The 58,641-nt window shown below is 46.1% G+C and overlaps 1 protein-coding gene across 5 annotated transcripts; it reads left to right on the forward strand.

The window, feature by feature from the left end:
* The first annotated feature begins 10,800 nt into the window (after positions 1-10,800).
* fgfr2 (fibroblast growth factor receptor 2) lies at positions 10,801-44,880 on the forward strand. 5 transcript variants are annotated; one of them, XM_053874236.1, is made up of 18 exons: positions 10,801-11,275; positions 12,609-12,864; positions 18,462-18,719; positions 18,860-18,934; positions 23,567-23,736; positions 26,126-26,249; positions 29,968-30,158; positions 30,334-30,472; positions 32,214-32,413; positions 32,872-33,011; positions 35,514-35,635; positions 36,244-36,354; positions 36,884-37,074; positions 37,318-37,440; positions 38,435-38,505; positions 41,461-41,598; positions 41,787-41,892; positions 44,208-44,880. In XM_053874236.1, the coding sequence occupies exons 2-18, from the start codon at positions 12,684-12,686 to the stop codon at positions 44,370-44,372; spliced, it is 2,505 nt and encodes an 834-aa protein (XP_053730211.1). In that variant the 5' UTR covers positions 10,801-11,275; positions 12,609-12,683; the 3' UTR covers positions 44,373-44,880. The 5 variants fall into 5 exon arrangements, with proteins under 5 accessions (XP_053730211.1, XP_053730212.1, XP_053730209.1 ...); XM_053874237.1 differs by having other exon boundaries at positions 10,802-11,275; positions 32,214-32,407; XM_053874234.1 differs by lacking the exon at positions 30,334-30,472 and adding an exon at positions 30,969-31,113 and having other exon boundaries at positions 10,803-11,275.
* The last annotated feature ends 13,761 nt before the right edge of the window (positions 44,881-58,641 follow it).

Genomic DNA, 58,641 nt, shown 5'->3' on the forward strand with positions numbered 1-58,641 from the left:
CAGGCGCGTTGCAACACGAACCTGCCAGCGGCGCCAACTCGAGCGGCGCCTCACAAGCGCTCTTGAAATGGTCCACTTCAGGTGCTGTTTGTTTGCTTACCTCCGCCTATCTCTGAGGACGAAGTGCAGGCTTGGCTCGGAGGGGTCGGAGGTCAGGGTCTCCCGGGGAGGAGGTCACCCCCCCAGAGACCGCTCGGCTCAAATTAGGTCTCCCATTGGCGTTCACGGTCAAAATAGTTAACCTCGCCGTCCCTTAAGAAAACATATGCTTGGCCTCCACGGCCCGTTTAAACGCCGCCGCTCCCCGCATCAGCTAAATAAACAGTTCAATTCAAATAATCTGTCTGGCGGAGCAATAGTCTCCGTGAACGACTGGGCAGAGCCCAACATATAAGACAACAGTGAGAGAGTCTGAGGTGAGTTCTGGGGCGACTCAGCTGGACTCATGTCACCGGCCTCCACTTCAAGCAGCAAAACTATAAGAGCTTTTATTGAACTGCCTTCAAGTCTCCACCTGACCCACTTTTGTCACTGCAACAGACAATGAGCATGAGAACAAGGTTGTTGTGGAACATATACAGTGAATCCTCATTTATCACGGGGGTTCCGTTCCAAAAATAGGCGAAATACGTGAAGTAGTCAGCTTTATTTTACGGTTATTATACAGTACTGAACTACGTATACAATGAAACCAAAGACCAAAACCTGTTTTCAGGCCCAAGCATTTAAAAAAAATATTTGTTTTCAACAAATAACGCTGATAGTTTTTGGAGAAACTGTCAGATAATATTATTAATAGTCAGCACGAGGTTGGACACATTGCGTCTCACGCGTATTTCACCGTTCCTCTAACTTTGCCTCTTCGTCTGCTTCTTCTTTTCCTTCCGGCGTCTCCCTTCAGGGGTCGCCACAAAGCAACACAGCAAAGGTGTCATAAAGTTTTGTAGCTTTTGTGCGGATAATGTTCTTTTTCCTGCAGTCCTTAATCCACAAAGCTAAAGCAGACTCCATCCTTACAATGGTCTTGTCGCCGACAGTTACAACCCTTTTTGCATCCTTGTTAAAACGTATTGCTGCCGTCCTCCTTGTGTTATTTTCCTCCTTCTTTATGGAACGATCCGAAGATTCTTTTGTTCCGTAATGGCGCCCGACAGCTGCATAGCTTCTACCTTCCCTCAGCGTGTCCAGAAGTTTCACTTTTTCTGCGATATTTAGCATCTTTCTCTTCCTTTTGGGCGCGTCGTGTTATATCGAGGGTTCACTGTCATGAATATTTGTTTCGACTAGTAGTGTAAAAACTATTAAATTATATTTTTTTATGACTTGCTCCTGGTTGCTTGCTTCCTTTGGTGATGCGGCGGTGGACATGACAAGCCTCCTCTGGGGTTTGGTAGATCACCACACGACCCTCTTGGAGCATGACTCTCAGCTTCGCAGGGAAGAGAAAGTCAGTCTTCATTTCAGGGAACATCCTTCTCACTGCCACTTCCTTCTTCCTGTTGTTATAAACCTTCCATCGAGGTCGAATCTTATCCTTCTCTGATTGTTTACGGTGACGGTTCTGGCCAGTCATGCTGCCTTCACACTCAGGTGCAGGGCAGTGCTCAGTGAGGAAGTTCACAGATGGACATGTTTGAAAGACCAGGACACGAAGCCACAAGAAACATGGGCACTGGATCTAGAAATAGAGATCGATGAGCGCAGATGTGATAGCGGCAACAAGATATCAATATGCAACACAACAGTGCAGTTTGGTGAGCTTCTTCATCTTCAGGTAACATCTCAGCACGGACACATCCTTAAATCTGCTTTGCGTGTCACGGATGGCCAAGATGAGGGCGACTTTCTTCACACTGCCTGGACTTGTGATCGCACCCAAGATTTTTGGTCTAATGTGGTGGGAAAGCTGGATTTGATCTGAACTTCTTCTTGGAATAGCACCACCACAAATGGAAAACAAAAATAATGGGAGACCACTCAGTGTTTTGACTCATGCGGCCAGGAAAAGCATTCTATTGAAATGGATCTCTAACAAGGCTCCGACCATGTCGGAATGGATCAAGATTTTAATGGGCCTTCTACCGACGGAGTAGCTGCATTCCATCGAAAGGACTAGGTTTTCACCACGTGTGGGTTGCATTCCTTGACTTTCTGCGTCCCAGGCTGAAACTGTTTCACATGTAAAGTAACTGTAACTGCAGGGGATACAGGTACATTTATGGGCGACAGCTGCTTTTTCAGCAACACATTTTCCACAACATTTGTCGAGTCAACGCTGAAGTTGAAACACCTGAACTGTTCAGAGCTCAGATTTTATGGTGCTGTATGAAGTAGATGCCCCTCCAGAAAACGTTTCTAAACGTTGCAACTTTCCCATTCAAGTAATAGAAGTCAGTCATTACTTTTGATTTCATTTGTGGTCAATAACCGTATTTAATCTACTTACATGTAAACAAACCGAAACCTTGTGAAATGACATGAAACCATGTGACCATCGCAATAATGTATTTGTCATTCAAAAGTCCAACCAGCAGTAGAACCAGGTGCGAGTCATATTCATCAAACTTACTAGAGAAAAAAAGAAAAAAATACACTGGACGCAAACTGTTAATGGATATAATTGTATGTCATGAATAAAATTTATATGATAAAACAATGTCAAAATATAATATAATAAAATATTATTTAGTATTATTTTCAAAATAAAGATTAGATAAGTGAAGTGTAATGGAAAATATCACCATAAACCTTTTGAATTACTTTAAAAAAACTGCTTCGACAGTTGCTTTCATGAACAGTTTTCACTCTTGTGAAGGTGGCATCACTTTCTTTATCATTTTTTATTCTCAAAACTTCTCCGTACTCTGACATTATCACAATTTTGCAGCCGTCAAGTCAATATAATGACACACTACTGCCACCATATGTGGAAAATGTATTAAGCTGAGCGTCTGGCGGCCCTCACAGCCCAGAGGTGTAAAACAAAAAACTTTTAGTGGCCCTCTAGGTGGCGCTCACGGCCAAACAGAATCACTGCTTTAGACAATGAGGAAAAAGGTGCTAAAGGATTTACATTTTAAGGAGCAATAGTTCCCAAACCTCTCCCAAGTCTTGACTGTTTCAATGAATAAAAGTTGTCCTCAAACCAAACCATCACACCTCAGAGAAGCCTGGTTCTGTGCTATAACGTGATCAGCACAAGTGCGGCGTAAACACCTGAAAGCAAATCACCCAAAAAAGGTGTGTTGAAGTAGAACAAAGCAGTTTTGGGAATGAGAAACTTTGTGCTGAGAAGTGCGCTGCAGTTTTTCTGTTTTGGAAAATGGCCACTGGTCTGCAGAGGGTTGGATGCAGAAGTGGAAAACAGAAAACCAAGGTCAAGTCTGCGACTCCGTCGCTGCTGTGACTCAAGTGTTGCGACCGAGCGGCTCGTCCAATCGCAGAGTGAGTTACGGAGAGGTGTTGAGAGCCTCGGCAGTAATGACTCGCTGATGACATCAGGACATAGAGCAGAGTCTTTTCTGGGCCTAGAGGTGAAAGGTCAGACAGCCCATTCACTGACCCCGTGATTTATTCTCAGGGGCCCCTCGATCTATAAACACAATGAAAGCTATGTGCGCTGAGAGGGAGTAGCTTTCTCTGAGGTGGGCACTCTGTTCGCTCACGGGTTGTTTCTTCAGACCTCTGAGGAGTTACTTCATCATTGTCTGCCGTGACTCACGTCACCGCACAAGCCCAGTTCACATGTTGCCAAGTAAAGCACAGCAACGCAAGAGAGCTTCCCATGTTCACTGAAGTCAGTCGACATTAATGTCTGTCTGGACGCTCTGCGACTGGCAGTATGTTGCAACAATAAATAAGGAATCTTTCTATTTCTGGGCTGAATTGGAGGCTGACTTTAGATTTGGAAAACTGAAAACCACCGTCCATGTTCCAGACCCATTTTCATTTCAAGCACTCTTGCGGAACCTGTGAAAAGTCATGACGGATCGGATTCAGCCTGCGAGCCTGGAGTTTGACACACATGCCTGAGCGCTGTGTCTCATGCAGCTTAAAAAAAGGCTTTTGTTTGAACTCCAACATTCACTTCGCGGCTGAATCTGTTACTCATTAAACCCTCACATTTCAACTGCATCTCTTTGTATGCTGGTAGAAGTTTCAGTAGACGAGCCGGCTCTGCTTTGGGTCCAAGTTTGGATGATACACACTTTCCTACAGACTCTTACAATCGCATTTCTGATAGGTTTTATTAAATCACCGTCGCAGAGCAGCACGCTCTGGGCCTTAGAAGAAGAGCCCTGCAGAGTTCCTGATAGAAGCGAGGCCCCGTGACGCCCACAGTCTCTTCAGAAGACAAATCCTGCCAGTTGCCAGTGATGCTCCGTTTGGAGCCCAAGAACACCGAGTAATCTTTAACCTGGCTTCCTGTTGCTGCAGGCAAACAGTCGGGATCGCTGCAGTCAGCATTAATATCTAACTGTTTCCAGTAACAGGAACGCAAATGATGCATGAATCAAACAGTGCTCTCATCGGCGCCTCTCGCCCGACACATGGCTGTGTAGCTTCCTGCAGTGTTTCACTGCTGCAGTGTAAATGCAGAGATCATCTGGGTCACGGTGTTTCGGCAACTCTATAAGCTAACTGCATTTCAAACTCTTGCGTACCACGTAAAATGACATGCCGGGTCAGATTTGGCCCAGAGTTTGACACCATTAGTTCACATATATATTTGTGCATAGAGTGTAGCTTTTTAAAAAAAGAAAATATTAAGGCATTATCAAGCAAAATTGTCAGTTGTCGTGTTGTTTGCCTTCCCAAGAATATCAGATGACGCTTTGTTACCATATTAAATATATATTTTGATTTCACTGGTGCATTAGACCCGGGGTTCTTAACCTTTCTGATCTCGGGGCCACCTTTTCCAGAACAAATGGACCCATTCAAGTCATAGAAGTGATCCATTACTCTTGATTCCACTTGTGTTCAATAACCATATTAAATGTACTTACACGTAAAAAAGCCAAAAACCTTGTGAAATGACATGAAACCATGTGATCATTGCAAAGATATTTATTTGTATTCATTGAAATCTATAGATTTGTACGTCATGAATAAAATTATGAATACAATTTGTATCATAAAACAATGTCAAAATATCATAAAATAATATATTATTTTCAAAATAAACTCTAAAGAAGATATAAATGAAGTGTAAATGAAAGTATCAACTTTTTAAATTAATTTTAAAAACCCCCTCGACAGTTGCTTTCATGAACAGTTTTTACTTTACTTTATTGTGAAGATGACATCACTTTCTTTTCTTTATTTTAAGAAGCAGTAGTTTCCCAAGTCTTGGCATGGTGACATCACAGGCAACAATGCTTTGATGTGAACTGTTGCGTCAGTTTCAGGATATTTCTTTACGTTGGTATTGCTGTACACTAATATATCCACCGGGGGGAGCAGCCCACATTCAAAAGTTTATGACAACAACAACTTCAACTTCAACAGAACAACAGATGATGTACCTCTTGCACTAAAGAGGCAGCGTTGTAGGAGGCGGTGGTTGGCGAGGCGGTTAAATATATTGCGACTAGAGGGCAGAGAATTTCAGAAAGCTCTTTCCGTACCTTGACAAGTAGTTAACGTTGAGCACAAATGGGCCTCTAGGGGTTTATTTAACAGTGGACTTTTGTTTCTTGTGACAAACAAATGGCCGTTTGTCGCCTCTAAAGCTTGACAGATTCATCCGTCGAGCCTGTTTTGATTTTGATTCTTGGTGCCTAATATCGTTTTCGCACCACTGAGTCAGAGTTCATCCGACGTTCCATGACCCAAGTTTTGGCTGCGTGGCTGCTGAGGAGCGACACTGAGCGCTTAACTCTTACGGCACCAGCAGCTCACCGCTGTGGAATAACAAACTTAAGGTTCGCTGGCGTCAGCACTTGCTGATGTTCTGACTTGCAAAGAATGAGTCAGACATAGAAGGGCGGCAATGACCTGTTCTATGAACCCAATGAGCTGTGTAATGTGTTTTCGTACCCGCGCGTGCAAGCTCCCCAACTGATCCATGAAATAAAATCAGAACATTGGTGGTAAAGGTAAAGGGAGGGCGAGCGGACAAAGACAGGAAATGAGACATAAGGGCGAGAATGCCAAGGCTCGTTCCCGTTTTTTATATTGCGGCATAAAGTTCCTCTGGTTCCTGTCAGGAAGGGGGACTTCGACTGAGTTGTGTTGGAGTGATCCTTGCGCTCATCGACAATCCCCTTCTTCCCTGCGAGTGCGTCTCTTTTAAAGTCTCATTCTGGTGGCATCCCAGCTATTTCAAGACTCTTGAGTGGCGCTCTGGAAACATGTAAGGAATCTGGATGATTGACCTTCCACTCCTCCTTCATCCGAGCGCTGTGATACATGCTGGGTGGGAGGAGAGGCCTGCAGCCGCCGGGGTTTCTGGACTAGGGTATCACTGCGCTTCACTGAAGAGGGGCGAGTGGTTTGCCAGTGGGGTGATGCCGTCTGAGCTTGACTCTCACGGGAGCGGTAGGAGGCTTCAGGAGGAGATGTCCTTCTTGTCTCTCACTTTCCCTCGCGCCTGGAGAAGCCGACATGTTTGACATTAGACCCCGCGGCGTCCGTCCATTCCTCACTTCTGTCCTCAGATTCTTTCCAGCGCATTTGTTTCATATTTCTGGCAGGATGTGACTCAGCCACGTTTGATGTTTTAATTATATATTGTCAGTGATATAGAGGGGGGAATAAAAATAAAGGGGGGCTTGCCAAGCTTTGGAGCAACAATAACACGCCGCTGCCACGCGTGATTCACAGCAGCCGCCTGGAGGTGGAAAAACTGTTTTGTATTCAACAGAGGGTATTTTTATATCACCCTGACAGTGGAGGTGAGAAGGGTTGCGGCTTGTTGAGCTCGTGGCAACAGAGCTTATTATCTACGAGGTGAAGAAGTTGAGGGAGCAACTGTTGCTCAGTGCCAGATTTGAGGAGGCCAACTGTTCTGCCTGACAGTAGTGAACCATGGCATTGAGTTAAGTTGATCTCACTTGAAATCCTGAGTCAACAACAAGCAAAGTTTAGGTCCAACTATTAAGACGCTTGTCGCTTCACTTGAATGTGCATCTGCGACAGCCCTCTGAGGCTGCAGACCTGTGCCAAGCAGCTCATTTCCACCTCGAATGGAATTTTCAAATGAGCTCAGAGGGACAGGAGTGTTCCAGAACTCACTCACGCAACTGGTACAAACCCAGTAAACCAGACGGTTAGGCTTGTAGAGCAGCGGTCCCCAACCCCCGGGCAAGGGCCCGGTACCAGTCCGTGGTTCAATTGGTACTGCACTGCGCAAGAAATAATTATTTCCATTTTGTGTATTATCTGAGTCTAAAGGATCTTTTATTTTGACAAACATTTTATGTTGAAAAATGACCGGATTCTCTCGGTTAAGCCTCAGTCACTTGAGAGCAGCCGCTTCTTTGTGAAGGGGAAAAGGCTCAGTGAAGAGACAGGACGACTTCCACGAAGAAGAAAGTTTTTTATCAAACAATACCAGGACGTCGTACTTGAAATATGGATTTATGGCGGCTGTCTACCGTCACTCCCACATGGGACGGTCTTGTTGTTTTGTGGTGTATCTGTATGCTATTTTGAAGGCATGTTTATCAGAATCAGAAAACTTTATTAATCCCAAGGGAAATTCTGTTCGTAACATGCTTTGCACACAACATATCACAATACATTAAAAAAGAAATAATATTGTAAAGTGCGAAAAGCTATACAAAAGACTGCAAGAAAATGCAGTTCAAGAACAGAATGAACAGAAAAAGAGAGAAACGTTACCATAAACGTTACCATAGCGACCAGAGTCAGAGAGCATTGGGGCACTGGTCGAGAGGAGGAGGGTTTGTGAGTCTTAGTGGGCACACAAACATGCAGAGGCCTTATCTGATGGGTCAAAGTGGCAGCTTCATGCCACCTGGGCCACGTTCCAATTGTCAAGCGTTGGGGACCACTGCTGCAGAGCACAGAGAAGTCAGCTGACAGGCGGGTGTCAGCCCCAGGCACCACCTGGAGCATGTCTTTAGAGGACAGAGCAGTCATCCTGGAGTGAGGACGCCGCCAACAGAAAAGAGTTTGGCTCAGGATTCTTGCTAAGATGCCTCCTTGATCCATCACAGTGGGATCTCAGTTGGCTGAGGAACATCTCCGTACTCCCCACGTGAGCAGGATGTTTACAGAAAATCAAGTGTGAGACGCATCCTGGCCTTGAAAAGCGTCTGACAATGACCTCACATTAGCGTATTTCCGACCTGGGCAAAGTGCGGCCCGGGGGCCATATGCGGCCCGATGCCTGTACTTTCGTGGCCCCTTTAACTGATATGTTGTGATTTTTCTGCCTTTTTTTGTTCTTTCTCTTTTAGCCACCACTTACAGCATGTTCTCGGTTGAAGACTTGAAGCCATTTTTGAGTGTTTAATACCTCAAAAGGCGTTGAAGGAATATTGAAAATATATGTTGAAATAAATTGCCTTTTATCTTGAATGCCTGGTCCATAGTTATGTTTATTTATATTCAAATTAAGTGCACACAAAATGAAATATTTCATTATGTTTCATGGCATATTTACTCTTCTTAACATCCTGACTTACATTGAATCTTTTTACATTTATTTTGTCCTTGCTATTTAAGTATATATTTTGGATATTTTCCCGTCATGTTTTGGAGTCATTGCTGTCTTTCTTCACGACAGTTAGTTTCTAATGTGGCCCTTTAGGAAATTTAATTGCCCACCTATTTAGTCCCTCCGCTATTTGTTGTCGACTAGCTCACTTTCAAAACAGGTTCAATTTGCACAGCAGCTGAAGAGACGGCTAATGTTGGCAGTGAGTCAAGTGATCGACCACCGCTTCACTGGTGAAATGAACTTTTTCATTTCATCTGTCATGCAGCTGATAAAACCCTTCTTCCTATAACAAGGAATCGATGTGCTCCTCAAAGATACCGATCGTCTCTTACGTCCTGGTGCTCCGTCCGTAGGAATTATTGCAGATAGAGGAGTGACAGCCGAGATAAAGACGCAGGAAAACATGCCTGATGAGGTTTCCTTCAAGTGTGAGATGCTGTCACGGGGGGAAATAAATTGACCGCCGCTAAATAGACTGGTGTAGTGGGTGGAAAGAGACACAGGGAAAAACAGAGGGGGGCATTTTGTGCCACCTTTGAAAAATAAGTTGATTTCGCCTCCCTCTTGCTTCTTATTTCGAGCCAACCTGTCACTCCCGCTGTGATGTGACGGCTCCTCTGTGGAGGTGGAGATGGAAGAGGAGCAAAAACAGTCTGTGGATGCTTCATTCACAAACCAAACTTAATCTCAGACAGGGGAAATAAAGGGTTTGTTTGAAATGAATGGACACATTTCCCTCCTTTTCTGAAAGGCGGAGAGTTCCAGCAGTGGAAGTGAGACAGAAAGCAAAAGTCTGTGGGGATTAGACGCTTCTAGTCTCCCCCTTTTCTTTTCTGAGCTCTTGAACCAATGCAGGAGACAGCTTGAGGCGGCGGAGGACGAGCCACAGGGGGTCAGTCTTCGGTCTCAGGGGAAGACGTGGACAGATCTGTTCGTTTACGGGGGGCGTTATGAACTTCAGGTATGCTCATATCGTCCATCACTTCTCCACTGCAGTCAGAACTGGCTCTGGCTGGTTCTGTTTGCACACGTCCTCCATGATTTGTGCGCCGGCAGTTGCTGGCTGTAAACTTCACTGCAGTAAAAAAAAATATATATGTGTGAGATGAAACACTTGGAATTGTATTGAAAATGCTGTATATATTTCTCCTCCTGGAAAACTAGATTCAAGTCACCATCTATATCACTTCATTCATAAAAACAACTATTTACACTTTACATTTCCTGACTAAGGCAGAAAATTAAATGATCAAAATGTGATTGGAATATTGAAACAGCCCTTTAAAAAGAGAAATAGCATTAATCGCTTGTGTCAAACTCAAGGTCCCGGGGCCCAATTCGGCCATGATAATGTTTTCATGAGGCCCATATGAGCTTTAAATACATGTTGTTCCCTCAAAAGTGGAAGAAAATTTCCGTTACATGTTGACATGACTGACTCAGATAAGCTGGTGATAATCGGGAAAATTCCAAACAGTTTGTTGAAACATGGGAATGTGTTTCAAGAAAAGAAAAAAAAGCTTATGTTTTATTAAGTGTATGATAAAGTTTCAGGAAACAAAAGGTACTGACAGAACATTATTTTTAGACTCTTGTTTCCTGTTAATAAATATCCATGTTCATGCAAATGTTTACACCTTGGAGCGCTGTTGAGGAGGTGTGGGTCGGTTTTCCAGAATCACCCTGGAACAGACCAGATAGACGTTCATTTCGACGTGAAAATACTGTGAAATATCAAATGTTGCTGCAGAAAAAGGAATTGACAGAGAAACCTCAGTTCGATCAACCACTTTACAACTGAAACAAGGTGGTTTTTGGTTCATTTTTCTTTACTGCAGGATGACTGGGGATTGATCCCGGAAACCACGGATGTTTTACTGCCCGTCCTGATGCGTAAAACAGTCCCACCTCGTCCACCGAGCGGCGCTCTAACAGCGGGGGCGCCGCGGCTCCCGCGTCCCGCTTCGAGCGACTGGAACTCGGGCAGAGGAGCGCTGAGGCAGCGCTGCAGTGTGATGGGCGGGGGAAGGCGAAGCCCAAAGGCAGTGCGGCCAGGAAGCGGCTCGAATTTCACTGGAAGGGGGGGAGTGATGACACCCACTGGAGCGAAGGAGGAGGGCGGTGTGTGAGTGGAGACGTAAGGAGGAGAAAAAAAAAACTAGTCAACCTGACAAAAGCGCCCGAGAACCGAGAGGAACTGTCGGCGGAGGAGCGAGAGAGACGCGGAGTGACACACGGATGGATTTTACCGCACTTTGCATCTACTGAACTCCACTTCTCCAAACTTTGTCTTCGGTTGTCAAGTGCGCCGTTTTGGGGGAAAGTTGGTGACGCGGAGGAAAGTTTCAGCGCTGCGCCTTTTTTCGGGGATAAGCGAGCAAAAGTCCGGATTTCTCTGCATGACACCGGACTACACATCCACAGCCAGTTTGGAATATCTCTTGCCAGTTGAGCGCAGTTGGAATAGTCAAGTGGACTGGCAGATTTTTGCTGCACTGAGGAGCTGGAGACATTCCTCCGTAGATTCGGCCCATGCGCTTTACTCCCTTATCTGTGCTTGCCAAAACAGCTCCTCTCTCCCTGGTAAGTGTTTTACTACTCCGGTGCACAACACAGCTGAGCACAGAACTTCCTTAAAATGGAACTGTCAGTTAATTCTTTTTTTTTTTATTGCCACGATTTATTTACTCAGTGACGAGCTTCTCCCCCAAAAAATAATTCCTCAAAAAATCCTCAATATAGTGTGCGGAGAAAAGCTCTCCATCCTCGCCGTCCGTCCCATTAGCAAGTGTCCTGCTTATTTATCACTTAGCTGGATTTTCTGCATCGCATTTATGGCTCCAATTATCCCGTGACCGCACTTGTTTTTTTCCCCCGCTTGGTGCCGGAGCCCTAAATCACCGAGCGGCTCCAAATGAGACCCCCATTGTGGAGACTTCATTTGAATCTCAATAGGAATTCAATCAGTGCCAGAGAAATTTCATTCAAAGTCCTGCGACTGAAGCCTCATGGGACACGTCAGAGTAAAGTTTAGTCGTCGTTTTACGCGTAGATTTTTTTTCCGGGGGGATATTTCAGGAATTAATACACGACAACGACGCGTGTATTTCTACTTCGGTGTCTGTTTTTAAACCTTAAACACGACCTCATTTGCATCGTCTGGACCCTGAAAACCCCGAGAGACTTTAATTAGAGCACAATGGACGTGTGAGGTTTCGGGTTTGCGTCGACACGTCAAATTACGCGTCGAATCTGTCGATATCTCAGCTGGCGCAGAAGGAGGAGCGCAGGGAAGCGTGACTCGGGCAAACCTCCGGAGACACCAGCAAACCGCAGATGTCCATTGGCGTGTGCGTGGATGTGCGTGCCTGCGGAATTATATATTGCTTTTTAATTCGGCTGACAAAATACTCGGTGATTCGCCGCGCAAGGCTGCAACAGGTTTGCGCATCTGTTGCGCGTGAAGACCACGACAGCTATGGCTCAATAAAGATATTTATGCAAAAATAGTGGATCAAATAAGATGAAGATTTAGATGGAAATAAACGTCGAATATAATTCATACTCGATTTGCGTTTGTTTACTGTCATTATAGTTTTTTTTATTATATAAAAAAACTAACTGGGGACCTCCTGTTGAGTCTTTAGCGCCTTGCAAGGTAAACAAACAATATGCTAATGTGATCTAAATGGTAATAGACAACGCCATGTAACATGTAGTTACTTGATTCAAAGCCAAAGTCGAACCTCTGTTTTTGGTGAAGCCTACTTTTGGTATTCATTCTCAGTTCAGGTCATCGATGTCGGTCACGACGGGACAGAAACAGAGCGACACTTTGCTCTGCAGGGTGCCATGTTTGACAGCTTCTCCGTCTTTCATGAACCTGACATGTTCCCTTATTGTCTTCTCTCTCCAGCCCAGGTGATTGGGTGAATTCCCTCGAGTGACAGGCCGAACCGGCAGCAGTTGATGGTTGGGCAGACTCCCTCAGATGGGATCACTGTCCAGGGGGAGGTGGAGAAGGGGGGCATGGGGAGCGCTGGCCACCACTAACGGGATGGCCTCGTGGGTCTGGCTGCTGGCCGCCGTCCTGCTGTCACTGCTGACCGTCAGCGTGGCCCGGCCGCCGCATCCCGCCACCAAGAAGGAGGAGGCCACCCTCGAACCTGAAGGTAAGAAAGGAAGAGCCGTGTAGGTGCGGCAGGGCGTCGAACCATTTGTTGTTTTTAGAGAGAGCAGGTGTGTCCTGCCTGGTCCCACCCTCTGTCAGTCACCTCGCTCTTTCTTGTCTGAAGAAACTTTATGAGAAGGGAGTTGAAGAAGCGCGATAGGAGCCATGATCTAATGTGGGCAGTGCTTCTGACGTGGTGGAGGTCTGTTGCAGCTCAGAGGCAAAGTGGTTCAAGCGGATTAAAAGTGCGATGTTTGTCATCCCTTTTTATTGTCAAAAGTGTTCGGCCAAAATCCGATTCTAAAATGTTCTCCGGCCCATTTGTTCCCTCCAGCCGTGTTGTCTGGTCAGAAACCAGCTAATTGCTGTTGTTGTGATGGATGCTAGGTTACATTCCAAAGCCTTTTGTCCCGCGGCTTTCATCAGCATGCTAATGCTATGTTAGCCCAACAACAGAGCATCTCCCCCGTCTCCTGCTGTCGCCTCACACGCCACCTACCTTCGCCTGCCCTTTGCCCTGGAGGTCAGGGATTCTCCTGCTGAGTAGAGGTTGCCTGAGCCGCTCCTCTGGTTAACATCCCAGCGCTGCTCTCCGAGAGACTCCCCTGGACTTGTAAGCGGATTTGCGCGCATTTGACTTCTGCTTTTGATGCTGAGATTTATTTCAGTGATCTGGGCAGGAGTGAAGTCATGTGACTGAAGATTAAATGGCTTGACCTGCGGGGTCACAAGTGGGGTGGGGGGTGGTTCAACAGGGCATGGAGAACCTCTTCGGCTTATCTTCATCCCAAATAAGGCAACATTCAGCTGCGTTCTCCAAAACACCTTCAGTCGGACACAAGGTTGAGTTCAAAATACAAAAGAAGAAGTCGGTTTTGTCCACAAGTTTTATTGATTCATGGCCTGTCGGGCCACGAAAGCAAGTGTGGGTGTTTATTGATCGCTACGGGGCTGCAACTAATGATTGTTTTCATCATTGATTACTCATCGATTATTAACTGGGTGACTCAGCTAATTACAAAATCACAGGCAGATGCTTTTAATTCCCAAGCCTCTTGGCTACCTGCTCTCGAAGCAAAGGTCGAGTAAACGACATTTAAAAGTTTGCCAATAATTCTCCACAGAGTTGGAATAACTGACGTATATGGTTGTGGCTGCATTTTAGAGTAATACATGGTAAAGTTTTCAATGTTGTGAAGTCATTTCAACAACATTACTAAACATTGTTTCATCTACATTTGGTTCATTCTCTGAAGTTGAACTGTTTAGGAGCTTTGACTGTTGCAGTGCCTGATGGGGCTTTTTTTCTGTATGACCAGATAACTTTCCCGAAACGAACGTGTCAGGACAAAGTCAACTAAAAAGCGAGTGAGTCACTGTGAAGGGGAGGTCTGTTTGTAGCCCTGTGTCACCCGCGGGGTCTGACGGCGGGGTGTCTTCCCTGCACAGACGTGTAGGACTCCCTCCCCGTTCCGCCCTGCAGCCTCAACCACAGGTGTTTACATGTGGGGGAGAAGCTGCAGCCTTCACAGAGCCGGCACCCCTGGTGGGCCCGGCCCGTTTGTTTACCTGTGGTTGCTCAAATACAAGACGTGAGCCCCCGAAGTTTACATCTCCACAACAAACCTATTGTTTGCGCCCACGTTTGCGCTCCTTCAAAACATCGCTTTTCTGCTTCAAGGCCTCTTTCTTTCGGCGTCTGATCAGGAATAAATGTGGAACCACTCTGGAAGGCAGACGAAAGTTGGTGGCTTTGGCTTGTAGATCTGCATCCTTCCTGCCAAGAAGTGTTTTCAAAACACGTTCTGATCGACTCACATTCTACCACCATCATCCACATGTCAAGGATGGGCCAGACGAGACTCGGCGTTTCGGATGCTTTAAGTGCTCTCCTGGCTCATCGACATTTCTTAACTGAGCTTCATCTGAAGGCTGCGAGTAGTTAGTGTGCGTGTGTGAAGGTGGGAAAGTCAAAAGAGTTACGGGCGCATTAGTGACACGGTGCTATCTACACAGTAGGAGTGCGGCTGTAAAAGCATAAAAGTGTCAGCCGGTCATCTGAAGTCGTGGAGAGCATGTGTGTGACTGTGGGGATGGTAATGAACTGAGGTGGCTTTGACTCGGGGAGGAGAGGGCCACTATACAGCCTTTACACAAGGACTTTTATTAGGCTGTTGGACTTGATCTTGTTGCGGGGAGTGTGTTGGTGTTAGCATAAACCCTAGCTAAACAAGGAACAAGAAATGGAAACATCAAAAAATAAACACCTTTTAAGTGACAAATCTACCAATTGATCTTTCATATCTGAAGGTCATGTAGCATGAAGAAACCTCATATCAAGCTGAAAACCCAAAGGAGTTACAGAGGGTGTGGGCCATTTGAAATCTTTTCAAGGGCCACAACTGGCCCTCGAGTCTGTCTTGTAGTCGGTTTATCTCTCAACATAAACATTAATGTGTACGGCCACACCTTAACCTGAGGTCAGTTTCTATGATAAGGGGTGACCTCAGCCTGGCGGGTGTGGGTGGGGCTCACAGCGAGTGTGGGGTGAAGGGGTGAGGGCTGTGTTGCCATGGATGTCAGTGGGAGCCAGTTCACGTCGCTGCTCCTTTGTCATCCTAAAAAAAAAAAAAAAAAGCCAGGGAGGGATTTGAATGTGAAAAGACACCAAGAAAAGGACCAAAAAGAATAGAGGAGGAAAGTCCTGGGATTTGACGTGAGCAGGATGCAGAGGGATGAGGAGACGTAGCCCAGATAATGTGATTTGTCAGTGTGTGTTCCTCAGTCATTACATTTAGTCCACCCATCCTGTTGAGCTGCGCGCAACAGGGGGAGCTGAAAGAATAGACTCGCAGTGGAATCATCTTTCTGCAGAAGTAATGCGGTTATTGCTCAGGCAAAACGAATCGATCGCCGACGCAAACTCTATCCGGTTTTGCCTTGCAGTTTCTGGCAGACAATGAGGCAGAGACGAGTCCAGATCAAGTCTGTCACACGTGGCGGCTGCGAGGAGATGTGCTCCTTAAAGGTGGATGGAAAGGAGATGAAAAAGTTTTTGGACGGAGACGTAGCGAGTGAGTGACGGATGCTGGCCTCCTGTGGCGCGGCAGGATCAGAAAGGTGCAGAGATGAAACGCTCGGGTGGTGCGGGAGGTGCGCGGCGCCTGCTGCGTAGGTGTGCGCTACCTGGCCGCTGTGTCTTCCCATGAACAATCGGGCATGCCGGAGGTCGCAGGGAGGTTTTGGGAAAGGGTCAGGGTCAGGTCAGCGGGGTCGCCCCGGTGTGGGAATGTGTGGAGAGGGGGGAAGGAGAGGTCAGGGCGGAAGAGGAGGTGAAAGAGGGAAGCGGAGGCACGACAGCAGCAGGGGGAGGAGTTGATGGAGTGGGGCAGATGGATCCAGCAGAGATAAGAAAAAGGCTGAACTAACATGCAAATGCTTTTTTTAAATTAGATCCACCATTTGGAATTTCTCGGTCTGTTATTTACACATGAGGTGGAGCGTCTTGTTCCTGCTGCAGCGAAGGCCCAGATGCACCAGAACTAATCTATTCCTTCTTACATGCGTCTGTCTCAACATGTTGCGACGCCCACCTCTCATTTATTTATCCAGTCCCAGGTGTTATGTTGCCATGTCAACCTGGCTGCACGTCTGTCATCCTGAAGTTGTCCATACCTGCATACTTCCGAGCTCGCACACTGGCTGCTTTGTGTCGCGGCTATTACGACACATCCGCCTTAAAATTAAACAATACAGCTACGATAAAGCAGGTGTAGAAGACAGCTCCACCTTAAGTCAGACGACACACCTGAGCCGCTGGCGAGGGAGGAGTCGATTATTTCCGGATCGAAAGGAAGGAGAGGAAGAAAAAACAGATAAGATTCCTCAGTGTACCTGTGTGTGTGTGTGTGTGTGTGTGTTAGGAGGCATGGCTGAACCGCAGCAAAGACTTTCTCCTTCCTGCTCAGGCCGTACATGTGTGCGTGTTGGACGGCAACACAGCTGATGTGGTTGCGATCATATAAAGTGGTAACAGTCCACCTCCAGTGAAATTCTTGTTTTGCATTTTTCCAGTCATCCATGCTGCCTGTGATCGTTCTTATTCTCTTATTCATATTTCAAAGCCAAACGTCTCAAGATCCAAAACAGATGCTTTCTGCGCATATGTTTTCAAAGTCACCACCACCGTTTTTCAAGAAGCGGGTCCATTGCCGGGTTTGGCAGTTAAAATTTCATTGATGACCACATCAGGCCCCAAAGAAACCATGAAAAAAAGAGGCTATATTTGATGGAAAACCCTGAAAAATGTGCGAGTAAAAAAGCCAGTGTAATCTATGCCTTGACATCATAAGATTATTTTTTGTATTATTATTGCAGTAAATTGACAAAATACACCATAAACTTGTGAAGATTTTCCATTTAGGTGATGTTTTTTATTTAATTTGATATTTTAATGAATAATTCCAAGAGAAAAAAAACAATTATTAAACAGCAGTTGTTCCAAAAATGTATCTGGGAACAAACAAGTCCAGAGAGCCGTTGACATCTCTGACTGCTTGAGATGTGAGCACAGAGTAAACCAGGCTTTATTTCAGTGTTTTTTTTTTTTTAGCTTATTTAAACTGGCTTCAGTCTTCCGCCGAAACCCTTAAGTGTAATTCATACGGTCGATTATCAAGGGAGCGTTTAGATACTGCATACCACATCAAACGGAGAAACAAAGGATCACATTTTCTAAACACATTACATCACCTTTCATTTCTCGCAGAAGAGCGTGGTCCTTGCCAAAGATTTCCCAGTAGCCTCTGAGAAACACACAGAAGCCTGATAAGCTTTAGAACCCAGCTAACGCGAGGACCGCAGCCGCTGTGTCATGTGACTGTTTGGGTTCGCTGGACACATAAGTCCACAGCTCAATGTGAATCTTCAGGACCAACAGCAGGTTCCCCTCATCCTGTTCACCTGGTCCCCCCCTGGTTTCTGTGGACGTGATTTACACACATGCACACGTGCTTCCACTTGGACCTTCTCCCAGAAACCTTGGACTGGAGCGCTTCCTTGCGCCGCTTTGGCCGGCCGATCTCGTGCAAGGATTCTCGATCGTCCGTGGCCATGTCGAAAGGGAGAAAAAGCGAAATGGAAAAGTCTGGGGTACCGCTAGGTCAAGGCAGTGAAGAAGCAGAAGAGCAGAGCGCCCCCCTCCTTCCTGACAACTGCTTCCATTCCAGATCTTTTCAGCTACTCTTTCGCTACTGACAGGAGAGGAGTTGAAGTTTAAATACCTGCTGCTGGCATCTCTGCTTCAGGAGAGGGAACATCAGGGGTTGTCCAATCCTCACCTGCTAACATCTCGTTGATTATCGCTGCTACAGCCGTAACCGCATGCTCTGACTCTCCTGTCGTGTTTTCACTGTTGAGGAGTCATGGTGGTGCTCAGGCGTCGGTGTACTGGTGAACCAAAGTGGGCCTCCTCTTTAAGTGCATCCATGGGTCATGTGGTGATTTTGTGTTTCTGAAACTCTGGCTTCTCTCCCACCTTTCCTTCCTCCTTCCTGTGCACTCTTCCCCCCTTCCACCTCTCCCCCACTCGCTCTGCAGACGCATCCAACAAATACCAAATATCTAAGCCCACGTTGTGCTCAGTGCACCCGGGGGAGGTGCTGAAGCTGAGCTGCCCTCTGCCGGCGACGGGGACCATCACCTGGACCAAAGACGGCAGCTCTCTGGGCACCAACAACCGCACCCTGATAAAACAGGAAGTGCTGCAGATCCGTGATGCCACGCCCAAGGACTCGGGCCTGTACGCCTGCACCAGTGTGGGCAAAGACACGGTGTGCTTCATAGTGAACGTCACAGGTGAGTCAGCGTCAGAGCGGGCTGACGTGGCTGTGACGTCACCACTAGGTCCTGCGGTCGCCGTGCGCTTGCCGTCCCGGCGAACGGGTGAATGTGTGCGAGCGAGGAAGGGCGGCAGTAACAGTGGCTACTCTGTGCAGATGCCATCTCGTCGGGGGATGACGAAGACGATACAGAGAGATCGGAGGACTCTGGGGCAGATGGAGAGCAGATAAGTGAGTATGGGAGGGCCAACAAGAGCCTTCACATATTCCGCAGTTTAGCGTTTTGTCGGCGGTTCGCAATCCAGATTAAGGGTCTGGTAAATCGGTTTCAGAGCTGGATGAAATCTATGAAACGGAGTGGAGGCGGAGCAAATGGTAGTCAAGTTTGATTGACATGTCACCACCCATTTTGATGGGTCAGTTAAACATGTACTCTTGACTCAGACGTTTTATTTGATTTATAGCATTTTAAAAGTTGATGGTTCCCCTGAAACTGCGTTTTTAAAACCACATATCTTCAACGTTTTCTTCACTGTTGCACAGCACTTTTTTTCTATCAGGCATGCCAGTCCCCAGAGCGCTATAGTTCAGAATGTCTAATTTTAATGTCTCGCGACTCAGCTTATCCGCATTTCCCATGAGGAGTTGTGACAGGAAGTCGCCTCCTCTACCTCCTAGTGACATCTGTCCTCTTTATGCCTTCATTGAATGCGTTCTCATTGGTTGCCTCCTTTCAACTTGACTTCCCATAATGCACTGCAACTGGTTTAAGCTCTTGTGAAAATGTATTTAGATTGGCATTCATGGCAAGTATTTTTGTGTTGTGATAGTACATGTTTGATGTTGTATTTCTGCTCTACAAATGGCACAGTAGAATATAGTTTTTGTATGCAGTTTTACATCTAAAGAAGAGAGACATCTTAAAGTTCGGACTGCAACTGTAAATGAACCCTTTTGTTTTCAGAGGAATTCCTCTCAAAGCAAAGGTGCCGGTGTGTGTGTGTGTGTGTCTTTAGGTTTGCGCATGTGTAACAGTGGTGCTCCGGGGAATAGTGAGATTCCTCACATTCCCGCAGCTCGTGTCTCTCAGGTAGCCCGGCCTCATGGAGCCAGTTAGCGAGCCAGTCGGTCAGCTGGGCTCATCTATTATAAAAAGCTGCCCATCTGGACCCACTTACCCACCTGATGGTTCTGTGTGTGTGTGTGTGTGTGTGCGCGCTTCGGAAAGAGAAAGTTTTCCCCGTGACGGTCTTTGTATCTGGGATGTGTTTTATCACGCACACTGAAGATGAGGGCTTCCACATCTTGTTAAAACTCTCCGCCCACGCTGCATCTTACCCCGACTTCTCCTCCCGCTTCTTTTTTTTTTTCTTGAGCTGACCATAATTGCCTGAAATCCATTAAATATGGGGGAGAGAGGGAAGAACACAGGGAGAGGGGGGAAAAGCAAGGAGAAGGAAAATGTCCAGGCATTCTGTGGTAATGAGCACCAAAACAAAGAGGGAGCTGTTCGAGCCACATTTGTGTTGCTGAAAATTCATAACCATGATTTTTATTAAGAAGAAAAAAGGGGGAAAGCAGGATGGAAGGGTTGGGGGGGTGAGGGGGGGTGATGGTTGTTGGACCGGCACCAGCAGCTCTCCGTGCGTGGTGTGGGGTTTTGGCATCCGGCCGAGCCCTGGAATGAGGGGAGGCGGGTGCGTGGAGGGGAGGGCGGCTCTAGCTTTATATTAAAGGCTTTATTTCAAAGTCGGGCACCAGGCCACTCTGCAAAACAGAACATTGAGGTTCGCGCTCGAGCAAATGGGATTGGATCAGAGGAGGGAGAGAGAGCTCGGGGTGAGGTCGGTTGTTGGGGGTAAAGGTGGGTGCAGGGTGGCCGTGATGTCATGATGAAGCCGAGGAGACGCGTGGAGCTCCGGGGTCGGCATTCCGTCCTGTTGTTGTCACCGTTCCTCTGCTCTGACTGTAATGGTTATTGTCGTCTTCACTCAGGCTTGAGTTTGTCGGGATCTTTGCGGGAAGCCGAGTGACTGAATGTGTGGCAGCGACGTGTGGATGTCAGGCAACAAGAAATAATTCAGGAGTTCCAACTGTGGGTTAGATCCCTGCCAACTTCATTTTCCCCTTGTTTCCTCCGCACCCCCCGATTAAAAACATATCTAATGACTCATGAATTGTCTATATGTCCCCTGCCTCTCGCCCTGTGTAGCTGGGATAGGCTCCAACCCACCCGTGACGCCATTCGTGGGTCGCCATGCGAAATTGTTTTTGCATTTACAGCATGTCTTTTGAGTCTTTCATCTCAATGAAGACCCAGTAGGAAAACACTTGAGAGGGTTTTTCACGTGACTAGCAAAACCAAATACACAACTTTCAGGTTTCGAGAATTGTGTTGCTTCAAAAAGAGAGAATCTTGACGTGGAATCCAAACATCCACTAGGCCACCACTGATGTGAGCTCCGCAACATTCCTTCATTGTCGAAATGATTATTATTTTTTTATTTTATTGAGTAGATTGATGTGCTTTGTGCATGTTTTATGTCGGTTTTGAACACGCACATGGATGGGACATTCATAAAAGGATCTGACAGTTACCTCAGAAATGTCCTCTTTTGCTTTTGCTCGGAGAAGGACAGACAGATTTACAGTGCCAAAAATCCAACTATTAATGTGTGCTGTGGTCGGAGAAACAGGCATTAGTAAAATGCATGTTTGACTGTTTGATCAACGTAATACATTGAATGCGACTGCAATCGAAGAAACCATGTCTTTGTTTTCAGTGACGTCTTGAATGACCTCTTGTTTCTTGACATTCATGAGAAGCACAGTTTCTCTCAGCTGTTCTCCTAATCCACTGGTCGGCAGCGTGGACCGGTCCAGCTCGAGCAGATACAGGATATCACAGCTTAATGTGAATATTGAAAAACGACTTTGGAACAGTGACGGATTTATCTCTCTGGAGTGCAGGAGAGAATGAGAAATGTGGACTCACAGGGAAGGAGTTAGATAACCTCAGCTCACCCCGGGCCGTCCGAGGATAAACAGACATTAAGAGGGGATCCGGATGTTGGGTTCTGAGGGGGTGCGGGGGGTTCCTGGAGGCCACAGCAGTTGGCCCAGTGAGAGTGGCGCTTCATCTGGAGAGAGGTTGGAGGGTCGTCTTGTTTGAAGTGCTGCCCGTCCACTTGTAGAGCCTGGGAAACAGCACCGCTCACCTTTCATGTCCCTAACTCTTCTTCTGACCGGGCTGCCAGTCAGAGGTCAGAGGCCGTCTTGGACAGACAGCGTTACTGCGAGCACCTAATCTGTCTCCGTTCGGAGCGATGACAGGAAGAGTGCGTGGAGAAATGGAGGCCAAGGCGAGGTGAGGAAGTGCAGGAAGCCGTGCAGATAGCGAAAGTGACGACTATTTTCAGCCAGGAAAGAAGTGTTTACTGACTTAACTGTCCAAGTATGCGAAATGTGTCCGGTTGTACGTGCCAGAGAACGCCATGGGCGGCGCCTCATATAGTATGCAGATCAGGCTTGAGGGAGAATCCTCCGATGAAACGCTCCCCCGGGTCCGAAACACGTGTTGGAGCGCCATGCTAGCGCGCTCATCTGCGGGCATTCCCGTTTGTTTGGACTGGGCTGCACAAGAGAGGAAGTCATTCCGTACAGGACTGTTTGACTTTCTCTTCCCCCCTGAGCCGCATCTGCTAAGGCAATCACCCTCCCAGGTGCAGGCGGGGGGGGGCAGTCCAGCTGACTGGAAGGCAGAATTTGCGAGCGTAAGAAATCCGACACAGATTGACGACAAGTGTGAGAAACGGCAAGTAGATGAACTCTGGACGTGAAAAGCGATCACTTCGCTCGCAGCCGAGTCAAAGTGACGTTGATTTTCTCCTCCGCCTGCACGTAATGATTTTCCGAGTGCGATAAGCATCCCGCTCCCAAGTCCACGTCGCTGCTTCCAAGGATGAACAGGGAGCTCGTCGCGGAGGCTTGAGAAGCTGCTAAGTGGAATAAGATGGAATTGAATGTGATGGTCCAGTTACCTTCTTGGCAACCTCCAGCCACTTTTCTCCCATTAAAGCCACTTTTTTTTCATCTTCTATTCCTTCCGCGGCTGGCAAGTCTGCCATAATCTAATGAGCCTGGGTATAGTAGCATAAAAATCCAGTGACATCTGCTGTTGTGCTTGGAGATGGTCATCGAATTGAATGATTTGGAGATTTTGTTTTACTGATGCAAGGAGCTAATGTGAGATAAGGCAAACGCTCAGGCTGAGAGTTGGACAATAGACTTCATGTGGGTGTTTTAACCTTAAAGAAATGCATTAGACTTCAAATTGTCTGTAGGTGTGAGTGACTGTCTAGATGGGTGACCTTTCCAGGGTGTCCCTCGCCTGCACAGCTGGGCCTTCTGCGTCTCTATTCATGGAGTTAATCTATTTAAATCTGTATATTAATTCAGGATGTTTAGTATCCGATTTTATGCCGCTTAAAATGCACAGTCTGAAGTCTGAAATCAAACTTGGTATATGAATTTATTTAGATGAATTTTGCTATTAATAAAAGTGTTTGGAAGGATTTTCCCGACATTATTTTATCATACAAAATTATTAATAAAATATTTTAGCAAGTTGGTGAGAGACAAATGACAACAAAGTCTATAAGACTCTATAAAAAAATATACAATAAAAACAGTTCAAAAAAGTGCCGTGAAAATCTGAGGTGATGTGGGTGAAATGCAGTTGCTTAGATTCCGTGTTAGTGTGGGCTGTGTTTCTCGCTGAGTTTCCCGATCCTGTCAAGCTGAGGTCCTGCTAGGCAGATGAATGTGCAGAATGTCATAACAGCAACTGTTTCCTGGTTGCAGGAGCCCCATACTGGACCTTGTTAGCCAAGATGGAGAAGCGTCTCCACGCAGTACCAGCTGCCAACACAGTCAAGTTCCGCTGTCCTGCAGGAGGCAACCCTCGGCCCAAGCTGCGCTGGCTGAAGAACAGCAGGCCTTTCCGGCAAGAAGACCGCATGGGAGGCTACAAGGTGAGACCAGCAGCAATAAATCACGCTCTTTATCACCCTGGCTTCTTCTGTTTTCACCCTCGACTGAAGAAACCGAGGAGAGTAAACAGAGGAAACGAGTTTCTGCTGTGAAATTGGAACTGCTCAGCCGTGTACCTCCTCTCACCAGGATGCTTTGGAGAGTCTCTCAGTGTAACTGGAAATGCTTCTTTACCCCTCAACAATTAGAAACCTAAGCCGGGAACTCGAGGGTTAAACGCCCCCAGACAGTGATGCATAGAAAAAGTAGGTAACGTCAGGGTTGAAGTGAGTCGCTGAGGTAACTCTATCAGGGAGAACTGGTCCCACTGGCTCCGGCGAAGATGAGTATGTAATTCTAGTATGTGATTGCTTTGTTTTGAAATGTGGCTGTCAAACACTGGATGGGTGAAGCTGAAACCGGGAGGCGAGTCTTTGTGGCCTAATTGTGAAACTCATTAATGCTGAAGTCATTACTGCAGTGGAGTGGAAGCCTGCGCTTAATGTTTAGATTCCATTAAAACCGTCCTCCGAGTCAGTGTGGAAATGTGGAAGCAAACTTCGCACTGTGTTTTCTTTCAACCTTCCCGTCGCCAGAGATAAGTCCGTCCCACATAAATCCGTGTTTCTGCTAAGCTCCACGGTGGTGGGAGAACAGTGTGTACCGTTGAGAAACCCAACATCCCCCCCCCACCCACGCACCCCACAGCTTCAGGTATACATTGAACACAATGACGGAAATGATACAGTCAAAATGAGCATCTTTTTCTGGTCAACAAATGGTGGACAAAAGCCTCACCTGAGCCCATCCCTGTGGCATAATCTCCCCATTGTGTGCGCCGCAGCCCATCACAATCGCGGGCTACTGTCTGTCTTCACTGTGTACACGGAAATGCTATTGTTAGCGCATGCTTGCGGATTTAAGACACAGCTGAAACTATTTTTGCACCTCGATAGGATAATGAACGTTTTAATATGTGACCAGTGAACAGAGCGAAAGAGGCTCCCGACACTGACGCTCAGCGTGACTGTTGGCAGATCCTTATAAAAATAGAAACCTGCACTTCACAATCTCAGGAGGGGCTTGGAACTGTTGTTTGTGTAATTGTGTGAAGAATTTGTCATGAAATAAGGATGAAATTCTGCGGCTAAATTTGACACGTGAAGCAAAAGTCTAGAAATTAATCTCGTCTTTACAATGATAAATCATATGAAGGCTCACCAAATCTAACCTAAAACCAAAAAAAAAAACACCAAAACACCAACCTAAATCACCTCACAACTCTCCTCCACTCCAGCTCCTCCTTTTTAAGTCTGACTTTTCTGCTCCGAACACCATGTTGGGTCTGGAAGAACAGAATAGAGGGATCAAAAGCTGTGTGCCTGTGTGGTCAGACGATGATCCCGGGGCCAAATCCGGCCCGACAAGTCCTTTATGTGGCCCCAGTCAAATACGCTACTCAAGGCCCATTTATGCTCTACGTTCCATCCAGATCCGGGGACTTCTGTCCGTCCTCATTCCTTCCGTATTTCTGTACCTTTTCTCAAAGCTTACAGATACAGACCAAATGGTGTAGTACCACCAGAAACCACGGGGGCAGTGTTGCTGTCACTACCTGATATGTAACTCTAATGAGACACGAAGAAGACAAAACAATGTCAGAAATTCTCCATCCTCCAGTTGTGATATATTTAACCACCGCCTCATACAACTGTGTTTCCTCTTTTGTGCAAGCGGTATCAATACTTCTTCCACAGTCACCATGTTTGTTTTGTCATAAATTCTTGACTCTGTGCTGCGCCCCCTGGTGGATATATTGGTGAACAGCATTACTAACGTAAACACATGGAAGTATGTGGTCAGTGACGGTAACGGACAGGTACGTTTTCGTACGTAAACGGTGCAGTACCACCAGAAACCACGGGGGCAGTGTTGCTCTTACTACCTGATATGTAACTCTATTGAGACACAAAGAAGGCATTACAATGGTGGAAATTCTCCGTCCTCCAGTCACGATATACTTGTGAAAGAGGTGTATTATCAATACTTCCACAGTCACCATGTTTGTTTTGTCATAAATTCTTGACTCTGGGCTGCTCCCCCTGGTGGATATATTGGTGAACAGCATTACTAACGTAAACACATGGAAGTATGTGGTCAGTGACGATAGATATTGTGTTCCGATGAGCGTCAAGTTTGTTTGTCCTGCAAACTCTATTCTGTATCAAAGTCTGGCCCCTGTGTGATACAACTAATGGAATACATCTTAACAAGCTGCTAATATCATAACTGTCGATTCAAGCGCAGGTGTCTACTCAGTGAAACCAGAACTTCGAGATTAAATCCATCCTTCACTCCGCAGAGCCTGTAATGAATCTTGTGTGTTGGCAGGTGCGCAGCCAGCACTGGACGCTCATCATGGAGAGCGTGGTGCCGTCGGACAAAGGCAACTACACCTGCCTCGTGGAGAACGAGTACGGCTCCATCAACCACACCTACACCCTGGACGTCGTAGGTAAGAGGCGGCGGCGGCGGTGGGCGGAGCCACAGCTCCGTGGGAAAGGTTCTCACAGTGGCCCTTTGATGGTCCAGGTGTTGGACGCAGCTGGTCAGCCGTCGCTGCCAAGCGGAGCGAGGGCTTAATTCATATGTCATCGTCTTTAATGTCGTCTTTTTACGACTATTACTCCTAGTTAGTCATTCATGCTGATAGGTATCGCTTTCATCACGGCCAATCGGGTTTGATGAGCGCGGCGCTGAGGGATTCATCTGGTCCTCCTGATGCTTCAGTGCGATGAAGAGGGGGAAAATCCAGCAAAAATGGAAATGTTGTTTGTATTAGTCCGAGGATATGGATGGAGTGTTGCGGTCTATCCCTTGCGCACCACTCGATTCCTACTGAGTACATCTGCTCTGACTTGATTCTTTTGAGCATCAAAAGCTTTCAAGCTGGTGTCAAACTCAAGGATCGCGGGCCAAATCTGGGCCGCCCTGACAGGAGCTATATTGAAAATGAACCAATAAATGAAAAGGGACTTAGATGAAAAACAGGAAAGTGGAAGTACGTTTGAGCCAGTAGTGAAGGAAGCTAGTCAAAGTATTTTGGCACTAAACACAGTGATGTTTTTTCTGAATTGAGCCTCCAAGTGACTGATGTCGCATTCTGTTTAAACCTCTATTTCCTGTTTAAGATTCACGTTTTGTGCGGCCCCTTGTGCATGACTGAGTTTGACTGTCCTGCACTGGCTTCTCAGAAAAGAATACTGGAGACAAAACACTGAAAGTCGGTGTCAGATTTATTTATTAGTTTGTCGCCAGCCACTAGCAGATGTTAACAGCATCACGCCGTGCATGTTGTCGCTCCACGTTTATTTGGCTGATCATTTCCAAAGTCTGGGCTCAGGATGACTTGAGTTTTTTTCGAAAACACAGACTGGCCGCTCAGGTTTCACCTCTGGTACGACAGAGCTCTGACTGATCATGGGTGATCACTCATTGTTTACAGAATGCTGGATTCAGCACAATCCCAGCGAGTTCATACCTAACTCGGTCACCCCTGCGCGATGACCTTTGGAGCGCACAAAGCAAAGTTTTCTTTTCCCGCTAAGTAAGCAGGAATCAATAGGCAGTGGGACAACAGAGCCGGCGGGATCAAGATAGTTGGTCAATGTGAGGCTCGAAAGAATACAAGCATATAGACTGAACTGGAAACACATGGAGGGTAAAAGCAGCGAGCTGCTCCCCCTAACTCCGGCCCCCTGCTCTGCTCTGCACTGGAGCTGACTAAATCTCCCCTTCAGACTGCATATTTCTGCTTTTTGTTCCATTTTATTGCAGAGCAGTAAACCCCCTCCATGTCTGGCTCCACCGCGACTCCCCCCTGCAACCTCTTGCTTCATTCTACTCCGACTGAGCATATAGAGGGAGAGAGAGAGGGGACGGAGGGAAAGCAGAGACAGAAAAAAAGCTTTTCTTATCTGACTCGTTCCCCCCACACGACCTGTAGGATCAGCTTTTTAAACCTGGAGGAGCCAGACTTGTCTGGTTCTTTCTGGACCTCAGAGAATGGGTCGCAGCTGGACCACTGAAAGCAGATGACAAAGCGAGGAAGTCAAAACCAAAATCCAACTCTGTTGCTGTCATGCGCCCGAGCTGCTCCGTGACCTGAGATCGCTGTGTCCCTGATCACCGGGTTACGCAGAGTTCAGCGGTCTTGCATGATGCACCACGGTATTCCACCAGCACTTGCCCCCAAATACTTCAATGAGAAATGGATGGAGATTTGTTACGGATCACTAAAAGTACAAGTGGGAATTCCCTAGTTTGTTCATGAAGTGTTCCATACATGCTGCCCACAGCACTCGACTGCTGAGCTACGTGGTTGTTTGTGGTAAAAAAAAAGACCCCTTTTTGTTTGGGTGGGACTAAATTTAGACTTGGAATTTTAATATTTGACCCCAGAGTGATCGAATTGAAGTTCTGTACACAAAACATTAGGGTGGAAGTGCTCCATTTCCTGCGCTTCAATCCTGAATTTTTTGAAACGTATCCATCCTTTGTTTAGTCTCCTTCATCATGGATGTTTTGCTTATGACATCATCACGTTGTGTGATTTGTGGGATCGGTGGACTGAAGAATATTCCATGCATCAGAAACCTTTTTTTTTTTAGTTTTTTTTTCAGTTATATCCACATCCATTATTTTTAGTAACCATTCCAATCCTGGCCCTAGTTTCTGGAGGTGGTTGATTTCAAGATTTTTGTCTGGGTTTAAACGCTGTTATTCTTTTGAAGCTTGAAGTTGTGCATTTTTTGTTTCACGGTATATAGACATCAGCAGAAGCCCAGGGAGTTGTTTTGTCTTGTGTCACACTCGTGATCCCCTGGATCCATAAACCATATTTACACATATTTTTGTGGCCCCTAAGGGCTTTTTAAAAATGTGTAGATCAGAATTAAATTCAATAGTGGTTTGAAGTACACCAAAAAGTAGATCACCTTCAATGCATTTTTAAACTGGGTCAGGATTTTTAGATGCAGATCGGAAGAACTCTCACGAAGCTCAGACAGTGAATTGAAGTTGGTGTGGCCCCTTCTTTTATGAGGCCGAGTTGGTGAAGGAGTATAATGTATGTATTCAGAAACAAACCCCAGAGATATGTTATGCTAAAAATAGCCTGCAAGAACTTAAATGTTCAGTTTATTTCCTGTAAAAGGAGTGTGAGTTATAGGCTGTTGACTTTGTTCTGGCCGTTTTGGCCCCTTGAGTTTCACTCAGTGGATGCGCTGTACTTTTATAAAATGCAGATATGACATTCTGTTTCATCTGGAAAAATAAGTTTCAAAACTTTTCAATTAAAAATGAATAAAAACCATCAGTGAAACCTATGGTTGAACACACTTTATCGTACTTTCTTACATTATCTGGAGAGTACAGATGTGAGCGTGATGGCTGTGTCTGTCCGTACAGTTGCCACTGACGTGTGCATGAGAGCTTTGTGCACTTTTACAATGTTTGTCCTTTCTCATGAAGACAAAGATGGCAACCTTGCCGCTGTAGTCGACCGGGTGGGTGGGATTTCCAGTGAAAATTAGAGGAGGAGGATAAAAATGGGGGTAAAAAGAGAGACAATAAACAAGGCCAGAGCAAGGAATGTGTAGAGGGAGGGGGGTGATGGCAGGGTGGGAATCTTCTGATCTGACGGTTTTTAGGAAGATGGGGTAGGAGGACAGTCTCACACACACATCACTGTAGTGAGATTCCGTATGTGTTTTTGTTTTCATGCCCCAGTCTCCTCTTACCCAGAGCTACCTTCTGACCAGCCTCCCTCTCTACCTTCAAGGCTTTGTTTTGGGAGGCTGCGCCTCGAGCAAAGTGATGTCATTGTGTGTGTGTGTGTGTGAGCGCGTGCGTGTATGTTTCAGCGGGTGGTTGCTGTCAGCGTGGGGGTTGGTGGGCTCCTCGGTGGGGTTGTGGAGGCCTTTGAAAGGAGTCATTGTTCAACAGGTCTCGCTCTGTTTGGATTCGCTGGCCAAATGTTTGCTTGTAAAAGAATGCAGATAGTGGGAGACAGGGGGCGGTACCAAGGTGTTTCACTTTCAGATGCTGGCACTCACGTAAACCACGGGAGAGCCACAACTTTTACGTGTCTGGAGTGTCATAGGTTTTTTCGTGAGGGAGAAAAGGGAGAGGAGTTCTATCTTCTCAATGAGACTTCACTTCTCTCCGAACAGAGCGATCCCCACATCGGCCCATTCTGCAGGCCGGTCTGCCGGCCAACACCACCGTCTATGTCGGCGAGGACGCCCGCTTCGTCTGCAAAGTCTACAGCGACGCCCAACCTCACATCCAGTGGCTGAAGCACATCACTCAAAACGGGAGCCGCTATGGCCCCGATGGTCACCCGTACGTCCGGGTTCTGAAGGTACGCGACTGCCTTTTCCCGCTCAAGCTTGATGCTCACTCCTCCCTAGGTCCAGTTCTCCTCCCAGGTCTCCCTCATTTCTGCTAAGGAGCTGATGCTCATGTTTCCTTCCTCGCCCACGGCCCGATGGTCGCAGTAGCCTGGAGTGTGATGTGATTGTTTATGTGGATTTCAGCGGTCAGGCATTAACAGCTCAGACGTGGAGATGCTCACGCTCACCAACGTGACGGAGGATGATGCTGGGGAGTATATCTGTCAAGTCTCCAATTATATAGGCGAGGCCAGCCAGTCGGGCTGGCTGACTGTCATCCCAGGTAACCTCCAGACCTGACCGTCACTTGTGTGGTTTCCTGGGCTGCATCCCCGACCCCCTGTGGTGTGGCGACTCTGGTCTTTTGGTGGTCCTGGATCCTTCTCTCCCCTTCCCTGTTTAGCAGAGCCTTGTGTAGCCATGGAAGCTCCGGTGGGACCCACACCTGCTTTGTCGAGCGTGTGGTGTCAACATGAGGTGCTCTCCATGTTGTCTGTGTGCGTTGGATCTTCTATGAGGACCTGTTGGTGACGGGAACCTTGTATTCATTTCCACGTGTTGGGGGATATTCCTGTGTCTTCTTTCCTCACCCACGTCTTTCCTCTAGAAGAAGCTGGAAGATGGACGGCGTTTCTTTTTTTTTCTTGGTGATACGGGTCTCATTTTGTCTCTCTCCTCTCCCTCTATCTTTCCCGCTCAATCTCTGTGACTCCCACTTCCTGCCTCTTATCTTCTACCCTCCTCCTTCTTTCCCACCTCCTCTTCCTCACTTCCTCCAGACCGCCGGTGTTAACACCACAGATAAGGAGATAGAAGTTCTCTACTTGCCCAATGTAACATTTGAAGATGCTGGGGAGTATACGTGCTTGGCGGGTAATTCTATTGGGATCTCCTATCACACTGCTTGGTTGACGGTGCTTCCAGGTATATACACTCTTAACCTGTCCTCTGTTTCCCCTTCTGCTTTCAGCATCATTTAAAATGTCTGGATTATGTGTTTTCGGTTACATCTGCGGCAGACAAGTCCTCCCTTCGGAGTCTGGAATATTAGATTACAGCGATTAGCCCGCACGGTCAAGCGCCATGCTAATGTAACCCAAGAAAAAGGCGGCGTATATTGCGTTTTATCATCTTAATTGGAAAGGCGCTGAAAGCTCGGAGCTGATAACAGAGTCGTATGCAGACGACTTATTATTATACCGAGACGGAAGTCGAACTCCCAGAGCAGCTCGAGTGTCGCCAGACTCAGAAAGGGGGGAAATATTTGCCTTCGAAGTTCTCCTTTCTTTTGTTACGTCTTTCCCAACTTTTGGAAACATATTTGTCTTTGCATGCATGTTAGAACTACATTCTACATTGACATAACTTTCCTGGCTTTTTATAACTGATATTTAATCGGCAAATCTTTATTTCACATTGAGATGAAGATGAAATGTTTCGACAGTTATTGAGGTCAGGCAACTGTTTTTATCAGCTAATTGATTTTGGCTTTGTACATTATTTTGTCCAAAAATGAATGACCAGAAATTATGCAAACTAAATATATAGCAGATAGTTCCATGTAAATTTCTTGGAAACTCACAGTATGAACAAAATAATTATTTATTTTTTGCTGAATTCTGATGTTTATTTTGTTGTTTAAATATTTCCCTTCAATATTAATTTGAAAACCCATCATTTCCCTTTTTTATCTCTAATAAATCACATGTCAATAAAAAAAATGAATTAAATTGTATAATCATATTTACCACAATTTATTCACCACTATTTTTATCAGCTTCTACCCTCATCTTATGGAAAATATTGTCACAAAATTTTATGTTTTGGATTTTTTTTAACTGCATGATCAATGTCTTTCTTTTGTCCTGCTTTACATCAGTTCATTCTAGAAGTTGAAATTCTTTACACACTAGCTAAATGAAAAACTTTATTAACCCCATTAACTGAGGTCAGGAGACATAGCTGTCCACAGTAGCATGTTCTCACGAATCCTCTGTAACACGTCTGTCTCTTATGTTCCTCAGCGTCGGAGAAAAACGTTCAGCCACTTCCTCCAGATTACGTAGAAATCGCCATCTACTGTGCGGGCGTCTTCCTGATCGCCTGCATGGTGGGAATCGTGGTGGTCTGCCGCATGAGGAACACGGCCAAGAAGCCCGATTTCGGAGGCCAACCTGCTGTCCACAAACTGAGCAAACAGATCCCCCTGCGCCGCCAGGTAACAGAAAGTAGATAAAGAGTTCTAAAGGCATCTAACACCCAGAGAGGAGTAGGACACAACACAACATGAAACTTCACATCAAACCTTCACTTGGACGCCAATAACTGATGTATTACTGTGTGGAGAGACAAGCCCCTCGTCTCCTTTAGAGTCAGTGGTGCATGCAGAAAAACTGTTTTGCGACAAGTCAAACAATCCACCTCATGTAGAAGGCATGTGTTCGTGAGCGAGTTCAGACTTCTGCCTGAAGCTGTTGCGATATTTGTGTGTGTTTGCTTTGAGCCCCAAGAAAATGGTTCAGACAGACTGATGCCTGTATGAAGGTAAGCGGCCGTGGACTCTGAGGATTTACACCATGACTCATCTCTCATGTACATTCTGACTCCTCTTTGATGCCTCAGAGCTTTATTTGACCCTTGAACTGTGGCGGCCATGATCAGCGGATGTCTCTCTCCGTGCAGGTGTCGGCGGACTCGAGCTCCTCCATGAATTCTAGCACGCCGCTCGTCCGCATCACCACGCGGCGGAGTTCTGCGCACGACGATCCGATTCCGGAATACGATCTTCCCGAGGATCCTCGCTGGGAGTTTTCCAGAGACAGGTGAGAGTTGCTTCTGAGTGGTGGAGACTACTCAGCGAATTCATGCGTAAAAACAAAGACCCCAGACTCATTACTCGTGATGCTCTCAACCCAAACCTACAATCAAAACCCATTTAACAGCCATTACAGCAGTGAGTTCAGTTGAAATGATCTTGTTTAAGTGCTCATTGGTTAAGTGGCGACGCTTTTATTCACGACACAGTTGACACGGAATCAAACTGCAGAGGGTCAATCTTCATTGATACTCTCAGTCAAACTTTTTTACCATTGATACGAATGAGAAAAACAAGCTGGAGGCGAAGGTAACCTCTCACCAGATTTGGAAAAACCTTGGTGGCACCACAACTCCTGGAAGGTGGCTTCCAGGGAGATCGACATCTGGGCCTCTGTACCTCGGCTGCTGCCCCCACGACCTCAGTATTCAAAATAGCCAACTCTTTTTGTAAAGGGATACATCGAAACACGCTGGTAACAATCGAGACATACCTTGAATCACTCCCTGTTTTTATTGTTTTGGAAGGTGTGTCTGAGCCTGTTCAGGTCAAGAATTTTCAGCATCACAGGTGAATCACAAGTGTCACCACATGATGAAGTGACTATAGGATGAAAAAAACAACAAACGCCTGATGTTGCTCACTAGCTGCTAATGCTACAGGAGCTCTGCATGTGAGGTGAAACTTGCTCAGGTCAGGTGAGGAACATTTCGATCAGTCTGACAACTTAGTTAAACCTCTCATTTTGGCCCATTAGCGCTAATAGCTTTGTTCAAACTGCCGAGCCGTTTATCTCCTACGAACAGGGGAGACAATTTATTCTTGAAAATGAGTGTCATCATTAGGCTTGGCCCCTGAGATGAACGATCGTCTGTCAATGTTGGTTATCGCTCCAAATTTAAGCAGTTGTCTCTTCATGCCGATGCTGCCGGCGATGAAGAATAATTCGGTGGGGATGGAAGCTGGTAGTTGCAGAAGAAGCTCCTGAGGTGGGACTTACTCGAGCAAGCGGTGATGGAATGTTTGTCTGTCGCTTGGATTTGGAGGGAAAATGCAGATGTCTTAAGATGAACGTCAACATTTTCTATGATCATGAATGTGTCTGTTGCTGATGTCTGAGGGAGCAGAACCTGACGTAACGTGATACGGCGTGCGCACGCGGAATGGCATTCTGACGAAAAGTTTGATTTTAACGATAGACACGCCAGAGGGGGTGTTTCGCCTGGCGAGAATAAATCGCACAACACCGACTCCACACTTGTCATGCCAGCGCCCGAGGGAGTTATTTGGGGTTTTTCGAACGCTAAGGAATGCTAACGTTTGCGGTTTGCGCCGGGGAAAAATAACATCGATTATGTGAGGCTGGGCGGACAGAATGGTGGCCTTTGAGTTCAGGGAACAGATAGGGGATTGTGTTACTGCGGCCGGGCGCCTGCCTCGGGCCGCGGCCCTCACGGCGCGCTGCGAGAGTGTTTACATAGCCAGGACGCTGAACCTGAGGGGTGGAACCAACACCTGTCAATCTGAAGGGAAAACAAAACAAGACTCTGCTGTGCAGTGCGGAGAGCAGGAGCCATGGAAGGGCTCAGGTGAGGGGGACTTATTCATTGTTTTAAATGGCTGTAAACTCAAAAAAATGCAAGAACTTGATGTTTGATCATAAATAAATAAATAAATCACAGACTGTGTTCAATTGTGGTTGAACATATACAGGACTTTGAAGCGGATTTCTGCTGGAGAAACGCAAGAATCCAGTCTTCTGCTTTGGTATCACTCAAGTGTCCAATTTACAGCAGACAGATCGAGCAGCAGTTAAATCAGTGATAGCTCAGCCGCCGCGCCAACTTCCATCTGTCACAGGCGAATGTGTCCGGGCTAAGCTAAGCCCTGTGTAATGACTTGTAAAGAGTGTATATCGGTACATGCCAGGGCAGGGTAAACAGTTTAGAAGCGAGTGTCTCTGTCTGGCTTTATCTGGTGATTATCGCTGCCTTCTTCTCTACTGCCTTGGCACGAGCCGCTCTCACTGCGCCAATAAAGCTCTCACTCACACACACAATCAGATGGAAGCGGGGTGAGCGAGCGAGTGAGTGAAAGACACTCGCCCTGGTTGTCATGCTTATGCTTATATACATACTGCATATATATATATATATATATATATTTTAGTGGTGGGACTTCAACAGTTTGCTCTCCAGACAACAGGGAACCTTTGTAAGTGCAGGAGTTCATGGTCCACTGATCACACTGATGCACAAGTCACGCCGCAGCTAGGATGATAACAACAACAACAAACATGGAGGAATCCCTGAACAAAAGCAAACAAAAGCATCTGTTTGCTTTTGTTCTGGGAGTTTTTTTTCGCTACACAATATATATATATATATACACATATAGATAGATAGATAGATATAGATATATACGCTCTTACAGTGAGTGGATGGAAGCCATCAGTCTGAGGTTTGTGCTTCCGCAGTTGATCTAAGTTTCCCTGTGTGTGTGGCTGCAGGTTGACCCTGGGCAAGCCCCTCGGCGAAGGCTGCTTCGGCCAGGTTGTCATGGCGGAAGCCCTCGGCATCGACAAGGACAAACCCAAGGAGGCTGTGACCGTTGCTGTCAAGATGTTAAAAGGTAAGCCTAAAATCTGAACTCCGGGAGAAGGTGTACGACACACGAGCGCCCTGTGTCTGTGAGAACATTCTATGTTGCTGATTTATGCTCCGGTGCGAGTTCACTGGAGGGCGATGTGGAGCCTGTGGCGCCTTTTATTATTCATTATTGGTGGTCGCTGAGTGACACCTAGGAGGAGGCGGGTTGGCTAGGTGAGGGTAAAGGGGCGGTCACATACCTGACCCCCGGAGCAGCAGCTGGCTGGAGCTCACAAAGAAGCGAGTCACACAAGCTTTTATTAATGAAAAAGCTACGAGGGGTGGGGGTCAGCGGCGTCAATAGAAAACTGCTCTTTACTTCAGGTCAGGTAATGGTGCGTTGGAATGCAGGCCGTGTCTTCCTGACGGTGTGGATGTCAGCAGCCAGTGAACAAGATAATGAATCCTGATTCAGCCTCTTAATTCATCCTCAAAGAGCGTCTCTGTAGTCTGAACGAGGATCCTCGCCGAAACCTTAGCCCGCACCGTCTGCGCGACGTCCTCAATCGAAGTTATTAAACGGGGGCGACCTTTGCTCGACCGCACCTGTTTGAGGTTTTCATTCACCACCACAACCATTCGTGCTTTCAGACGACGCCACCGAGAAGGATCTGTCTGACCTGGTGTCAGAGATGGAGATGATGAAGATGATCGGTAAACATAAGAACATCATCAATCTCTTGGGGGCCTGCACACAAGATGGTGAGTAGCCGCTCCTTTCGTCCAATAAATGGGAATCACTTGGCAACACAGCGGACACCAAGATATTGCAGTGTTTTTCAATGCACGCATTTAACCAGGTTGCTGGATTAAGTCTGGTACATTATACAAGTAACATCCGACTCACGACCTGCTCGACTTACGTCCACCCGTACTATGACCACAGCCAGCAGATGTTTTTTTTCAATTTCAATTCAATGTCTGGCACCGCAGCACGTAGCAGCCCGGCAACGTGTACGACAGTTACGTCAGCACAGTCTCCCAGCACCTTACTCTCACACAGAGATCTACCACTACAGTAGCACCGATAAGCCTCGCGTCAGCTATTTTGAATGACATTCAACTTTCGTCTCATCCAACGTAGGACCGGTTGGTCGGAACTGATCCCGGTCGGAAGTCGCGGATGTTACTTGTAATAGAATTTATCATTGTATAGTTTGAGTTCAGAAATCTGATGAAGTACCAAGAAGCTCTGAATTTGGGATTTGATCGGGACTTCTCTCTGGTCCAGGTCCTCTGTATGTGATCGTGGAGTACGCCTCTAAAGGAAACCTCCGGGAGTACCTCAGAGCCCGCCGGCCGCCCGGCATGGAGTACTCCTACGACATCGCCCGTGTCTCTGATGAACAGCTGACTTTCAAAGACTTGGTCTCATGCACTTACCAGGTGGCACGGGGGATGGAGTACCTGGCGTCGCAGAAGGTAAGACACCAGCTCTCTGGCTTCTGGAATGCCTCACACTCGTCCTTGCACACGCGCATGCTCCCCCGTATGTAGCGAGGAATGCAAAGAATCCCAACTCATCCAGACATGTCGATGGTGGCGTCATGCTGTTGAGTCTAGCTGCACCTGAGTGCCGACCGCCTCGCTCTTGATTTATTAATACAATGCGGTAACTGTGTTGTTCTCTTCCTCCCCTCCTCCTTCTCACTCTCTCCATCCCAGTGCATACACAGAGACCTGGCCGCGAGGAACGTCCTGGTCACAGAAAGCAACTTCATGAAGATAGCTGACTTCGGCTTGGCCCGCGACGTCCACAACATTGACTACTACAAAAAGACGACCAATGTGAGTCATCCACCTGAAGACAATGGCCGTGAAGGTGTTACTGAGCCTCAGAGATTCGTCCTCCCTCTCCCTGGTTTCTGGGTTCTTCGTCGCCCCGGCTGGTGTCTTGGCAGAAGCCGCGGGTTCCCAGGCCGTCAGTGAATGTTGCGCTGCTTAGCACTTCCTCATTTATTCGGAGACTCTTTGACAGTTCAGTCGGAGAGACAGACAGACAGCCAGAGAGGAGCATTTTAAACATAACTGACATCTCCATGGTGGCGCAGTGGTGTGCCGTTTTGTTTCCCACCACAGATCCACGTTCCTCATTTCGCATGCATGCTTGCCCTTTCATTACATGCACAATCATGCTGAGAGCTCGCTGACAACAACAACAATGTGCGGCGATGCTGGGAGTAATGATGATTAGCACAATGACAGTGGCGACAATGGCGATCACTTTAAATGAATCGGGACAGAGCGGCCATTGTTACCGCGACATGTGTTACATCCTTGTTTCTCCCTGTTTAATCCAGAAAACTTCACTGGTGGAATCGGCCTGAGATACACCACATTTTTGTGTATCAAAAGTACTTCCAATGGAACTATCCCAAGTGAAGGAATTGTCATTGAAAAGTATACATAGAGTTAAATGAATTACAGCGACATGATGACATCACATGAAAAGTCTAAAGATGAAATAGAAGGAGAGACGTGATGTAACTGAAAGGCAAGACCAAGAGGAGCCTCAGAGTGACGCATCCTTACTTCCCTGCCAGTCTGTTAGTGGCACCGAGAGATAAACTCGGTCTGATCCGTGGCCACTTTATCAGCCTTAACTACGTAAATGTTCCTCAGGGGAATCCTCCCAGATGGTCGCTTTATTCTGCAGACTGGTTTCACTTATTGGCCCGTCCTGGAGTAATGAAATCTCCTGCAGTGAACTAATGCAAAGATGCTGATCAGGTGTTTCTGGGCTGCAGAAGTGATTGAACCTGTTACCTCTGTGTGTCCGCAGGGTCGTCTCCCGGTGAAATGGATGGCTCCGGAGGCGCTTTTCGACCGGGTCTACACGCACCAGAGTGATGTGTGAGTAACAGAGGATCTGTTAACCTGCAGTTTCTGTGTAGTTGATCAAAGTCGATCGATGGTGCGGGTGGGGCTCGAGTTTGAGGCGGCTGTCCACATTCATTTGCACACGCAGATGACTAGTGAAGCTGACAGAACATGCAGATTTCATTGAACTGTCAGTCACACCTCAGGCGGGACGAGTCGAGAGGCAGTTTTCCAGACATGCCTTCTATAAGAGGCCTAGGATTCTAAACACTAGGATACTCTAAACACTAAACTGGCTACCATTTCAACATTACTATCTCACAGCCTGCATTATTAACTTCATTCATTTTGCTTAAAAATATGTAGCTATTGCGGTTGTTTTTTTCTTATTTTCTCAGTCATAATAAGCCATCAAAAAACAGAAAAACGCTGTTTCAACCGGGAGTGAAGTCCATCAGAATGTTGCACTGAGTAACGTCCGCTGAATAAATCAGAGCTATAATGGTGATAACATATGCTAATGTGAGTTCATTTAATATTCAGCGGGTCAGAGTACATTTGTGTCGGGAAGCAGTCGATGGATGGCGGCGAATAATCAGATGCTTTTTCATTAGTGCTGCAGACAGTGACGCCGCCGCACTAAACTTTTCTTCGTCTTCGTCCGCTGTGTCGGTGCATAAAGAGCAAGGTGTTGTGGTGCGCTGCTGGCGAGTGTCGGGTGGGGAGGTGAGGGGGGGTTTCGGGGTCCGGTGCTGACCAGTCTCTGGCAAAAACTGTGGATTTCACGCTAGACTTGTAGCCAATGCCGTGTTACTAATCTGAGCAGCTTCAAAGAGCTGTGGAAGGAGCCCACCAGCACCGCCTCCCTCACCCATTCAACGTCTTGCTCCTCCGTCCCGGCTAAGAAGCCGCCTCTCCTTTTTGGGCCTCCGCACATGTCAGAGCCCAGCAACGTCTGAGCCCCCGCTCCACCTTCATTCCAACGTGAAGCTGATCGTCTTGAAGCCGATTGATGATCAAACCCCCTCCCTTCCACCGTTCTCACTTTCATTCATCTGGTATGTGGCTGTCCAGGAGTGGTGGGTTCTAAAAACAGAACAAAGGCGAAGAGTGGCTGTGTTTTCGGCGTTTGACTCTCATGTGCTCTGACAGCCTTGTTTGAAGTCTCCGCTCCAGACACCGGCAGCAGAAAGTGTATGTAGCAATTAGATAAATGCCGAGCAGCCTGAACCTTGGGAGAGGAGGTTTTGTCCGTGTGTACACTACAACATCGCGCTCATCCAGTTAAGCACTGGGACGGAGAATCTCTGCGAGCTTGCCCTTCATGTCTCCTCTGCCAATCGATAACAAGTACCAGTCTGCAGGACACTAATTATGTTCCGTCACACTTTTACTAATTGGCTTTTTTCTTTCAAATAGTCTATGAAATGAAAGGGGGAGTGAGGCGGCAGAGAGGTGCGCAGTCCCCAGCCGTAAACACGGGCGATCCGTACATGACGTCAGACTGGATGAATACATGAATTCCAATGGGGAAGGCATTACTTTTGAAAGATGGGTCGGAGCTGGAGGAACACGTGTTCTGGCACGGAGCTGCTGCCGTAAATCTTTCAAACTTCATGTTCGGTATCTGGCAGCCATGTTCTTCTCAGTCATACATGTTATGTATGCAGGAGTCCGTGCTGTGATTCATTGTTACCCTCTTTGGATCAGGACCAAGCATTTGAGTCAACATGTTTTGAGCTGGCTGATCCAATCCTTTCGTTTATAGAAGGAGGATTTCACACAACAAAATGAAACGAGACGCCGAATGTGTCAGTGCTTTAAAACAGATAAACTAGACATAAACATTGTAGAGCATGAACAATCGCGACATGCTAAAAGCCAGAGTCAAAGATGGTGTTTCAGGGGGGAGATTTAGAAACAGGATGCGGGGAGGATCCGATGATGCACAGTGCATGGTCCTTTTGCCGTGAAGTGGTGAAGTCCACTGACTTCAAAAGCATTTAAATAGATGGCAATGGCGATGAGCTCAGTGGGTCGTGGTAGCATTCTTACACTACAATTCAACCATCTTTTCTGTGTCCGCATGCAGTGGTATATCTGAGAGAGCCCCGACATTGGACACACCGTTTTGTGATGTTGGAATATACGCAGTCATCTGCATAGCAATGGCATGAAAATGGCCTAAAAGCTGGACCCTCGGGAGGCGAACACAGGGAAGTCTTCTGAGGTCCAAGGTTAGAACCTTGTGGATCTCCACAAGAGAAGGGCACTCCGGATCATGTGGGGTTCCTAACATGAGCAGAAAAACTGACATCGAACTGCAACCTGCAGAATGATCAACAAGGACTCTAACATGACTCTGATCAAGTCTTGGGACAAAGTAAGCTCAAAGCCAAGGGACAAAAAAGATCGTCTCCACTGGTCAGCACCTAATAAAACTGCACCAAAAACCTTCTCCTCACTGGCTGTACATATGCAAGGAATGTTTCTTCCGATGTTTGTTGATCTGTCACTTGACTTGGTGTCCAGTTGACTGGAAAACATAAACATGCCAGAGCGGGGTCAGATGTCGGGTCATTCAACGTGACCCTTGACATGTTTGTTTGGCGGGTCATGGCTGGCTACAGCTGGACAACGACGCGGACGACAAGGTGGTTACAAAGTACCACGGAAAGAAGAGATGAGTGCGTAAAGAAGGAAACCAGATGAGGAACTGATAAACCCTCGGGCCCCCGGTGGCTGAGATGGAGATGGTTAATGGCCAGGAAGTAGCTTGGATGCTCTGGGTGGTCTCGTGTTTGTGCTGGTGTGGTGTCACCAGACAATGCCAGGCTGTGCGACTGTCCAGCTGGGCACAAAAGCCCTCATTGAGGTCTGGGCCAGAATGGCACTGGGAGCCGGGATGTGTCACCGCACGGCAGAAAGAAGACATTGACACCAAACACTCCCGATGGTATTTAAATGATGTGCGTCGTGTCTTCACAGCTGGTCGTTTGGGGTGCTGATGTGGGAGATCTTCACCCTCGGGGGCTCCCCTTACCCCGGCATTCCAGTTGAGGAGCTCTTCAAATTGCTGAAAGAGGGCCATCGCATGGACAAACCTGGCAACTGCACCAATGAACTGTAAGAATCTCATCCTCACATCCCGCACGACTTTTTCAAGAGATACACGACATACTTTCATGGGCGAAAGGTCCCGGTGAGGTGTTTGAGATCAGCCGAAGTCCATCAAAAATGTAGACAAAGAAGCTGAGCGTTTGATGTGCAGATTCTTTCAGCCCTGTGAATAATGAATCCACCGTTGACTCCAGGTACATGATGATGAAGGACTGCTGGCACGCCATCTCATCTCAGAGGCCAACGTTCAAGCAGCTGGTGGAGGATCTGGATCGCATTCTCACGCTCAGCACCAACGAGGTGAGTCCTCATAAGAGTGGAGCTCCAAAAACGTTTTACATTTGGAGCTACATTGCTCTTCAGTATGTGACCCGACCACTCAGCCGAGGCTCCTGTCGACTACCTGCCTCCTCTTCAGCCAACTCAAAAATAGATCCACGCTACTGTTACAAGCCTCAAGAGGTCATAACGCTGATGACTCAGAACAATTGGCGCCACTTTGTTATGAGTCAGGACAACACCGACATTGTCCCTCTGCTGCTGTTAAATCGGTTTCCAGACATGACTTTCCTGCGCCTCTACTGGTGTTGTTCTCGTAGATTCACACATTCTTTTCGACATGAAATCTATAGCCAACGTGACGTGTTTTGACCCGAGCTAAGCGGCTCTCTCGCCAGAGCGTGCGGCGTTGGAGCCACATTGCTTAGCCCGAAGGAAATGGCCGAACTGTTTGACGGCAGCCCAACATGGCCGCTGTGGACCCGTACAATTTCCCAATCATCCCAAATATGCCTCGGCCTGTGAAAAACCCTCCTGTCTTTTGCGATCTCCGTGCAGCGTTTTGAAAAGAGGCCGTCGATGAAAAGCTGTCAGCTCTGGTTCTGGAGGGTCGTGAATTCAGGCCAAAAAAACCCCAACGTTTCAGTTTGAACTTTTGAAATGTAATAAAGCACTTTTTTTTTTTCAAGCCTCCTCCCCCCAAAGTTTCTCTCTGCCCCAAACCGCTGGCAGATGTGGAGGTCTTTAGTAATGTGAGCTCCAGTGTGTGGAGCTGGGAAAATGAACCCAAAAAGTGTTCCTGCTCGGAGAGGAGGGGCGACATCACCGCAACATTTTCTCATCTATATCCTCAAGCAAATTAATAACAGGATGTCGGGGCCTGGCGTGCCAGTGTGAGCAGTCAAAAAGGCACGAGTCATATCTGCTCCACGCCAGATTCTTGACTTGTTTTGTCAGAGACTTTGAAGCCTCAAGATCAGCTCCAGCGGAACATGTCTAGTGACAGTTCGAGGCCGAGCAATTATATTGTAGTTACATGATAATGACTCTTCAGTTTTCAATTATTTTGTTTGTTTTTAAGTTTGTTTTCATTTATCACTTCTTCCAATTCTGAGTTTTTAATGTTTTATATATATGTTTTATATAATATGTAGTTATTTTCCTTCTATTTAGAATTATATTTTCTCTGTTTTTCTTCTATAATGTAATAGTTTTAAGCCGATTTTTTTGACCATATTAAGGAGTGTTTCATTGTTCACATTTACTTCTCCATGATAAAATGTGTTTTTTTTATGTATATATCGTACTATTGGAATTTTAAGAGACCATTTAGTAGTATTTCGTCTTTGATATTAGTAAGTCATTCGTATTTCAAAGTGGGAAGTGTGTTCAAACCCAAAGGAATGAGATTGTTGCAGTGAAAATGAAGAACAATGGCAATGTCAACAGGAAAGTGAAGGCTAAGGAGATGACAAAGACTGGATATTGAAGGAGCTGTAGTATCAGAGCATAGGACCGAATCAATGATCGATTGACCTGAGTTCAGGGCAGAGAGAGCGATGCAGACAGCTGTGCGTCAGAAAGAAGTGGCTGCTGTAAAGAAGGATATGAGTCAGCTCATAAAGGATGGACAGATACAAGGTCTATATACAGGAGAACATGAGCATGATCATGAAGCAAGAAACAGAGATCAACAGGTGGGGAAAGTCGGCTTCAGGAGAGGCTGAAACTGCAAATTATGGATGTGGAAGGGAACGTGGACCTGCAGAATATGCAGGAGTTCAACTATGAATCAGGATGGAAACGAAAAAGCTGAATTTCTGGTTTTCTCAGATCAGAACATACGTCCTTGAGAATTAATGAAAAATATGAACAAAGATTTTCTGGGCTTCAGTATGACAAGATAATTTTTTTTATTTTGCATTTATTTTATTGCACTGAAAACCTCTGCAACTAGTGCAAAACAATTCTGCATTCAACAACCAGAGTAAGTTTTGAGAGTCCTGATGCGTGTGTCAGCGGCTGTCTGGTCACGCTCTTCTCCGTCCTCTCAACGCTGCGCCCGCCACGTCCAGCGGTTACTTTACGAGCTATTATGACTGCAAATATTTTCCCTTAGTATCCAGTTTTGAGGTTATTATTTTGCGGCGCTTCATAAATTCTTGCAGCGTGCTTTGCTGCGGTTCAGATAAACATCATGACGAAGGTGATACTCCGCTCCTCTATCTCTGTGGAAATTCCCGACTCCGGCTCTATATTTATGTTCTCCCGTTCCCGCTTTGACAGTTCTTTCCATCACCCCGTGTAAATGATCTCACCCTCTCTGTCTCTCGCAGGAGTATCTGGACCTGTGCGCTCCGGCCGAGCAGTATTCCCCGAGCTTCCCGGACACGCGGAGCTCCTGCTCCTCCGGCGACGACTCCGTGTTTTCCCACGACCCGCTGCCAGACGAGCCCTGTCTCCCTAAATATCAGCACATCAATGGAAACGTCAAAACATGAGCCCCCTCTTCTTTTGCTGACCCGAACTTAACCCCTCCCCGAACACCAGCCCTCCCTCTGGCTCCTCGCGGACTCGCGGACGGCGCTGATGTCGTCACTCAGACTGCCCTACATTAGGTCTTAAGGAAATATTTGGGACGGTAAGAAACTGCCTGAAGAAAACGGACGCCCTCAGGAGACCCCCGCGACCTCTCATGTTTATGCCACAGAGACAGGCATCTTTTTTGGAGATCACGTTCCATTCATTGGCATTCCGAGACTGCTCTGTACTCCAGGAGGAATGCACGGACCGAAATGAACTTTTTTAATAAAACAAGGATGAAAAATAGGAACAAGGACTAACAGAGGAATAGAAGGAGGGCGCCTAGACTCTCCTCTTTATTTTGTAATATTTCTCTTGTCTTGTTAGACCTTACCTTTCTCAAATATTCTGGAGGTCAAGTCGATGTATAGTGCTGGTATATTTGTAAATATATTCAAATATGTATAAATATATATTATATATTTACAGTGAAATATTTTTTTGTATGGACTTAACACTTGTCATTTCCGAGGTCTGATAACTGGTGTCCGATATTTCCGTTCACACGCACATTCACTAGATGGAACACTCGGAGGCGGCGTCCACACGACTTCCTTTAAGATGCGACGCTGCTACAAACGGACAGTAGCAAGCATTTTTCACTTCGTAGCTCGGAAAAGTTTGTGGCAAAATGTTTGTATAGGATTGTAACAACCCGTCAAATCAGTGAGGCACTATCAGGTGTGAGTGTGTGTGTCTGTGTACGTGGATGGTATGTGTGTGTTCATCCTTCTGTTTGCTACAGTGTGCTTCTTTGTGTGTCACTGTGTAAGGAGTGTGTATGTCAGTATGAGTTTGTGAGGTTGCATCTGCAGCTACGTGAAATTCGATTTCTCTGTGTGCATCCGTGAGTTAGTTTACATGTTTGTGTCTCAGTGTTTTGTTTGTGTGTCAGTGTGACAGTGCAGGGTCCAGCAAGTCAGATGATGTAAACGTTGCAACAATCCTACAGTCTATAAATGAATATCTAGTTTTGTTTTGATTCAAAAAACAACATAAAACTGTAGTCGTGTGGACGCAGCCTCACTCTCACTCAGCACGTTAAGTTATTGACTCTTTTTTTTTTGTTTTGAATTGAATATTTTCCCAAAAATACACCAGGACATGATTGAAAGTACGAGGAAAGCTACGGTCATTCACGTGAAACAAATGTTCTAGTTTTGTAATTTTATATTTGAATGTGAATATTAAGTTAATTCTTTGAACTTGTACATTTATAGACAGATAATCTCGTTTTTTATCTAGAAGAATTTCTACCCAGCGAGTTAACACTTTAGGAGATGATTTCTGGATATTTATAATGAATGAATAAATGCTTGGAATAGCACTCTAGTCATCCATCATCTTTTTAGACTTAACTCCAAATTTGAAGTTTGAAAGAGATCTCGTTTCTACCGGACCAACTTTAATATGTTTTTGCGAGTGTTGATGCCACATTTGCAAATAAAGCAGCAGGAAAATACTTTGTTGTGCTGGTGATTCTGGTGACGCTTTTCTCTGGATGTGCTTCCTTCTCTGAAGAGACCAGTGACATGTTGAGTGGATTCAGTTCCATGCAGGGATGAGGGGCAACTCTCAGCCCAAAGCAGCGGACAAATGGAGTTCAGTTGGTATTGTTCCAGTTTCTATGGGTCTTTCTTCCTCTTCTACTACTACTACTATCATTGTTATTACTGTGGTGTTCTCAACTCCACAACCTGACTCCTGGTCATAATTCTTCCTCTGGGTCCTGTGATCCAGTTGGAACCGGAGGAACTATTGTGACCTGTGTTCATCACAGATTAATATACAGTATATTGCTTCACTTTTGTCACATATTAAAAGTACATTTTGTACTCATGAAATATTATATATGAGCAACAGATGACACATTTTCTCCGATTGGCTGATTCCAGTTGCGCTATCGCCAAAACAGGAAATAGCCGAATATCTGCTGAACAGGAAGTAGCCGGGGCCAAGCTTGCAAGGACGGAAAAAGCATTTTTCATGTCAAAAAAAATGTTCCGTGGTTCATTCATCTCTGTTTCGATCAATACAGAATTTTCCGCAGTGACAGATAAAAATAATAACCTGCACCATTCAGCCAATCAGATCCTCCGATTGCAGTTTATTTGCATTTATATAAATGTTCCTTGTGGTGCAAATCGCTTATACATTTTTGCATAATATAATGTAACATTGTTATAATATCATACATTAAATTGTATTATAATAATTTATTACCGCAATCCGTGAATGTGTTGACATTGCTGAGTGACACTGGTTTTGGTTGTAGCATATAAAATTGTAATAGGTTGATCATTATATTCGGGTCGCGGGGACCAGAGACACTACGACAGAGGTGGGCAAAGTGGGGCCCGGGGGCCATATGTGGCCCGATGCCTGTAAATTCGTGGCCCTTTTGACGTCTGACTAAAACTATAATTGATATGTTGTAATTTTCCTGCCTTTTTTGTTCTTTCTCTGTTAGTCACCATCACCACTTCAGCAGTAAATATAGCATGTTCTTGTTTAAAAACTATATGTTTCTTCTTTTCATTTGCCCTTTAGTGGCATGGCATTTTGAGTGGTTTTTTTTTTTTTGTTCCTCAAAATACATAGGAATATTGGAGGAATACTGAAGGAATATTGAAAAAATATATATATTTTTTTAATTGCCTTTTTACTGATTTATATTAAAATTAAATGTATACAAAATGAAATATTTCATTATGTTTCCTGGGATATTTACTCTTCTTATTATCCTTACATACTTTTTTTTTTTTTTTTACATTTATTTTGTCCTTGTTCCTTAAGTAAATATTTTGGATATTTTCCCGTCATGTTTTGGAGTCCTCGCTGTCTTTCTTTTGATGATGGCCGACTCACAACAGTTACAGTTGCCCACCTCTGCACTACGATGTGCTGTCACCATCTCACCTGCATCCAGATGGAACTCCAGGTGGAACTAATACTGTGATCTGTCCCTGACAACGTTTCCGGTTGTGTTACTAACAGTCAGATAAACGCTGACAGTCGCAGAACCTGAGGTAATAACCTTTATGTTCCAGATCCTTGCATGAGAAACATGGAGGATCAGCAGTATCACTACGTGTCTCTGGGTGAATCGACTGTGTTTTTCGTAATAATCGGCCATTTCTGTGGGCTGAAATGCCGAGCTCAGCACGAAGTGAGCCATTGAATTTAAGGTCACTTTGCTAATGAACACGGATCTGGTCGGGCGGGAGAGCGGCGGCTGCACCCGCTTGGATCAGACAAAGTATCTGATGAGCCGATTGATTCACTTGGTTGTCTTATCAGAGAAGATTTAATCCACCAGAGTGAGCGGCTGGAGGCTCCTGTGTGTGTGAGGGAAGAGGCTTCTGAGAAGTCAAGACTGAACAGATGTGGCCATAGCGTTACGACCACAAGCGTTCTTGTTGGGTGATCCTGGACCGCAGCAGCCCATGGTAGGAAAAAAAGCAGCCAACCGACAAGCGGGTCATGGGCGACTTCACGCTTCAGCGTGTGGTCCGGTGTAACACAAGAGCTACTGTGGCTCAAACTGCTGACACTTCTGATCCGGATACAAAGCCATCAGGACAGATGGTACATTTATTGTGTCGTATCCTCAAACAGGACAGGATGTCCATGTTGTGTGAGCGCCAACTATACGGATTCCGAGAACCAGAGCGAGACTGTAGAGCAGAGCTAGTAAAAGGACAGTGCGTAGTCATAAAAATATAATAAAAAAAAATCCAAAGAAAAACATAATTGCAATAAATGATCAAAATTCAACCCTATGCTACCTCAGTACTCAGTACATCAGGAGGAATACAAATGACTTACAAATACAAATACAAATAAATTTTCCTCTGAAAATGTGACATAACTCCAGTGCGACTTGTTTTTTTTTTCTTCACGATGCATTGAGTCGTCCGACTATAAGTCCTTAGCGACCTAGCAAGTCTGAAAAATACTGCTATCAAATGTCAAACATGAGCTGAGCCAGAAGGCATGACACCATTTTCTAATCACTTTCACGCCTCGCTTTGTTTGTGAGTCATGATTAAAAGAAAATTAAAGAAATACAATGAGTCATTCAATCCTCTGAGACGGTGATAAACTTCGTCCAAGAGCTTTAAAGATGTTCTCAGGTTTGCAACAGAAACATACTGCTGGATATTTAAAAAAAAAGGAAAATAGCGACGCTACACTGATGCACATTAATGTGATCAAAGTAAACAAAAATTTGAAAGTCTGAAAAAAAAGTTTACATTTTCACTTATTTTGACAGAAGAAATGCACGTGAAGTGTCGCAAAAAAATGAAATCAGATTAGTTTATGACTAGAAACCCCAAACTGTTTGGCTGGACAGGACCATGAGGCCGGTGCATTTAAAGGAAGCATGACTGATGTGGGAAATGAGGGAATCAGAGGTGCTCCTTTATGATGTTGGATCTTCATTCAGGGACTCTATAGCAGTGTTACCTTCACGTGACAAGTCTGTAATTCGCTGTCAATCATTTCATCACTTTGTTGAGACAGCTGGTTTGTACTGTCTTCTCCTCTTTGTGACCAACATCCTGATATTTCTGTCACGAACATCTTCAACGTGCTACTGAACTGTTCCTTTATATCACTTGCCCTTTATGTTCTGAAATGACGCAGAAGTTGCTCCAAGAGGATCAATAAAGTCTTATGAGGACAACCTCTCCTGCGTGTGGCAGCTGTTGACTCACAGAGAAAGACTTGTGATTTAGCTGTATTCTGGTTCTAGCTGGTTCTATATGTGTGACCCATCAAAACAATAGATAAGTCGTAGAATTTCAGTCAATTTGGAAAGGGGAAAAAAGGGGAAGATGCGGGTTCAGTAGTGAACATGAAGTTCTGTAACATAGATGTGGTTCCCTCGCTCACAAGTCTGGACTCCCCCCACTCAGACAAGCTTGGCGACGGACGTGCCCCTTCACGTCTCCGGAACCTGAAAAGGGCTCGGAGGGAAACATCAGTCTGAAAACATTCCTGTTTTTCCATAGAATGAGAAGAAGAAAAGATGCAGCAGCCCTGGAGGATTGAAGGAGGATTGGAAAGAAAGGGTGGCGGGATAAACCACGACACCGTACACCCTCATTATTGGGGGAGGATCGGAGAGAAAGACAGCCGGATATCCACACTAGCTGTTGCACACTTTATCGGAATGACTGTGTATTGTGCTTTAGGCTGATGGAACACATGCGAACACAAGACAAGAGGGAACCTCCTCCATCTATCAAAGACTGATTCAGGACAAGTCAAGTTCTTCCACTTCACAGTTGCTTTGACTCCACCAAAGTTCTTCTTGGTTTCCACCCTGCGCTCTGATGGTGTTTCCACCATGAGAAGCGAAACTTTCTCATTAATCTGGTAAACAGCGGCCCTCAGGAGCCCATAATCACTTTTTCATTTTGAGCGATTTCTCCTTAATGCTCAGAAGATTAACCCGCTGACCCTCAAATATTAGCTCGAGGGTGACGGGAAGTTGCCCAGGGTTATCAAAAGACCTCTCAGGAGTAAATCTAAAGTGCGAGCATTAATATGCAAGTGAGGCGCCCAGCTCCAGGATCAAGGAGCACCATCTGGCAGCGGGGCTCCGGGGTACTCTGACATTTTGGTGGTAAAATTGATGATTGGATTTGTTGTTTCTTCCTGCCCTTCCTAGTCCTCCTCTGCGTCCTTGGTCCAAGTCCGGTCCTCCCCTGCTAAGCCATCTGGTGGGCCTGGTGTGTTTGCACAGATCTTGGTCCTTTGGAATGTCAACATGAGTCTTTGTGTGGAGCTGGAGAGGCCTACATCTACAGGAGATAAGAGGCGGGGAAGGAGGGGTTCGTCTGGTCAGGCTGGTGTTGACAAAAACTCTACTTCACACTTCACTACAGAGAACTATGTGCTTTTTTTAGTTAGACACTAGACAAGGGAGTCTAGATCCACCATAACATATAGCATTACCACATGGATGACTCCATTCAAGAGTGAGTAATTTAGTTTTAGTCACTGGTATAGACACAGCTAGAAGCCTACACCAACTGTTCTGGTGAAATACCGAGGTATTACCACCTCACCAGAGCGGAGTGGCCCGACTCACCTCTGTCCTCTCTGAATGTCAAAGGGCTTCTAAAGTAAGGGGGCTTCCATACGATGGACTCTGTCTTAGATCAAAGTTGGTTTGGCTCAAAAATCGGAGGAAAAAATTTTTTCGTGACTTTCGTGAGGTGATTTCTCCAGCAAAACTAAGACTGACCAGGTGGTCAAAATGCAGGATGATAGGGCTGAAGACAAATATCTGCTGCTATTAAATAAAGTCTAAATAAAGATGAAATAGTCCAGTGTGGCAAGAAAACATCTCCACAGAAGACACTATTGAATTAAGGTTAACAGTGTGATCAACAGCGTTTTTTTTCACTGAACGATGGATACAGTTTTGGCTGGTGTCTACATCTTTGTTAGTCGCTCTCAAACAGCAGTTCTGCTCATATAGCCCCCAACAGGCTGGAGTCAGCTCTGAAAAAAAATCGGACACAGTCGTGTTGGAAGAGGCGTAACGTAGCACAGCAGGGGGTCAATTGAACTTGGGCCCAAATGTGTAGATTTCATTTCCGAATGTGCGTGAAAAGACATACAGTCAACAGAGGAGAATCAGCGGAACATAAAAAAAAAGAAGGAAAATCAAAATAATACAATGAAAGACAGACGGTGTACATGCTTCTGCCGTGTGGTGCCTGTGGATCTAAACAGAAGATTGAAGATTAGGAATTATTTTTTCTTTGTTGTTGTTGTTCAATTTACAGGAAAGCAACAGTGGAAAGTGAAAGAGTACTGTACTGTTGTACTCAACATGTGTTGTCAGAACAGTAGTCTTTTTATGTGCAGGTGATGATTTAGTTTTTCATTCAACATCTTACTGCAGTAAATCCCAGCTAGCAAATCTGCTGCTGTATGCAAAGACTAACCAAATAGTTTTTGCGCAACTGACCCGGCTACTAGTTTTCAGTTGTTGTGGCACAAAAAAAGTGAAAATAAGTTTGTTTTTTTTTTTTATTTCAGATAACAAGGTCACACTGCAGACATGCGGCGGCTGTGCTGCTGGGAAACTGGGACAAGTTTGAACGAAACCTGAGCAGAAATCCAAATTGCAAAATGACACAAAACAACCTTGCTTTGTTCTTCCTAACCAACCACGGACCGCAGCTGAAGATTTAAGGTTTGTAACTGTAACCTTCTTCAACCTCTTCGCATTGCAACGCAGAAAATCAATGGTTCACCGCCCGGTCACTGAGAAGGAGGGGTCCACTTGTGTTTGATTTAGCACTCGCAAGGCACCAAGTCTGCGTCGGCGCGGATGGATTTACTAGCTGAGTGTGTGTGTTTACGCGCGATGCTTTGTCCCCCAGTTGTGTCTGAGCGGCGAGAGGTTCCACGTCCAGTGAGTTCATGTGTTGACTTTGGTGCGTCTGAAAGTCTGAGGTAACATCTCAGGCAACACAGTCAGCGCCGGATGAATCTAAATTGTTTAGATGAAGACAACCCCGCCATTAGAGGGGCCAGATGACAAGAGCAAACATCTCACAGCGCTGGAGTTCAACACGCTGCACACTAACGTAAACACAAACTACTCGCTCTCACTAAAGCGTTGCTCTTCATGGACGTTTTAACTGCTTTGGGTGTGTTTCATAAAGCAGCTTACTCATAGTGTTCCCTGTTGAGTTGTGCCAACCAAAACTCCATAACCAGGCAGTCAACGCCAGCCCCTCCGGGCTTGTCTTAAAGTGATGATGTCACCAGAGACATCGAAAAGCTGTTGCGAAGCCAGACAAGTTTTGCTAATGCACTGGAAAACAACTTCAAGATCATTGGATCTAATTCCTTCACAGAGGGGCGGCTTATCGCTCAGCACTCTGGTGGCGCCTCGGAGCAACACAGTTGGAGTCTATGTGTTGTATATCTCCGGCAGGAGGGACAGAAGCAGGCGGACTTCTCTGACCTGCGTGTCAGGAGGCAGACGGAGCGGGACAGTTTGCCACTGCTGCACTCTTACTGTCCTGAGTAAACACAGACCAGGCCAATAAAAGACTCTTGTAAAAAAGAAAAACAGTGCCCGTAAATGATGTTTAATTGGAACTGTGCAGGAGGGCGGTTGGTCTGTGCTGACTCTCAGGAGGCCAAACAAATGGGTGGTGGAGGGGGGGGGGATCAGGAGCAGGAAGTGGAACCTGGGATTTATTGAAACTGGAATGAAGGAAAAAGTGAGAGTTTGGCTTTGAGTCGGTGGAGTTCTGCTGAGACCTCGGGAAGGTTGGTGAATGTCCTCAGTCACTGCAGAATTGAGGGAGACAACGGCTCGGGAGGCCGCGTCACTCACACTTTTGTCAGCGGGGATTTCAAAAGAAACTATTTTCAGGGTTTGAAAGAGAGTCTCACACTGTTCAAAGAGAAACTTCCCAAGAATACATGCATATCACTTATGAGTTCTGACCTTGTTATGTTTCATGAAGGACACTGACACTGACGTTATGTTTGTGCCAATATCTGTGGTTTTCAATCTCATTTCAGGGGCTGTCTGGACCCCTGCGGTCTAGACAGCTCGATATTTGATTAAAAACCTAAACCATGCACACACTAAGCTAAAGTGGCTCCAACCCGGCTGATGGAAAAAATACGCCCCTTTCTTGTCCAAGAACCACTCGCCTACTTTCCCATTCTTCACTGTATTCCCATCCACCGGCGTTTTGGGGAGTTTCCACGTTATCGGTTGTCATCCATAATCTTTACTTAAGGAAAAGTCCCTGTCTCTGGGATCATCAGAGGTGCAGAGTTTCTTTTGCCGCATGATATTTTTTAGGTGCGAACATTCTTGAGGAAGATAAATCATCATCTCCACATAAGTTTGGCAGCATTCTTCCTGCTCAGTTTAGTGACCACAACAATGGAACTCAGTTTACTTCATGTGAAACCAACCTTCCTGCAGTTGAGCCAAGTCAACCTGAGGCTAATGCTCCACGACAGAGGACGTGCTCAATGCTCCTCAGACCTCTTTGGGTTTATGAACAACCAACAACAGGTTCACTCAGAGCACCATAGTGCTGTATGTGATGCAGCAGGGTGTGTGCTGAAGGATGTCGATGGCCCGTTTTGGAACCACCCCCCACAGTTTTTGAGAACAAATATGTTAGTGAAAATGTCTATGAATGAAAACAGGGGACTCAACTCTATCTACAGCAGAGGTGAGAAATTGAACTTCCTAAGAGGCCAGGTTGTTGGGTTGTCAAACCCAAAGAGAGGAGGGTGAGAGAAAATTGAAAATAAAAATCAAGTGGTGACATCATGTGTGAATGTCAAATTACACTTTAAAAACGCACAGAAAATGTTGGCTTGTCGTGTTTTATTTAATTTCAACCACATTCCATATAAAGCTTCTCAATGTGCCTCATACATTTCAAAATCTACTTTTAATTCTGATGTATTTTGTGGGACAACGGAAAAGACAAACAAGTAATAAAAATAATAAAAAATGAGAAAGTTATGTTTCAGTTGCATCATAATGAACACAAGACAAAAAAATGACAAAAGTTTTATAGATTTACTCTGACTTCAGGAGGGCCACATAAATACAGCTAAAGGGCCGTATTTGGCCCACGGGCCGCATTTTACCCTGGTCTGAGCTGGAGCTAAGGACCTTCCCAACAGCAGACTTTCCCAAAATTCAAACAACGGATTTGCACTTGAATGAAACAGAATTAAACAGAATGAAACTGAAAATAACTGAATTTGTCTGTTTCGGTTGGTGTCGATAAACAGGTCCTGAGCTGAACAGAAACTAAAAACCAACTCTAAAGCAAGGTGTCAGCAACTCTTCCACAAACAACGTCATATTTACTCTAGCTAAACACTCCCCACCAGGTCAGCACGTCCCCTGTCACAAAGGCTGGCGACTGTTTTCACCATCGAAATGATGGACGATCGCCTCCACAATAGCTCGGTGACATGTGGACTATAAATCTCCGCGGGATTATTCACCCAGCAGACACTCCTCCTCTTTTCACCTGCATCACTCTTCCCCACCAACAAGAGCACCACTGTTCCCCTGAATACCAACAACGCTCATTTCTATTCACCCCCTTCTTCTCAATTTGTCAATTTCAAATATGCTTTCAAGGTTTGGTGGGTTCCCTACATCCACCCCACACTCCCCTCGCTCCGTCCCACCCCTGACTCCAAAAACGGCTCGGCTGATTGTGGGCTGCTGAAAGTTTAGGGGCAGGTACAGAGACATGCCTCTCTCTGTATCATTCTGCGCGGTAAGCAGGTCATTAAATAAAAGTGTTCAGTGAGTGACGTGCCTCTATACCTGCCTGTCGGCTCAGGAGCAACAAGAGGCCGCTCTGTCCTGCCCAGGCAGGACGGGATAATTACAACCGCTGACTTAATCACTTACCACAAAGCCCTTCAGTGCTGCGGCTTCTTGCCTCCCTGCGCTTCCTTCGCGATATCTAGTCGGCCTGCTGTAGGGAAGCATTCCTGCATTATAAATTGTTTTCTCACACAGACAGCCGTCCATGTCGTTCCTACATGCACAATGAGGGTCTTATAGTTCAGAGCGCCAGAGGCTCTGACTCAGACACTTGAAGAGGGTAGGTTCACTTGCAGGTTAGCGTTTATCTCCTATACATCTGCCATCATTTTTCATCATTTTCTCCAAAGGATTTGTCAAGTGGGAGAGTCTACTGCGGCAAGACTCGTCCTGCCTGCTGAATACGGAACACGTAAACGCTCCTTCTGCTTAGGGGTTAAGCAGGGGCCTAGGATTGTTTCGTACCGTTCTACTCTCACCTGCAGTCGACTCCCAGATTTTAATACGGTTCTTTAAGTTCGGGCTGAGATCTGCTCTTCCAAAGTTTTACTGGTGCTATTCTCACCAACCTGGTCTGTGTAAAGGATCAGTCCAGGATGTACAGGGGGACCAGTGAAGAGTGCTGTCACCAAGGGTCACTCGAGAAGAGAAAAACTGGGGTACACACATAAGGATCTACTACATCTTCAACATGAACCTGAGCTCCATCATCTCCACGAACAAAAGCGGTCCAGTTGCTTGCAGACATTCTTGGGTGATCACACCTGATCTAGAGTACAAGAAACATTGTAAAAACTGGAAAACACAAGTTGAAAGTCAATGGGAAGATGGTGGACTGGTGGTGGGTGGTTTTAAAAGAAAAATCCCCTAAAAATTCCTGATAACTAAACAGAAACACAGCCGCTGCTAGTGGAAAGAGAGTAAAAGTCGTGCCAAAGTAGTCGCTCCAGCAACTGTAAGAACGGACCAGGTAAGGACGGCAGCAGATGGGAGGAAGATGTAGACCTCAGGATTCGAAGCTCATGGTTTTAACCGTTATCAAATCGATGAATATCCACAGATCCCCCTTTGTTTCTTTGAGTCTGCAACACTGTCCATGGCCATGGTTCAATTGGGAGAAGTCGGCTCGCCCCACACACCAAGATTTTTCTATGTAAATATGGAACATGTTTAACATTTACGACTGTCACTTCAACCGTTTTAGGAGCCATTGCTTTTGGTTTAAATGCAGCCAGTTATAAACCATTGCTAAAACACAAACACAAATGGATTCCTCTTCAAATGAGAACATTTTCGTCCAGCCTTCTACATTGCTACTCATTTGTTAGGCAAGAAATAGTGATAATGATGATTTAAGCCCATAAATAACCAGGTGGCAGGTGAACTTGCATGGTGAGGCATTATAAACAGAGGCAAATGAAACGAGAACCTCCCATTTAAGGCACACGTCCAGTGATCACCTCCAACACTTGAGCTATCACACACAAACTAAGGGCCACTACTAAGCCACGGGGACATGAGTGGAGTATCCAGTCATCTTCTTCAGTCCAGACAGGCCATGTCCAAGTCAAAACCTGCTACCTGCATAATGTCCCCCATGGATTCAGGAGTCCCATAGTGCACTGCCACAGTCACAGCTTTTACAGCTGATGATGTTATATAGATGTTGACGGACAGAAACATATTTCTGGCACAGTTGAGCATGGAGAGGCTATGGACCAGGCGGTGAAGCAGACACCCTAAAAAAAGAGCTCTGGACTTGTTTTCAAAAAGGCCTCGAGGCTTTAGTCTGTCAGAGGTTGTGGTTCTAGGCCAGCAGCCAGGCCTTCAGACCCTCTTGATGGCAGAGACTAAACCACCATCTGGACTGACAGGCCCTTCCTGGACCGCTCGGCCAGGCTGAGACGCACCGCAGAGGGCTGCACAAATAAACCAGTGCTGCTCTGCTGAAATTCATCTGCTTGAAAGTCTGAGGTGTTTTATAGAGGAGGGCGGTGAGCTCACTGCGAGCAGAAAAGCTGGACACCTCGAAGTGGCCGTGCGCAATGATGATGGACTGAAGATCACATTTGAATCATCCATTGAGATGAGGCTTGAAAAGTGAATAAACAGATGAGTCACGACCGTTAACACAGATTTATTGTGTTTACAGAGTGGCCGGTGCCCACTTCAGCACATGCGAGGGGGAGCGATTAGAACCGGGCCGGGTGCTGAAAGCTCAATTGAGTAAAGCAGCAGAGACAGCCAGACTCTTGCCTCACCCTCTCTTTGTTTACATTTTGAATCCAGACATACTACGGATTTAAAATAGAGTCAACGTGTGAGTCGCTATTGAAGCATCGCTTTGTTCTATGTGGCCGGATCGTATATGCTTTAAAATACAAACCACAGTCTGTCATGTAGAAAACGTCTCTGCCTTTTTTGAAGAATCCCATTCCTCCTGGAGGCCTCGCTGATCCGAAGACAGACAGGAGGGCAGGAGTCCAGGCCCTGCAGAGACGGCTCTGCGGAATCGAAGCTCAATAAAAGTCAGCAAAAATGCTGATCAACACAAAGACTTTTAAATTCTTCCCAGAGTCACTGCAACTCAAGACATACTCGGTATTATGCTCAGACAATAAGAGTAATAAAATCAAGATGGATACAAATTCTCCTTTGTCTGACGTTCAATTGTTTCTCGATGGTTAGTCAAGAATGTGATTCCCAGTGCTCCCTCAGAACCAGTAGGAGGTAGAGGCCTGATTTCACATGAAGGTTGGAGCTATCAACCACCATTGGTTCTGCATGTCAACAGCAGGGCAAGACAGCAGCCTGCTGATCCAGGAACAGCGTGAGCACCAAACAGCAACCAGCTTATTCTGTCATGAGAGTAAATAGAAAACGACGGTCTGTAAGAGAGCAAAAACTTTGCTTCACAAACTAAAGTCAACTCTGGTGGAAGTGAAGCCGAAGAGAAAAGCACCGTCATTCTTCCATCCTGAGCAATGGAAAATGCAAACAGCCAGACATGGTTTGTTCTTCAGAAAAAAAAAGCTCCAGTTCCAGTTTATTCTTTCATCATAATTCAGACATAAACTGAAATTCAGTCTCTATTTCTCTCTGTTGATGTCAGCTGGGTTTGGCCCGGACAGATGGAATCACAATAATGACTTGTAATGTTCCAGCCTCTCACTCACAAACCAGGGTTCATCCTCAGTCGGATAATACATCAAACTCTAGTCAAGTTCTGGCACTCTGGTGTCCAGTCATGGACACTGGACAGTGGAGATGAGTGCAGGTACAGACCAATGAAATGCAGTGAGCTGGAGGGGCACTGTTGGATGTTGAACTGACCTCACTGCACAGCATCCAGGAGTGAGCACGGGTCAGGCAGGTCTGTATGCTGCAAGGATCTGGATGTTCCACCTTATCCGTCGCAGGTCAGCGGTGCAATAGTGCTTCTTGGTCCTCTGCTTATATTGGTGGTTGCTATGGGGAATCTCTGTCTAAGGCTGGTGTTAGGTCACCGCATGCATCTTCAGCAGGAGGTGGACCTCTCTCTTCATCCAGAGCTTCTATTTGGGCAATGTTGTTTTGGTTTCATGTGAATCATGGGGTGTCTTGGCCTTTCAGTGCTAGACGCCCTCACCAATGATGGCCGACTTTCAGGGCACGTCTGCGCTCGTGTCCCATGCCCAGTCATATTGCTTACATGTTTATGTGAACTGTATATGACAATGAAAGGGGTGTCTTCAAACCTGGATCTTGCTCGCACTGTTTCCTATGTTCATAGACCTCCTCGGCTGAGTCCACAAGACCATGATGTAATGACATCTGTGAAG

The sequence above is a fragment of the Synchiropus splendidus genome, chromosome 9, assembly GCF_027744825.2.
Source record: "Synchiropus splendidus isolate RoL2022-P1 chromosome 9, RoL_Sspl_1.0, whole genome shotgun sequence".
In the NCBI taxonomy this organism is placed as follows: Eukaryota; Metazoa; Chordata; class Actinopteri; order Syngnathiformes; family Callionymidae; genus Synchiropus; species Synchiropus splendidus.

Excerpts from the sequence above, each read along its gene's own strand:
- fgfr2 (XM_053874234.1), top strand. The coding sequence starts at position 12,684 with ATGGGATCACTGTCCAGGGGGAGGTGGAGAAGGGGGGCATGGGGAGCG. Across the intron at positions 12,865-18,461 it reads GGCCACCCTCGAACCTGAAG|ACGCATCCAACAAATACCAA; the intron begins GTAAGAAAGGAA and ends CTCGCTCTGCAG. Across the intron at positions 26,250-29,967 it reads CTACACCCTGGACGTCGTAG|AGCGATCCCCACATCGGCCC; the intron begins GTAAGAGGCGGC and ends CTCTCCGAACAG.